We start from the raw sequence: 72089 nt of genomic DNA on the forward strand, positions 1-72089 counted from the left end.
ACAAAATGTGTGGGCATGTACTTCTCTCTGTGTGTGTGTGTGTGTGTGTGTGTGTGTGTGTGTGTGTGTAATCATGCTTATTGATTATTCATATAATAGTTGAACCATTTCATTTCTGTGTGTGAGTGTCTGTGAGCCTATTCTCCATGTTAGACAATGGCACACACAAGTTTGGCTTAATTACAACAAAGCTTTGCAGAGATATAGCCTCAGACTCATTTTGTGAAGATGCCTGACATCTGAAGCAGCGCTGTACAAAAACGGTTTCGTGTATTGACACGAAATCCATAACTTTTTGTCAGCACAGTCTGAAGATGATCTGATTCAATTTTGGTGAAAATCAGACAAACGGTTGAGGATGAGTTTAAAAAAAAAGGTTTTCAACATGAATCAAAATGGCGGACAGGAAGTTTTGCTTAATATGACATAATTGGTATGTATGTTGTCGGCATGTCCCAAGGAACATTTTGAGACATGTTTCATGATAATAGGCTAATGCAATCAAAAGTTATTAGCATTATTGGAAATGTAATAATTAGCGGTTATTGATTGGTTTATTACTCTTGACCAATAGGTGGCGCTGTGACCAAAATGATGTGGCGTGGTCAATGTGATGTGACAATGTCACATATTAAGTTTTGTGTAAATATCTCCAACCTTTGCAGAGATACAGCCTCAGATGCAGTTTGGCATCTTTCCAGCAAATTCGTTGGTACGCTAATTGAAAACGGTTACGTGTATCGACACAAATTCCATAACTTTTTGCCAGCATGGTCTGAAGATGATCCAAATCAAATTTGGTGAAAATCTGAGCAACGGTCTAGGAGGAGTTCGAAAAAGTAGGTTTTCAACATGAATCAAAATGGCGGACAGGAAATTTTGCCAAAATTGACAAATGGGGTATCGGTGTTCTCGGCATGACCCACGGAATCTATCAACATCAGTTTTGTTACAATAGGCTAATGTATGCAAAAGTTATTAGCATTTTTCGAAAAATCGTTATAACTATTGACCACAAGGTGGCGCTGCCCCCAATTTTTTTGTGTACATTCAGGGCATGGAGCCGGACATTTTTGTAATTATTTGCGAAACGATACGGAACTTCATTCTTAAGATACAGCAATTTACAACTAAATTCAAAATGGCCGACGCCCAAAATGGCCGAATTGGGAAAATTCGGTATCATTCGGCTCGGAATGATGCACTGAATCTAAAGACACCACTTTTGTGATTTTTGGCAAAACCGTTCAGAAGTTATGAGCAAAAACATGCATTTTTCATATCTCCTGACCACTAGGGGGCACAGCGCCGAAACACTGCAGGTAGTCCCAGGGAATGGTTGTTATAAGACCCACCAAGATTGGTCTCAATAGGCCAAACCGTTGCGGAGATATAGCCTCACGTTCACGTTTGCGTGCTTTTTGAAGAATTCGTTCATGAGCTATTCGGAAACGGTTTGAGAAATCAACTTGAATTCCATAACTTTTTGCCAGCATGGTCTGAAGATTATCTGATTCAATTTTCGTGACAATCGGTGCAACGGCCTAGGACGAGTTCGAAAAAGTAGGTTTTACGAACAATTGACGATAGCGAAAAAACTAAACCTTGCGATTTTTGAATTTCGGTGTCCATTCGACTCGGCATGAGCCAAGGAATCACAAGAAAAAAGAATTTTCATTTTGTGGCTTACGGTTCAAGAGTTATTAGCATCAAGTTTTTGAAAGTTTAGACAATTGGTGGCGCTAGAGAGTTTGAGTTAGAGACTTCAAATTTGCTACGGTTAATGTTCAGACAGTCCTCTATTAGTGTGCCAAATTATACAACTTTCCCGCAATCGGTTCTATGGGCTACCATAGACTTGGGGTGGAAGAAGAAGAGGAAGAATAAATAGCTGCAAGCAGCAATTTCGGGGCCAAGCACTCCAACGGCAAATGTAGGAGCTAAGCATGGCATGGAGAATCACACGAAGTGCAAAAATGAGCAATTAAACCAATTTTAGGATGATTGTAATTGAAATGGCTGAAAAATCATAAAGACAACCACTAGTTATAAGATTAAATGGCCTATCACTTTTGACCAACAGGTGATGCTGTAATCAAATCAATTTGGTGTACTCTGTGTGACTTTTCAATGACACACACAAAGTTTGGTGTTAATATGCCAAAGCATTCCAGAGATACAGCCTCAAGTGTCATTTTGTCAGTGTGCCTCAACTTCGTCGCTTTGTTATGCGAAAACGGTTATGTCTATCAACACAAAATCCATAACTTTGTGTTAACATAGTCTGACGATCATCTGATTCGAATTTGGTGAAAATCAGACCTACGGTTGATGAGGAGTTCGAAAAAGTAGGTTTTCAACATAAATCAAAATGGCGGACCGGAAGTTAAGCTTACTCTGGCAGATTTAGTATCTATGTTATCGGCATAAGCCAGGGAATATTTTGAGCCCAGTTTCATTCAAATAGGCTAATGCAATAAAAAGTTATTAGCATTTTTTAAAGTGTAATTATTCATGGTTAATTAATGGTTTATTACTCTTGACCAATAGGTGGCGCTGTTACCAAATTGATGTGGCATTGTCAGTGTGATGTGTTGATGACACATATAAAGTTTGGTGCAAATATGTCAAAGCTTTGTGGAGATACAGCCTCAAATGCATTTTGGCACCTTTCAAGCAAATTCGTTGATGCGCTAAATGAGAACCGTTTCGTATATCGATACGAAATCCATAACTTTTTGCCAGCATGGTCTGAAGATGATCCACGTCAAATTTGGTGAAAATCGGACTAACGGTCTAGGAGGAGTTCGAAAAAGTAGGTTTTCAACATTAATCAAAATGGCGGACAGGAAGTATGGCCAATTTTCGCAGAATTGGTATCAATGCTCTCGGCATCACCCACAGAATATATGTAGACCATTTTCATTTCAATAGTCTAATGTATTCAAAAGTTATTAGCATTTTTGTGATATTTCATTATAACTCTTGACCACAAGGTGGCGCTGCCTCCAAGTTTTTTGAGTACCTTCAGGGCATGGGGCCGAAGATTTTTGTTTTATTTTCGTAATGATACGATAATGCGTTAAAAAAATACAGCATTTTGAAACATAATTCAAAATGGCCGACGCCTAAAATGGCCGACACGGGAAAATTTTATATAATTCGACTCAACATGACTCACTGAATCTAAAGAGACCAGTTGTGTGATTTTTGGCCAAACCATTCAGAAGTTATAAGCCAAAATATGCATTTTTCATATCTCCTGAACACTAGGTGGCGCTGTTTCGAAACACTGCAGGTAGTCTCAGGTCATGCTTATTATAACACACACCAAGTTTGGTCTCAATATGCCAAACCGTTGCCGAGATATAGCCTCACGTGTATTTTTGCGTGCTTTTCATCATATTTTTTTAAGCGTTATTCGAGAACGGTTGGACGAATCAACTTGAATTCCATAACTTTTTGCCAGCATGGTCTGAAGATGATCTGAGCCAATTTTCGTGAAAATTGGACTAACTGCCTAGGACGAGTTCGAAAAAGTAGGTATTTCGAAAAATTGAAAATAGCGAAAAAACTGAACCTTGCAATTTTTGAATTTTGGGGTTCATTCGACTTGGCATGAGCCAAGGATTCAGAGGAAAAAAGAATTTAAATTTTCTGGCTTACGGTTAAAAAGTTATTAACAAAATAAAAGTGAAATTTTGGACAGTTGGTGGCGCTAGAGGGAATGTCTTAGACACACCAGAATTGGTGTACTTAATGTTGGCACTGTCCTCTATCAGAATGTCAATCCAAAACAACTTTCCCGCAATCGGTTCTATGGGCTGCCATAGACCCCCAGTCGGAAGAATAATAATAATAATAAGAACGCCAACAAAAACAATAGGGTCCTACGCACCTTCGGTGCTTGGCCCCTAATAACGCCAACGAAAACAATAGGTGCCTACGCACCTTCGGTGCTTGGCCCCTAATAACGCCAACAAACACAATAGGTGCCTTCGCACCTTCGGTGCTTGGCCCCTAATAACGCCAACGAACACAATAGGTGCCTTCGCACCTTCGGTGCTTGGCCCCTAATTATTATTTTAAAAAAAAGACAAAGAAAGTGACAAGTGTGTTAAACTGGGAAGGAGTAACTAAATCAAAAGTAGAAGAATATAGAGTAACTAAAAAAATTTCTGAATTGCAGTCTTCTAAAACACACTGATCATTTCCTTCGTTTTTTTTTTTTTTTTTTTGATCCGACAGGAGACACTGTGTCTATAGTGCAGGATATTTGTGTGTGTTTTTTTCTGGTGCCATGAAAGGGGAGTATTTGGTTTGTATATGAGGCGTCTATCTGACCATAGAGTCGAGTGGATCTGCCTCGATGAGAGATGCTCAGTTTTGTCGTAAGGCTCCAGCCGCCTTCACCTCATGTCATTGAAACCATCGACTGCAAGCTGATTGAGTCCCTATGGCAACAACTCATACTGGTGTGTATCTGCATATGTGTGAGTGAAACTTAAACCATGTTCATTTTGTATAATAATATTCCTCTAGTAAGGAAAACCCCCCAAAACATCACAGATATTACAAGTAAAACCTCTCAGCTGTAAAATGTATCATACTCTGGCTAACTTTTTTTTGTATGACTGAATTGGTGATGTTGAGTTTAAGGCATATGGCAAAGGAAATTGGAGGGAATGATATGCTCTTAAGTTTCAGATGGCTTTAAGGGCCTCGATACATTTGTGGTCTTGAGTCAATAATCAGTGGCATCAAGATTACTGGTATGCAACAACTGAAAATAAGCTCATAGATTGTATTTCCCAAACACAAGCAATAGCAATAACATAATCCCGTATCGATAACGGGAATCTGATAGTGTTTCATGAAAGGAAACGATTACATTTGCATTGAAGATAATCATGGAGTGGAATGAATACAAAATCTGAATGGCAATTGAAAGTCATGTGACACGGATCAGTGTCATGGCTTGTGTCAGATATGAAGGTAATTAAAAAAGGACACAAGTAATGGATCCCACAATCTAAATGGGTCAAATAATGATACATTAGGTTTCTATACCGCAAAGAAAAAATAAATAAATGAGGACAAAATGGAAAAAAACTGATCAAACATCTGTCTATAATTGTCAATGCATGATGCTTATATTAAAAATTCACATGAAAAATTTAATTCATAAATGCAGTGTCATGAACACACCTCTCCTATAATAATGTAAATTTCTGAATTTAAAACAATTGTGTTTTTGTTGTTTTTTTGGGGGGGGTTGGGGTTGTTGGCGGGTCCATTTCTCAAATGTCAGAAATTTCAAGGTACTGTAATACAACCGTCTTGATAATATAAAGTGAATTGAATTCAAATAAAACTATATATAAAACTATATATATATATATATATATATATATATATATATATATATATATATATATATATATATATATATTAGGGGTGTAACGATACGCGTATTCGTATTGAACCGTTCGGTACGACGCTTTCGGTTCGGTACGCGGTACGCATTATGCATACCGAACGGTTCGTTGGACTAATTAATTATATTTGGAAAAAAAAAAAAGAGAAATATAATGATATGCGTTCAACAAGGTAGCCCAATAACCCAAACGACGTAACAGGCAACGCCCCTGACACTCCCGAAGAAGAAAAAAACACCAACTTATATGTTTATGTTATGTTATGACTCAGTCAGGCGCTCGCTCACTCAGCCTACGCGCTGAAGGCTCGTTGCAAAATGGCCAATGCGTTTAACAGACTAGAAAAAGAAGATGACTCTCAAACATATTGTTTGAGATGCATGATTCCATCTATGAGCTGCTCGATCAGAGTTACATGAGAGCCCCTCCTTAGAACATTATTTGTAAATCCATGTTATGGTAAGTGTGCACGTGAAGTCTTTGCACACTTTCTGAAATCCACACTGTGGTAAGTTTGCACACTACACTAGTGCTCTGCATTCTTTCTAAAATCCTATATAGTGAGGGCTTCGCGCGGTTGCTTCATTGCTTCAAAAAAAAAAAAAAAAAAAAAAAAAAAAAAACACCAGCGTGAATACTTGAAACATGTCAACTCATTTACGCCGACATCACCTTATTGTGTCAGTATCTGGGAAAAGACGAAAAAAAGGAGAAACATGCACGCAACAAACTATGCCTGCAGCATTTAGACACCAGTATTATAGCTTACAGGGAATCCAAAGTGCACCCAAACACCAGACCTGTTGGTTATTTTAGGATCTTATATTTCTGGTCTGTTAAATGCATTAGACATTTTGCAATGAGCCTTCAGCGCGTGCTGAGTGAGCGAGCGCCTTGGTCCGTTCACATATCGCTCCTAAAAACGCGTGGAAAACGCTAAGCACGTCTTTCTCCTCCTTTCCAAAGCGCTCGGGCAGAAGCGCTCATGAGGCGTCTGTCTTTGCTAAGCAACAATGACGTGCTCTCTCCATGAGACGCGGAAATTTCAGCAAAGGGTAAATGGATTTGCAGCTCTAAAAATCGCTTCCAGTAGCTCTGCTACTAAATTTATTTCAAAATTGCAATCCATATACAACTATAATCAGCTGTTCCTTCATCTTGGCTGAGTTTTCAACGTTGTTATGGGAAAGGATGAAGCTGATTGGTTAGTTCTTGTCACATGACCCGCGGTGCGCTTGCGGCATTCTGAAAAGTTGAGATGTTTTTGCATTTTGCTGTATCTAAAACGTACCGAACCGAACCGAACCGAACCGTGACATCAGTGTATCGTATCGAACCGAACCGTGAATTTTGTGAACCGTTACACCCCTAATATATATATATATATATACACATACATACACACACACACACACACACACACACACACACACACACACAGTGTTCCCCCTCATACAGCAGCAATCACCTCTGACCTCAGCTACCACATCCTGTCCAGCTCAGTCTCTAATTGTGCTCCCCTGGGCCTGTAGGTTGGGCAGAAGGCCACATGTGAGGAGCTCCCCCACTATGAAGATGGCACGAGTTGACAGTTTATCCCTCCCAATCACTCAGACAGTGCTAAACTAATTAGCCTAGCCTTAAGAGTTGGGACTGTCCCCTGTGACGAGCTCGCCCCATGTCAACCAGGCCCTGCCCTCAGGTCCTGTGAGAGAGTGAAGGCCACTGATGTTATGCTAACACCGACTACAGTGTAAAAGGCTGATGATTATGAGCTGTGTTGATGTTTTAACGTCACAGTCTAGGTGGATTGACATTTTTGGGCTGGTAACCTGAATTTTGTGTATCCCTGTGTTGACCAATATACTCACCCGATTGCCAAGCAGAGGCTACGGTACCAATCATTAATGTCCACCTGATCATCTGACATTAGAAGTAGTTTGGCCCTGGCGAAGGTCAACTAGAAGAGAGAAAATATTCAGTTGGAGGAAAAGATTGGGAGTTTGTGTGTGATAGAAACTGCTGAAGGACACTGAAAAGCAGTGAATTTGGTGGGATCATTTTTCAACTGATTAAGCATTTGTTTCTTAGGTATAAGGGTCAATGAAATATGCTCATGTCGTATATTCATTTATTCAGAAATGCATTAAACCTTTTCTATGATGACCATGCTTTTAATTTTTGAGAAACTGACGTTTTTGGTGGGCACAATTGCCAAGTAATTAAAGTCACAATATTATGATGAAGAAAAAAAACGTAAAATAATTACAAACGCTTTTAAAAGTTGGCACTATGCATAAAAAAACCACTGTACACTCATATATATTTTAAAATATAAAATTACTTTTTACTAAAACTTCTCAAAAACGGTCTTTCAAAGGCATGTGAAACCAACATTGGTTGTTGTGCACATAATTCCATTGGATCACTAGAGGGCGTCCATGAACTAGTTTTTTTTTAGCATTGCCTCCAGTGTTTACATGGACCACGGTCTCAAAATCTCAAACATTTGTGATCTTACAATTCACAGTACTCACTTCACAGTTCTTCACGCATATAGCCTAAAGACGTAAAGGATGAACAGCCACAATTAGGCATTCTAAAGGCTTAACTGGCCTTGAGATTAATTTTTTTTGCACACACCATTGTATGCGAGACAACTTAATCTATCCACAAAGCATTACAGAACACTGGCGCACAGATGTGCCAGTTGATGCTCTCAGCTGCTAATTTGGCAATGATCTGCACTTTGAGGACAAGTTTTGTGAGCTCTGCACATCTCAGATGGCTCATCCTTGAGTCAACAGCAATTACCATCACTCATCCGCACTGAGCAGACTTTACTGCTAGATTACACATGTCAAACAAGACAACGGGAACCATCCAACCCCAAACAAAGGCAGAGGCATTATCCTCAGAATAATTACAACAGGGACCCATTAGCGGATTATAATTGGGGCCTTGAAAATATTAAATGACCTTTCACATTTACCTGAGGCCGCCCGAGTGGAGGAAATGGCAGCAGTTACCGACAGCATATCAATAATCAGGCCTAATCTTTATTACGGCTGGGGACAGAATCGCAATGATGAGCAGAGCCAGGTCTTTAATGGACACCTGGTAAAAAGTAATGACGTTCCGTGGTGGGGTGGAGGGGGGTTGGCTTGTTTCTCATTAGGTATTAAATAGATTAAGATTTCAAATGAACCATCATCAAAAGTATTATCTAATTACCGAGTTCAGTGAGCGAGGCAAAGCGGAGCGCGATATTAGGGGTCCGCCGCACGGGGAGACGGGTGGCCTGATCTATGCACAAATATATTCCACTTCTATTGCGATGCGGTAATTAGGGATTTGTCAGGAAATTTGACCCTCTTAGGTAGAAATTACTTTGTATAATGCATACGGTGGAGCACGGAGGCTCTTTGACGCACATAATTTCACTTGATTATTTATACATCAAAGGGAATGGATGCAGAATAATATTCAAGGAGGCGGAGGAAGAAAGACGGGGAGCCGCAAGAGGAAAGGTGGAGAGACGAAAAGAGAGGGGGATGCAAAGATGGGAAATGCGAGAGAAAGAGAAAAGGAGGGAAGAAATTATCCGTATACAAACATTCTCTCATCTAGACAAATGGATAGAGGAGAGGGAGCCAGAATTTTCATAACGCATTTTCCTCTACTACTACTACTTTCAAACTTTGCATATAGATTGCCATGGCATTTCCAGCTGTCAAATTTAATTTTGCTCTAATTCTTCACGGCCTGGCTGGGGTGGGGCCAGAGAGCGCTGACAGCCTCTTTCCCCTTCGGTCCAGGTGGGAGGCGGGTGGATCAATAATGTGTCCTTATGAGAAATTACACCTAATGCTATTGAGTATGCATTTGAGGCCTCTGTGGGATAACAGGCTAATGAAATGCCATTTCTAGCCATTAGATAATATGTTGCCTCGGCCGCGGCCCAAGCGGAGGAGAGGAGTGTGGAGCGCCGACAGGGTTTCGGGAAGATGCTTTTTCACAGTTCTTTAGAGCTGATGGCCTTTTTAGGTCTATTCCACATGCCAAAAAAGCATACCTGCAACATGATAGTGTGGTAGTTCTGGGACCTTAAATGTCATGAAATATTGTAAAACATCAAAGGGCCAAATTGCCCAACAATCTTTGAGCATTAAACACATTTCTCAGATTCATGGTATTTTATAACCAAAATAAGAGAACAAAATATCTGTATACTGATCAGACTAGGCACTTCCAAAATCCAAATTGCATCAAATAAACGCCTTTGTGGTGTACGATACAGTCGTCTGAATGTTTTATGAGAGTGCAGAGATAATTTAGACAATTTGTCACACAGCAGCAGCAGCACAGAGACCTGGAAAGAGATCAAGCCATGTGGAGACATTAAAACTTGAAGCCTTATGAGGACCTCGAGTAATTAGTGCAAGAATGAGAATGATAGCTTGATCATTTTTGCTAACTTGAAGATCAAGGCATTCTGAGAACACTAAGTGTGGGGAAGGACATACGGTTCATATATATTTGATGGATTTCAACAGTGCCTATGAGGAATTTTAATGGATAAACGTGTTATACTCCACAGAATTGGGCTTGAGAGAATACACTGATCCACCAATAAAAATGGAATGCATTGATTACATAAATCTAAAAATCAATTATAATTATTCCAATAATATCTAATGTATTGTGCATTCAATCATTTTCAGTTCACCCAAATCCCCATCTGGCGGGGATGCATGTAATGAAGCAGGAGATGCATTTTTTAAACCTCCTGCTTCATTAGGAGAACGTTCCGTTATTAGGATAAATTTTCCAAAATGCAGAGATAATCATAAGTATGCCAGTAGTAAGTTGATTTCCAAGAAAAGTGTGAACACTGTCATAAGATTAACTTCACACAGATTACTTTTAGTACAGTTAGTGGTTCAGGAGTACCACACTTCATACCAAAATATCTGAACTGAATTATTAACCAGATTCAGATTTTAATAAAATAAATCCATCTGACTTATAAACATGGCAAACTGCATCCGATTGTTTAAACTTACACTAATAAGGCCTCCCTGGCTTTTGGTGTGGCCGAAGACTTTGTCCACTGTGCACTCTTTTAATGGGTAGATTCGCTGGCAGGCAAACTTATCCCCATTGGTAGGATGTATGGGACTGCACGGTTTGGCCTGGAGCAGGATGTCAGAGAACAGGTAAAACATCTTAGGTTTTGCCTCCGTGCCTTTAGGGGGCACTGTCTTCAGCCAGCCTTCCCGAATATACCACCTCCCTACGACAAGAAGAGATAACAGGGAAATAGTTGAAGGACTTACCTATTGTATACCTTAAAAGTCAATTTCAAGCAGAGAATAAAAAGCAGAAGGTTTACATGACACGGAAAAGGGACAACCAATCTCCCTTCTCAGTGATTGGCAGTTGCATGATGGAAACTAAATTAGATGCTGACATTTGGATAGATAAGATGAAATTTCATTCCTGCAACTGATTCCTTAATTGCCCCAGTGAACCTTGTGATTGCAGCTCTGGCGATAGCAAGAGTGCGGAGCTCAAAATGGATGCTCTGAGCGACAGGCGAGCACTCAATGATTAGCAGAGAGGTCAAGTTGGGGTCGAACGGCTTTTTAAAAATGCCACAGGTTTAATATGAGGCAACAATGAAGACATTCTGTGATACTCCCAGGTGACATGTGCAGATTGGATTTAATGGTTTCTTTGGCTTCTTTTAAATTGGTAACATGGATTTACATGGTCAAGTTCCATCTGGATCATGCAGGAAAGTCATTCCTGATGATTTCAGTTGCACATCCACAATACTAATAAGTGTACAAACTCAATAACAAGCACCCAGTGCCAAAAAAAACATCAGGTAAAATGGGAAAGAAACCCAGCTTCTGTTTAATGTGAAACTGTATGCCTCTTCCTTAGATATCCATCCCTGGTTTGGACTGACATATCCAAGGAAGGCGTCATCAGCTCAGTTCAAAGAGCAGGAACTTGAGATCTCCCTCTTCATGTTGAATGCTTTCAACTTTCCCTGTCAAAGAACACCTCCGCCCAGCTACAAAGGACCTAGTGGTTTGCAGGGTGCTAAACGTTGCACTACAAAGTGGCCGGGGTCCTCCTGATGTGACCATGCCAAAGACCCAGAGACACATTAAAGCACTTCTTGATTTGAAAGTAATGGACGGCAAGTCAGATCATTGTTAATTTTGAGAAGGCTTTGTTGGACAGGTTACCCTTTCATGCCAGTTAAAAGGGGATTCAGGTGTTCATCTACAGTATTCAAAGCCCAGGAGCCCTCTTTAAAGTTGTGGTCTGATTCAGGTTACTCAACTGTACGAACAATTGTGACTTTAAGGCCGAAACACTATGTGGGTACATGAATGGAGGCAATCGTACCAATGTGAGCTCGACAATCACACAATGCTGGATTCATTGCCGCAAGTAGGAGTAAATGACGGTCTTCTATGGTTGTGGTGCATTCATGTCATGTTGGAATTACTGTAATTACGGGATGTAAAGTCTGTACATTCTCAGTCTACAAGTTGTAATTTCAAGCTCTATGTGGATGTGTGAGTCCTTTATCCAAGTCAGAATCCTGTAATTATGGTAATTGGTCACTCTTCCATTTTGGACCAACAACTTATGGCAGATAAGACAATACAAGATACCTGAACAATAACACTTCTGGATTAATGGCAGCGAAAATTGTCATAAGATTTGCACTTAACTGACTGAGGGTGGGTGTTTGGGGGGGGGGGGGGGGGTTGTAGTGCCATTCAAAGGACATGGAATGGTCTCATCTTTCGCTCTTTGCCTTTCTATTACGCTCTGCAGGTCGAAGAGTTTCAGCTTGGCCCTTGGAAAGCTGTGGTGGCGGCAATGTACTGCCGTGGACTCCAAGGAAACAGACAGTCTGTCTGCCGTATCAATGTCCCATTGATTCAAGTTTTGCGTCTGAGAATTACACTGCCCTTATCTCCAAGCCGGCCACTTGATATTGTTCAGGGGCTCAGAAGCCTCTCATCTGTCAAGCATCATTTTCGTTAGGGCACATTTGAGGAAACGGAGGGGTTGGGTGAGATAAGCTGGGATGGCCTGGTTTGGTTCGGCCTTCTGAAGTCAGAAAAAGTGCAAGTGGAAGAAAAGAATCCTTATTGGACAAGAGAAAGGACCTCTGTAGAATTCTAGAGTCCTGGAAAAACAGGATGAGAGGGTTTTTTTTTTTACACTCTTCCTACATCCGGCAATGTGTGAAATGACCCCAGTGCTCGTTGGGTATTCACCGCCAGCCTTCCAACCACCTTTGTGCAAATACACACTCTCTCTCTCGCTCCCTTTTTTCCCAGCTTCCTTTTTATCTGCCGGCCCACAAGATGAGGAGAGGCACTAATTGGTCCTGGGGGAGATTGGCAGGCCAAGTCGTTCACGACAAGGCCCTCTCTGTCTTTTTCTCTCTCTCTCTCCCTTCCTTCTCCATCTCCTTCTCTTTAGTTTCACACATGGGCATTGTCCCTAGGGATAAATAAGAAGGAAGAAAGGACCTCCACTCCACAAGTACCAAAAGAGAACAAAGATGGAAAGAACTGACTTAAGACACACTTTCCCTTCCATTACCAATTAGCGGTGAGAACTTGTCAATAAATTCAGTTAATTCTCTCAATGGAGACCACGACTGTGCCTGGCAAAAACAAACCCACCTCTATTGATTATGGGCAAACAGCTGGGTCTCTTTTAAACAAGACTACTTTTCAAGAGTCTTCCACCTAACCTCCTTTATCCGCTTAACTCTCTGGCTCTCCACGGAGCTCTGGTAGATAAAAAGAATGGAAGATCACAGTCTCTAACCTGGAGTCAGGATTCTGGTCTTTCGGCCCTTCAGCTGTTTCTGTACTCTGCGCAGCTGAAGGTGGTTCTCATGGCTGCGAGCGTTGTCCTGGATCCGCTGGGCCACCTCTGAGACGGCTTTCACTGCCTCTGCACCGAGAGGACACATGGCATAAACAGCAGGAGGGACTGAATGGACACATAACCAAACTGTGCAGGCACAACAAACTAAAATGTCACCATATGCCAAGCACACAATGAAAGACTGAATCATGTCACACTGTGTACATTTAAAGACAGTTTTTTAAGTTTTTATGTCATGTAGGTAAACATTTCACATGACTAAATCGCAGATAAGCGCATCAATGAAACCAGATTTCAAAACCTTTTTTGACATCAAAAAGTGACAAGCTTCAGTCTTGTGTGTTTGTTCACAGATACATTACTGACTCTACATTCAGTAATGAACATGTTCAAATGCATAATTGTTTGTGTGTACTAATGGCATTGATGTAATGCAAATCTATGATCTATTGTAAATAACATCAATATATGCACTTCTTTGTAGTGTTAAATTATTACCATAACTGTGTAATTTGATGGTTTCACAAAAAAGAACACATAGTTCAATATGAACACGAGTGTCCCCTATTCATGCAATTTTGAATTTATTACGAGTCTCAAACGAGTAATACAACAACATGACACACTAATAAGTGCACACCCATAGGCAGTCATGCATTATGCAGACTGCATTATTGCATATGATAATAACAGTTTGTTTTTGGCCTCCACACAATGTTTGATTTCACCATCAACCCCCTGGAGAAAGATGAGGGTGCATTAACGCATCCAAAAACCACTGATTAGGTGAAGACCTTGCCATAGGATGTTGTGCTAGCCATCAAACGCACAAGGCCTACACATCTGAAACTTTTGTGTTTGCGTCTGTCTGATAAACATTTCTGCGGTTCATTGGTTTATTGGAAGCAAGCTGTTGCAATAAAAAGCGTCAAAAAGCATAAAAGCGTCAAAACATTATCTAAATGTAAATTGAACGTGTTTTCAAAGTTTCAATCATATTTGTTTAGTTTTCAACCAAAATTTTTTGAGAAAACATTTCACCAATTCCCGTGCCAGGAATTCATTAACTAATGTAGACATCAACTCATTAAGAAAAAAAAAACAAACAAACAAGAAGATGGATCCTAATTTTAAACCCAGCTTTGATCTTATTGACTAACAATTCAGACAATGAACACAGCGCTCGGGGCGTTTGCTTCATAGTGAAATAATCTTTAGAACAATTACAAGCAAAAGCAAACAAAGTGACTGTTTAGAGATGACTGGGCCTCTCTCTGTACGTCTCTCAGTCCTTCCCTATGGCGTTACATTTTAGTCAAAAGTTATGAGCGTGTAAGACATGCTCACGAGCACATTATGTTATGTCACACGCGCAAAAATGAACCTTCAGCTGGCATGATAAAAGTACTCGCGCACAAATTCAACAACCGAGAGGTGTACATGTAGCTGCGAGCGAGCGCCTGGCATACTCGCATAGGTTAACTCTGCTTGTGCAGTGGAATCCTGCTTGCGCGCAGCGGCTTCTGCTCGCGGAGTGCTGTTTTGCTCACGCGGTGGATTTCTGCTCGCTCAGCTGATTTCTGCTCGCTCGAGTCTACATGACTTTTGACAATTTGGGGGCGGAAACCAAGGAGGGCACTGACCCTCTTATGATTGGTCACTTTCACACAGGGACATCCTTGTACCTTGATTGACAGCTCTCATTAAAGGAAGCACGGAGTTGGGTTAAGTTACCACCGAAGAAGAGTGGGAATGAATTAGAATGAGTTTTCTAATGTACATTAAATGTCTCTGCACGTATAAAATGCTGCGCAGATCATAGTTAAATCAGTTACCATCGATGAATATACACTCTAGAAACGGTTGGGTCATTTTGTTGGGTTATTTTATTTCTTTTTAAACACTTTTGGGTAGTTTCAAATTTACCACGTGTTGGGTTAAACCTGCTGGGTTGCGTCGCTGGGTTGTCTCAGGTCAGCGCTGGGGTTATTTAACGCGCCTTGAAGATCGCTCCCCAACTGTCATTTTGGAAGAAAAACGGGGCAAAGCCACGGCTTTCAACGGTTTTAAGGTAAGTTTATTTAATGTTTTCTTTAATAATTAATTTAAATTGGCAGAATTATAACTTTTTTTGCGGCAACATTACTGTTAAACTTCTATAGGCCAACATTATTTACGTTAAATGATGAACAGTTTACCTCAAACGGGCAACCTACGTAACGTTACTCACATAATCGTGCTAAGTTATCTAAGACGACAGATTAATACAGTTTTATTAAGTTTCAGACAGTGACGGATGGCTGAAATATGCGAATACCTGTGAAAATAGAGGAAAAATTAGTTTGTGACACTGAAAAGCTAATTTAACATTTAAGTGAGTCAAATGAGTTCAAATAAGTGAATACGACTATCTGCTCTAATGTAAACGCCTGCAGTTGTCCATATCGACATGGGTTCAAATAAACCGGTTCAGTAATTCCCGGAAAAGAATCGACATCTCAGGGCATTTCAAAGTGCGCGCACGCACAGCGGACGTAGGCCGAGTTAGTGAGTTAGTAATGATTTAATGCTTGTGTGGTTTATAAAGACTTTTTACATACAAGTTATAATTCAAAATGTTGTTTTTTTCCTTTCAGAAAAGCACATGGATACACTTGTGAGAGAAAAACTCTTTGAGTGCAGTCTTATTGAGGCGTCTAACGGTAAGTTCATGTTTATTATACATTTTACATAATTGTTTGTCTGTTATAATCAACTAACGTTAACCCTCACTTAACTTAAACGCACATACATTTTTATTTTGTGCATAAAGCTGCACTTTATGTAACTTTATGTTCAGATTACATAATTTATGAGCGTAAACTTCATATACCCATTTTCCAGATCGTGTTTTTGACTTGTCCTTATCACTTTGGTACACCTATAAGTGTATATGGACTGTTTTAAAGCTGGGGAGTAACCCAGTACCTACGTGACTTGTCATAGAAATGTCTGTGTGCGCGCATTCAGTGTGATCTCCCTCACTGTGCCAGTGACTGTGTGTTTGATAAAGCCAGGATATTAACATAAAACTGTGATTTATAATGACTGGAACATCCCATTGATTAGACAGTTTGAAAGCACACCTTTCAGCCAACCACTAGAGCATATTCTGCTTCTGTAGACCAACTCATAGGTGAATTTAACTCATAAACATGATGGACTCAATTTCATGATGAACTTCACACAGTTAATTGAACTGAATCACTGTTATTAACAAATTAAAACACTTTGTATTTTCTTTTACTTTATTTTATAGGTTGGAACAAACATGGAATTCTTTAACTATGCAGAGTACACAAAACCCCATCCAATTGTCGTGGCGATTTAAAAATGCCAGCAGATCTCTCAGGCATTGATCATAATTAAAGGACAGGTAAGGATATTCTGGACCATTTTCAAAAGGAATTGCAAATTGTATATTTAATTGCATTTTTCCACATGTGGACGCATACATTGTGACAGTCCAAACGCAATTGAAACGCATTTGAATTTCAGATGCCTTACACAGAAAGCTGTCAATTTGTGTCAAGGGTGGGACTATACTATGGGGCATGTTTGTATTGGGAGATATTTAGTAGTTTTTACCCCAAATCTCTCACTGTTTCCACTCTGATGCACGTCAGCAAAACAACATTGCAGTTCTACTCTGATTTACCTATTTGCATCTTACCCTATATTTTATTCATCAGGTGAAAAGCATTTTGCACAATTGTCTTTGAGTGACGTCACCTTCCAATACAAACACTCTTCATAGTATGGTCCCACCTCTGACAAAAATTGACAGCTTTTAATGTGAGGCATTGGAAATGCAGATGCTATAGTAGTTTTGGCAGGTAACATGGGCGACACAGTGAAAAAACAGACATGGTAATTCATAAAACCTCATGTACTTGTTCTTATGATGCATCTATGCTAACATTAGTCTGTTTCTCTCTCATTCAGAGGTCACTGTTACCACCAGATCCAGTCTGTATCCAGATCAGATGGTGGATCAGCACCTAGAAAGGACCTCTACTGCCCTAAAAGACAGCGGAGACCAGGACAACTAGAGCCCCAGATACAGATCCCCTGTAAAGACCTTGTCTCAAAGGACCACCAGGACAAGACCACAGGAAACAGATGATTCTTCTGCACAATCTGACTTTGCTGCAGTCTGGAATTGAACTACTGGTTTCGTCTGGTCAGAGGAGAACTGACCCCCAACTGAGCCTGGTTTCTCCCAAGGTTTTTTTCTCCATTCTGTCACCGATGGAGTTTCGGTTCCTTGGTTTTCCTTAGTTGGAGACAATTAATATCAAGCGATATCATTGACTTGATTGCACAGAGGGACGATACATCACTGAATCAATGATGAACTGACTTTAACTAAAAACTGAGTGTTTAGTGTTGTCCCTTTGCATTATTACACACTATTTTCCTATTTAATATTGTAAAGCTGCTATGATGCAGTATTTGTTTAATATGACAGGCTTATTACTCATAATACATGGAAAATACAGCTGCAAACGGACTTTGCTTTTCCATTTGAAATTTGGCAGTCCCTGTGCATTCATGAAAACGGAAACAGTAATTTTTGTTCAGTGTTTTTGAAACAGTGTTTTTGTTCAAGATTTGCAATTGTGTTTGGATTATGTCACAATGTGTCACATGTGGAAAACGCAATTGAAAATATAATTTGCAATTCCTTTTGAAAATTATCCTTCCGTTGACAGGCTCTATAGCAGAGTACACTGCTACTGCTCTCAGGTGTAGATCTTTGCTTCAAATCTTAAGTGTTTGACAATAGTACACCCAAAAATGAAAATTGTCATTAATTATTCACCCTGGTCTGAAAGCTCTCAAAATTCATCGAAAATATCTTAACTTGTGTTCTGAAGATGAATGAAGGTCTTACGGGTTTGTAACGACATGATATAAATTTATAATATACATTTTAGGACATCTTTAAATGATTTTACATTTAAATGTAAAAAATGTTAATTGTCAATGTCATTTCACTGTGTATTTAAATAGCTAAACATGTAAAAATGTAATAGTTAAACAGCTAGACACCGGTCATTCCGAAATAATTTTCTTATTTATTGCAACTGTTTTTTTTTTTTTTTTTTGGATTTGCTGGAAACAAAAAAAAAAAGGGAAAATTGCATGTTGTTTGTCAGTGGTACAAATTTGTGAATGTCAGATTCCATTAAAATTATTTTTAACAGTCTAAATAACCTGTATTCTTCATTATTTATTAATCCATGATTGCTTTGTTAAGCAAAAGTGAAATTATGAGAATAACCCAGCAAGAATAACCCAGAACCAAAAAAATGCAAACACACAAAGGGTAAAAATTCCAATCTTGGGTTTTCTCAATAACCCAGCATGCTGTTCTGTCTAATATTTACCCAGCGCTGGGTTGCCAATTGGGTTATTTTTAACTCCACTTTTTTTAGAGTGTATTAGCGAACGATGAAGCCTGCGTTTTGTTAAGAAAGTTAACATTAACGTTACATATTTCCTAAATGAATCATAACATAATTGTTTTCACATGTACTTTTACACGTGAAAACAATTGTTATGATTCAGTTAGCCTAACGTCAGTTGTCTAAGATGCAGTTTTTTAAAGATTAAAAGTTTTAAAATGAGTGTCTGTCGATCAGCATCACAAGTGTTGGCTAAGGCGTTAGCTTCAGAACGAATAGGCTAGCTAGTTACGTTACTTGTTGCTCAAAAATATGTAACGTCAATGTTAACTTACTTAACAAAACGCAAATACATACATCGATGGTAATTGATTTAACTATGATCTGCGCAGCATTTTATACGTGCAGAGACATTTAATGTATATTAGAAAACTCATTCCAATTCATTCCCACTCTTCTTCGGTGGTAACTTAACCCAACTCCGTGCTTCCTGTAATGAGAGCTGTCAATCAAGGTACAAGGATGTGTGAAAGTGACCAATCATAAGAGGGTCAGTGCCCTCCTTGGTTTCCGCCCCCAAATTGTCAAAAGTCATGTAGACTCGAGCGAGCAGAAATCAGCTGAGCGAGCAGAAATCCACCGTGCGAGCAAAACAGCACTCCGCAAGCAGAAGCCCGCTGCGCGCGAGCAGGATTCCACTGCACAAGCAGAGTTAACCTATGCGAGTATGCCAGGCGCTCGCTCGCAGCTACATGTACACCTCTCGGTTGTTGAATTTGTGCGCGAGTACTTTTATCATGCCAGCTGAAGGTTCATTTTTGCGCGTGTGAAATAACAATGTGCTCGTGAGCATGTCTTACACGCTCATAACTTTTGACTAAAATGTAACGCCATACTTCCCTTTTAAGAAAACCCTCTCTATAATTGTGTTTCAACAGAGCTATGGCTGATGCATTATTAATCCCATCTCATTCCACATTCTACGAACACTTTCTCTCGGTCTTCTTATTTTAGACATTCAGTATGTTTAAACAGAACTCGGTCCGAGGAGTTCTCGAGTGTTAACTTTTTTAAATTAACCTTTGACAGTCTTTTGCGGACGAGTTCAGAAGATACTTGGCTGTAGGCAAATACAGAAGTTGGAAATTCCAAAACGCATGCAACTGACGAATGCAGCAACTCTGATAATAAAAACAGTGGCGCTTCGCTACATACGAAGAATGAAAAAAATAATAATAATAAAATAAACACATATAAAGAAAACTGGAAAACAACAACAAAGTCTGTTGTGAGTTCCACTGCTAGTTTGCTTAATAAGATCAATATAATTTGTCTGGGGTTGTTTTTAAATAATTCCCTTTACAATATGCCCAGGCTGGTTGAGGAAACCTTTTCTATTTCTCTCTCTTCAAAAAAAAAAAAAAAAAAAAAAAAAGCTAGTGAACTTAAAAAGCAGCTCTAATGAGAAGAGGAAGAGGAGGGCCAAATCTGGATATGTACCTTCATCTTAGAATCAGGGGCTGTTTTAATTTGTAAGCAAAAGCAGCAAGCAACCAATGAGATTTTAATTGATACACATAAATAATTCCTTGTGTACACTGGCTCTTAAGTGGGATTTGCTGTTTATTTGACGATAGAAATGAGTCATTATCGGGGCTTCTGTTGATGCCGGAGATTTTATTTATTTATATTTCACATGGTTGATATCCTCAGATCTGGTCCCTATTAATTATGTCAAAATCCACATCGGGAATTTAGACTCACGTTAAGCTTTGCCATACTTTCATCCTCGGCAAGCAAAGTCACCCGATAACCCAAAAACAATGCGTGAGCGCTACAACAGGGGCCCAGAGTTGTTCTTTGTCATCCTAACAAAGACAAGGGAGGCTGTCTTTTTTAGGCTGCCAGCTTTAAAACTTTTTTCCTTTTAAGACACAGGTTTGTTTTGGCACCGTATGAAACGATTTCAGCTTTTGCACCTTCTTTAACAGGCCATGGTATCCTCCGCAATGCTTATCTCTGCAAAGCACCTCATCATCACAAACACGTTGAGTGATCTCTTTTTAGATTGCTCTGTAAGTGACAAACTAGAGTGGAAAGCAAATTTGACAAGCATAACAAGTGTGACTGGGTGAATGCGATTCTGCAGCTTGATATAGATCCTGACAATAAAGATAAAATAAAATAAAAATCTAGACAGGCTAAACCCATCAACATTTTTGTCACAGAGCGCAAAAAGGATAAGAGAGTGTTTGGCGAACTGCGAGACGGCGGTGCCTCTTACTTGAAAGCTGCTGAAACTCTGGGTTGTCTGGACCGGTGTTCTCTGTCAAGTCCCTCAAGAAATGCTTGTACCTAAAAAAGCAACAAACAAACAAAACACGGCACAGGCTTAATGCAACGTTTCTATAAATACACCCTTAAAGCGCAAGAGAAGGTAAGGTACGGAGGTCGGACAAGTGCTGTCATCGTAAGACGACGTTACTCGCGTTAAGACACGTTTAAGAAAAAAAGCTTTTCTTTTTGAGAAGGAATAAAGAGCCATTCAGCCTACAAAATTACACTAATGTGCCGGATTTCTGCTTCCTCCAACAATGCGGCGGAACTGATTTTGTGCTATTTTATAAGGATGAGGAACGGATTTGAAGAAGGAAAAGTGAGAATATTTATTTCTGTCAGGGTCACACAAACAAGTGCACGGGGTCAAACTTTACATTCTCCTCTGTTCAGAAAAAAATTTAATATTGATTATTGTGCTATTCTCCTGATGACACAAAAAGGTTATAAATGGCTGGGCAAATTAAGGGCCCAATTAAGGAAATGACCTCTATTGCAAGGTGAGGGCCAAATTGAGAGAGGAGAAAATTTGGTGGTAATTCATTTCATGTTTCAGGGGTGGAGATAAAGACTGGAGATTACAGTTCACTTAAGCAGAACTCCAGCGACTAGAGACATCAAAGGCCTCTTTCAAATGAGAAGGCTCTCAGAAAAAAGTTCGACTCTGTGGTATCGTCACAATTGGGAATATGATTCTCTACACTTTTCTCTACTTTGGTTGCAGTGGAACTTGAAAAGTTTTGGAGGGAGTGCATTAGCATTACACAGGTGTATGCAGGCAATTGCTGTAGCAATCGAAGACACATTCCAGCAAAAATCATGAAACTAAATATCATACGCATTCATTAAGCATAATAAGAGCGATTTATTTAATGCTAGGAGCATGAACAGTTGTATTCAAATTAAAAATACAGCCAAAAAAACGAAATAGATATTACAATATTTGGATCCAGTATTACTTCAACCAAAAACTATTCACAATAAGATAGATTTTGACTTCAAAAATACATTTCAGTGCTCGCAAAATATTCTCGGCATTTCTGGCACCAAATTTCACGTCACGTCCACCATTTTAGATGTTGTCAGAAAAACTGGGGCATCTTTAGTCTGTCTTAAACGTCCTCTCAACTCCACCCTGGCATCTTTCTTTGGTGCCGATCCCCGCAGGCTGAAAAGTTAAGCTCGAATATTCCCGTTCCCTGAGAACTGTGCTAAGTGGCAGAGCTGGGGCCTTTTTTAATTGGAGGAGTGTGAAGTGAAGATCGTTACAGCCGTAGTCTCTTTTTCCCTGCGGCCATGTCGAAATTATGTAAACAGTGGTGGCAGCCGTCAAGACGCCAATGTCACCCATCACCCGTGACAACCACAGAGGGGGGTAGAGGAGCACAACTTCTGACACGAGATTTTAAGAGGGTTGCGACTACAAGGCCAAAGAGAGAGAGAGGAGAAACGTCTGATACAGGGCTTTCTGACTTCCCCTTTTCGGCCCTCCCTACCTCCCTCCCTTTCAGGACTTCAGAGGTGATTTGATAAACAGTTTCAGGCAAAACAGTCAGTTTGAGTACAGGATGTGTATTTATTCACAGCAGGGCTTGTGGGATATCCTGAAAAGCTTCTCATATTAAAAGCTGAAGTCGAAAAATCCCAGCATGTGCATGCTCATTTATACAATTATTATTTATGATAATTTTGCCGCATGCAAGTATTAAATAGCCTCATCTGATTACATTTTAGATCCCTTTTTTTATGAAATATATGTAAGATTTAAAGATCTAGTATTTAACAAGACCAAATGCAAGGAACTTGTTAGATGCAAAGAAATTTTATGTAGAGTTTGTATGTAGTTTGTTAAAATCTAAATAAAATAATAAAAATCATTATTATCATATATATATATATATATATATATATATATATATATATATATATATATATATATAACAATGGCAATTAACTGAAAGACTGGAGTTGAAAAATCTAGGCATCATCTAGAAAATAATTAAACAAATAAAACTAAATCTATTAAATTAAATTACAAAATTAAACGATTACCTGCAAATCTTCAGTAAAACAAACAAACAAACAAACTTTTTCTGCTTGTTCTGTTTTTAGATATATTAAATAAAAAAACAGCCTAAACGAAAACTAAGTAAACAGGCTTACTGAACACGAGAACTAGAGCAGTAGTGTATTCCTCATTAGAAATGAAAGAAAAGAGGAAACCAAACAAGCCCCAATTAAGCCTCCTTCTATTAAAAGGCACTTAAAAAGAGAAATAATCTCACTTCTTTTTCTTCTTGTCTCATCTTGTAGTAACAAATACATTACCGGCATTATCAGCCACGGATGCCCTTATTAGGGACAGGGAAAGAAATCTAATTAAAGCTGCAGAGTAACAAAAAAGGGAATGGCCTAATGAGCATTATTAAAGCACATTCCAAATAATGTAAACGGAAATTGCTCGTTTAGCTGCCCTGTCCCACTCATTAGCAAGCAAAGCAAAGAAAAGATAACAAGACAATCACGTAATCTGAAGCGTATTTATAACAGTTCAGATATTCTAATGAAGAGGAACGCTGGCCTAGTTACTGGCGCTTGCTGTGCTAATTCCTTTGTAATATGCAGATGAAACAAGCTTCACGTTTTCATTCTCTTCCTCCAGAACGCCACTCCCCACACCACCGCAGCAGATACGACGGGTCACCTGGTAGTTACACACGTCAGCGCACGAGAGGATGAAGAGGAAATATTTGTCTAATTATTTGTCTTTAACCATGTGCATTAAAGATTCAAATTCCTAATTAAGAGACAACTGTCACTGTCAGGCTCCTGCATGGGTTATTGAACACGGCATTGGCATCACCATATTCTGCAATTAAATTATAACAAAACGCATATTGTGTTCAGAGTACATTGGGATTGTATGAAGAATGTAGCTTTTTTTGAGGTCGGATGGGAGTCACGATACTTTGGCTTTGAATGCATGAAGTTCATGCATAAATTAAAGTTTTTTTTTTATAATATCAATCCAATCTTGAACCCCACACACTGTAAAATTATTTTTGTTGTAAATAAAACAAAGATTATTGGTATGTTTACCAAGAAAATATGACTTCCGTTTTTCTACTTCGAATTTGTGTATTTAATTCAATTTGTTAACTGCCATTTATATACATAATAATCTGATGTTATTGCATATATTACATTACATATCTAAAAAGATCCAGATGTTATCATAAAAAAAAAACATCAGGAAAATAAAACAAATTAAAAAACAACAAGAACTTTGCTTTTAAACTTTGTTTTTAGTTAGCACACAAAAGGAAATACCATTTCAGGATTTTTTACTTAGAAATTTCACGTTTAATTTGATGTGTTACTTGCTGCTTGAAAATGAATCGAAACATGAAATATAATAATAATAAAATGTAAATAAATAAAATAAAATTACATTTAGTTTTTTGAAATTTCACATTTAGAAATAAATAACAACAACAAAACTTTAAAACCTCTGTTTTTTGTTAGCAAGGTTAACCATCTTGCTAACTGTCATCTTGCTAACACGAAAACATCTGCAGCCTACAGAAAGAATTTACCATTTCAGTTTTTCTACTACAATTATTTTTCCCAGTGTACAGTACATGAAAAAACAGAAAATATCTTCTTACAGGTTGGGAACAACATGAGGATTGATTTTCATTTCTGCAAGAACTCTCTCTTTTAAAGAACCTATCAATTATAATACTGATAGTTACAGTATCCCACAATCAAGTCTTCTTGATTGGATAGTAAGAATTTTCAGTGTATTAAAACTGCTAATTGGGGCGGGGGAGTAAAAAGTTCCCTCTGAAATGATATGTGCTGAGAAAACTTGCTATGCACACAAACAATGATCTTAATAAACAAAATAACAAGCTAAGATGAATATAATGCCACAGCAGCAGTTTGAGAAGAGTTTTACAAGTTTTTCCCCGCACTTTGACTGTTTCCGAGTGCCTGAACCTAATTAACAAAAGCCAAGACATAAAGTAGATTGTCTGATAGCTTCCAAGAATTTCAATAAGTCTTCTCTGCTTGGGAGCCAAGCATTGTAGTAGGCAATCACTACCTGAGGTCAACATATCAAGGATGACAGGATGAGGGTAATGTTATATTTAAGGGATCAATACTAGTTCTGAGAGTAAATATATTAAATAAAAAGTGCTTTTACAAGACTGAAGAAACCTGTAGTGCTCGTTCTAGTGAGCTTTGGCATTACCCATTTGAACAGATCAAAAGAAGAGAGGAGGTGAGTTCACCCGAGGTCTTGTCTTAAGACTAAACCATAGATATATGAAGGATGCGACCTCTCAACTTCCATGTAAAAGCGAGCGACGTCTCAATAGCACAGGAAGACAGTGCTACAAAGCTGCTTTTAAATGAGTTCAATCAACACCTTCGCAAACAAACACAAATGGTGTGAAAACCTCCTGAACTCCTCGTTATGTTGTGTTTGAAGCACCGATTGAATTGAACCCATCTGCTGTGTAAGCACAGGCCCATATAACAGCCCTGACACTATCGGATACATAATGGCTCAGCTCCATTAACACGAGTCCTCCTCCGCTTTTTGAGGCTCTCTGCATGTAAAAGAGACGCGTCCATGACCTTCTGACCTGCTCCGAGCGACGAGTTCCACCACAAAGTGAAAGATTAACCTCTTATATGGAACTTCTCTACGTCGATTTTGAGGACGTTCAAATCCATTATAGAAATGTAGAAGTGTGTTAAACAAAACATGCCGTTTTATTACTATAAGGTTTAAACTGCCTAGAACTGATGCTAGACACAATCTATGCCATGGTCAGATACAGGGACAGGGACATTTCACAGAAACATATAAAAAAAATGCAAACTGGGCTTTTAGTTTTGGACTGTAATCAGTTAAAGTGTAATTTACAATACTACTTTACAGTGCGATGCATACACTAATATATTAGGTGCAAAATTAGTCTCTGCATTTATAATAATTCTGGATTAAGGAAGCAATTTTAGAATTAAAAGGAACTTAAATTCAAAGAACTTTGAAGAGAGTCTTTTTTACTAGAAAATGAAAGTTTGTCAAATTAAGTTTTGATAGACGGAACGATGGACAGACAGACAGAATAAGAGAAGCAGATCAAATGAAAGATAGAACTATAGACTGAAAGAACGATAGATGGACAGACAGAATGATAGAGAGAATGTTGGAAGACTAATACAATGACATAAATAGACAGGCAGAATAATATATAGAACGACAGGCAGAACAAAAGGCAGACACAATGAAAGACAGAATGATGGAATGCTAGAAAGAACGATGGATAAAACTATAGCTAGAATAATAAAATGATGGATAGACCGATAGAATGATGGTTAGACTGATAGAATTATCAAAAGATAGACAGAAAAAATAATAGAGTGTTGGATAGACAGAATGATAGACAGAAAATAATGGATAGACAGAATGAAAGACAAAGATGGATTGACAGACAGAACAGCACATAGAAAGAAAGACACAGAGAGTGAGAGACAGAATGACAGAACACTAGACAGAATGATGGACAGAACTAACTATAAATAGAAAGAATGAGATCATAGAATATTGGATAGAACAAGACAGAAAGACAGACAAAACGATGGACAAATAGAACGATACAGAGAATAAAAGACAGAAATATGATTTAGGCCCCGTTTACACAACTGTGTTTTCATTTAAAAAACGCATAACTTTTGCTACGGTTACGCCTATCATTTACACTACTCCGGTGTTTTCGACCCTCAAAAACGGAGACTTTTGAAAACGCAGCAGACCCCGCTTTAGTCTGAAAACTCCAGCGTTGCATTTCAGTGTAAACGGACCAAAACTGAGACTTTTGAAAATGATGCCGTGGCTACCCACATTTGCTCTGCGTATCCTTGATGACCGTTTAAACAATAAAATAATGCCCACTGTTGTACCGATAGATGTATAGGTACAGTAGATACCCCATTCGATCACTCCAGCATGTAAACGCGTCCGCAATCTAAATAATAGGGAATCTAGCTATTTATATCTATGGCTGTACTTGCATGCATGGTCACGTGACATGCGTTTTAGGTTGTGTAGTGTAAGCACAGATCGTTTCTGAAAAGCAGTGAAAACACCAGTGTAGACGAGGATCATTTTCATTCTAAAACGCCGTTTTATAACGAACACACACTAGTGTAAAATGGGCCTAAAAATAAAATTACAGAATGCTAGATAGAACTGGAAGAACTTCTGTAGATATAGTGACAGAATGATGAACAGACTGATAAAATGATGGCTAGACAGATATAATACTGGACAGACTGATAAAATGATCATGAGACCGAAAGACCAATCAACATCTCTTTACATACTGTAACTTCCAATTTACTTTTACCACTTAAAATAACTGGTTTTAGTTTTTTTTTATGTTTTATTTTACATTTAATGTGAACACAATTTTACAGAATTTTTATAATGCCCATAACAGAAATAAATATTTGCTTGTGGACTTCATTTTTCTGACACTCGACAAATTGTCCATCTGTAGTCAGGCAAACCTCAGGGAGGAGAAGAAGGGTTGAGAGGAGAGCGACTCAACATGAATCTCTTCTCTGCAGCTGCAGTAAATGGCATTTAATAATAGGAATGATTTTATCCTCCCTCCCGACAGTCCCGCTCCATGTCTTAAGTAGCCACCATGATCCACACACAGCCAGCCTCGCCATCCATCATCCTTCATCCCAATAAGTGACAACAATTTCCTCCCGAGTCCCTGTTAGAGGCGGTACTCCTGATTATCTGCACTCTCCGAGAATGGAGCTCTTCTGCCGTGCCACTTAAGATCATCATACAATTATGCACCCCCCCCATGTGTCCTCGCTTTTCGAGAGCAGTAAAGGCAGAATCGATGGGGGGACAATAGGAAACACGGTGATCAGGGCCTGAGAGGATGAGATCAGATCAAGGGCATCTTTGAACATGCTGATTGAGATGTCAGCGCTCAGCAGTTCCGAGGGAAATTAGAGAATATCTCTGTGATAACTGGGTGGAGAACATTCAGGGTGCGACACAAAGATCAGAGATGGTGTTTAGCACAAGTCCTGCGGTTTGCTGGATGACAAAACAGAGAGAAAATACCTTGCATCCATTTGAAAGGCAGGCATGTTGTGAATCTGGTGTTAGGTGATCTTATAACAAGTGGTCAGTGTTGAAAACAGGTGTAAATGGAATACAAAAGTGTAAAAAATACTGAACACTACTATAATATAAAATAACGGTTTCCTATTTGAATTTATTTATTTATTCCTTTGAGGACAGAGCTAAATTTTCAGTATGGGTGCACGAAAAATAATATCGGCCGATAATTAATTAATGTGCATCTCATCAGTAAAGCCAGTTATCTAATCAGTCTAATCAAAACACGTTTGTGGATTTTTTCAGTTTGTCAGTTAACAAAGCCTCTGTGTAGTAACAGCTGCTTTGTGGCAGATCATGCACCTGATAGAATTTACCACTGAGATCCGCATTAATTATCGGCCGATATTTATCATGCACCCCTAATTTTCAGCAGCCATTATTCCAAAAAACATTCTAATATTGTAACTTGGTGCACAAAAAGCCATTTCTTATTTTTTTTGATGTAAAAAAAAAAAACAGTCGTGCTGCTTCATATTGTTTGGAAACAGTGATATTTTTCAGCATTCTTTGATAAATAGAAAGTAAAAAAAAAAAAACTATATCTGAAATAAAAAAGTATTTTTGTCATTTTGCTTATGATGAAGCTTAGCCACTGAATGAAAACCATGACAGGTGGGCGCTATCTGAGGAATGTTTTTATAAAGAATAAATATAAAGCCATAATTATCGGCATAGCTAGAATGACATTGCATTTGTTTTTTTTTTCATGTTGGAAACTACATTTAATAACTAGGAGTGACACAAAAGCCTAATTAAGATGGACTCTAGCTGCTTGATAAAGGAATGCTATCTATTTTTCACTGGTTCTTAAGCATGTTCTAGTTCATTTCGCACCCTGTTACACTAATTAACAGCTGAGACCACGACCGCATGAAATTACAGCCAAGAAAATCGGCGGCTTAACAAAAGGGATTTTGACAGTTCTTGGACAGTCTGAAGGCAGGTGTGAGCACGACATCAAACAATAATTACGTCTGTCATTGAGAGGCTTGGTACGCGGCGTGCACTTACTCCTCCAAAGCACAGAAATACAGATGAAGAATTCAAGCATGAAAACCATAACCCGGTGGTGACAGTTTTTCTGTTATCATGCCATCAAATTATTCCCAAAATCCGTCTTTAAAGTAAATCCACACATCAGTGCGATCAACAAAATGTGACGTTGTAGAGTGATTTGACAGCTGAGCAGAAGACTGTGAAGTAGACTGGCCTGTGTCAGAAAATACTGATGCATAACCAAAACGCTTTACATTCCCATCAAGAACTGACTGCATTTCAATGCTGCCATCGTGTTGATGCTGTCGATCCCGTAATCTCTTCACCAAAGCAGATGGTTTAAACTTTAAATACACAAAAACATCCACTGACCAATCCATCTCATTTACTTGAAAATTCAATGGCTGAGGTACTCTGACATTTAATGAGATTTGAAGAAAACTTTGCACGTCAATTGCAATAAGTGGTTGAGGAGTCCATTAAACAGCACAAAATCAAAATATCTTTAGGTGAAGTGTGTCATTTATGCACCACTACCATCATCAAATGGATAGAGTATAAATATATAATAAAAATAAGTAATTAAGTTTTCACAAACACTCATGTCTACGTCTACAAAACAAAAACCTGCTATGAAATTATTTTCCTTTTCAGCTTGGGATGCACCAATATAATAATTATTTCCCATTACAACAAGCTGATTAAAATTTTTAATGTAATAACCGATTTAAATGATAATATTATAGAAATTATTTAAATAATTATATAAACAAATAATAAAACACTTAAAACTAAGAATCATAACTTTAAATGCAACAAGCTAATTTAGGCATCACAACATTAATGAAGCATAAAAAGAAACATTTATATTTTTATATTTGCTAAAGAGTACATTTAACTGTTAAATTATTAGCACATTTTACACAAATATTAACTTTAAATACATTTTAAGCTTTAAATGAACATCAAGTGACCATCTAAATATGAAAAAAGAAATGAGCATGCACAATTAAATATTCTAATTCAGCTGATAACCAAAAAAAAAAACATGAATAACCAAAAAAAAAAAAAAAAAAAGAAAAAAACTATAAAAACTCTTAATATCGGTAAAATACCAAAAAACGATAAATGGTCAATTTTAACATTTTATGTGTATGTGTGCATGTATATATTTTTTTTCTTCGAAAATTGATATTTTTACACAATATTATTAAATAAGCACTAGATGATAACAAAAGTCATGTAAATATAAATGTAGTGTAAATAAGCATGGACATTGCATAATATCCAATATTGGCCAAAACAAAAAACAAAAAAACAAAAAGAGAGAAAAACTATTATAATAATATCTGCTGATAACCAATAACCGTTGACTTAAAAGTTCAAATACTGTTACACATGTACTTGAGGACTTACTGCTGGATACGCTGAAGTGGAAGCGTTAGCAAGTCCTCAAGTTTCTGCTGACTGAACTCAGGCCTCGACTCCTGGAGCTTTTTAAACCGTCTGAAGGCTTTGCTTTTCTTCACCTGAACCTGAGAAGGAAATGAACCATGAATCAAAAATCTGCTTCTGTGAAAAAAAACTTGATACAATAAGAGCACATTTGAAAGAGCTAGCAATAACACTGAACACTGTTTACCTCTAACCAACAGTATCACCTCCGTAGATGATGCATGTGTGGAAGCACAATGAGACGAGACATCTCTGTTGTCTCTTATCACAACTTCTGAATAGAGCAACCCTGGTTTCATTATTAAATATACATTCACACAAACCAAGTCAGGCTAATTTTTTTATTTTATGTCAAATTTGTTTTGAATTGTGCATCCATCTGAGAAAAGCATAGGTCGGTGCTACTTTTCTGTACTAAGTAAATAATAAATAAACCATAAATAAAAATAAATTAATCATATAAGCACAAGAAACAATCCATCATCTTCAAACGGCACACACCGTGTACAACACCTGCTCAGCAAACATTTATGGCTGTAGCAGCTGGGGTCTCCATCTGAGAAACACACCAACATTAAATCACAGCATCTCAGACGGACTGTGAGAGGAATCCAAACAAACAAAATAAAAAATAAAAACTCTGAATGAATCCTGTCAAATCCAAAACTTTCCTATAAATAATAGGCAAGTCATCAAAACTATATTAAACATATTAAAATTATATTATTAAAAACAACATCATTTTTAAACAAATACATTTTGTCTGAATTTTTTTTTTACAATTTAAATATTTAACAAATATATTAATTTTGAGAGTAAATTAATTTTGAGAGTTTCATTATTAGTATTTTTAAAGATTACAACTGTTGTTTTCATTTGATCTTTCTATTTATCAAAGATTCCTATTAAATAGAAGAAACTGCAATAATTAATCTTACAATAGAATCAATTTAAATTCATTTATAAATTAATTTATATTTGATCAGATAGATGTAGCCTTGTTAAACATTTACACCAGTAAAAGTTAAATAAATAAATAATACAGATTTTTATCTGAAAATGTAAAAAATATTATGTACTGTATAAAAACAGCATAAAAAATTGGGTGGGGAATGGGAGGGCCTCATTGGCACAGTGATTAACCAGAAAAATTGAAATTGGCATTTTATGCCCAAAAGGTTGCAGACTCCTTGTATAGATATATTGTGCATTCCTAAAATTATTCAAAACCATCTAGCTATCTTTTAAAAGTGTCACATTATTATATATTTATTAAAGTTATTATTGCACCAAACTTACTTATACTGTGTGTTCTGTCAAGGTTGAAGAAATGTAAAATATAAATATACATATATAATATACATATAAATATGTAAAGAGAGTCTCATGTTGGGAAAACGTTGAGATCTTGGTCTAGATTGCTATTCTCTTAATAAGCTTCATGGGATGCTGGATTTTGAAGGACAAACGAGCCATGTTTTGAATCATGTGACATAGCAAACACACACCAGCCCATGTTCCAGCAATTACATCTATGTCTCGGCCAAGCGGAGGAATCAATGCTAACTTAAACAGCTCAATCTGCAATCAATGAGAATCAGTCAATTGGCCGCAGACACATTCCTCCTCTTAATTAAGACATTAATATCTGTGAGGCTCCAGGCTTCCCCTCAGATAAATAAAACCAGCATTAGCATGCAACTTGGAAGAGCTTTGCTGTGAGGCTAACTCTCAAACATATATTCAGTATTAGACACAATTACATGCATAGGACGAAACACGTTACAATGCCCCCTCAGTTCACCATAAGCACATGGAAACAGAAGTTAGCATTAGCCAGGCATGCCGATGATTCTTTCATGATGAATCAGTCATCCGTACACTTGGGTACAGGTGCCTTGCCGTGGGAGGAGCTAATTAGCAAAAAGAGAGACTCCCCATCTCACTTTTTTCTGGCCGACTGATGGAGGCTGCCCACTTAAGTCAGGCGTAATGAGATGGTAGTGTTGGACCTAATGGTACCGCTGGGTTTTGCCTGGAGAGGTCTGTTTGCACAGAGTGTCATCCATAAGCCTTAATCAGGTAGGTGACCATGTTTTTTCACCGTTCCAAACGTCAATCATTCTGAATGGCGATCTTTGAGTTACTGACCTGACATTGTGTCTTCTTTTTTTTTTTTTTTTCACAAGGCAAAAAAAAGGTGTCATAGAGGAGGAGTTGTACAACGATTTAATAGGTTTGGATTAAACATTCACTTATTAGAAGTAGAGCATGACATTCTGTCAATACTGCACATTACCATAGAATCTGTATTATATACATATTCATGATTTCATATCGATAGCTGCAGCCATCGGCTTTTGTGTAAGTAGGTGACCTCTATCCAGGTAAAAGAAGGCATTTACTCACAATAAAACCAATATCAGCAATGATTTTTTTTAAATCATAAAAAATGCAAAGTGACACAATCAGTGAAATGTAATAATATTCACTTTAATTTATACAACCATATTCACGCACACATTACTCAAGACCATACAAATATGTCACATAGTAATAGTCACAATTGTAAGCACGTTTGTCAATGCCAAACGCATAGCATGTGAACAGAAGTGAAAAAGGGTCAAATTTAACAAGTGAAACATTAACTTCAACTTACCAAGAGGACTTTTTTAGCCGTCTGAATGTTGTCAACGTAAGTGTTATACAGCTGCAGATGAGCGCAGAACTCCTCAAACCCGACACCAAACCTCCCCAGCTCTAGATGAGTGAGTAGGGTCCTGTTAAAAACAAGTAATAAGTCAAACTATTATTCGCTTTATGCAATGTCATTTAATCAGACTTCAATAAATTTTTCATACCTCAAATGTACAGTAAATTAAATAAATATTTAAATATTTATATACAATATAAATTATATAGAAAATTTATATTTTTTAAATTCAAATGTTGTATATTAATTATTAATAAAACCATTAATTATACTTAATTCAAATAAACTCAATAACAATAAAAATAGATAAATATAAAATTTTTAAATACATAATAACATTTTTTTATTTAAAAATACTTTAAATTTTATATAAATACACACAAACACACACATTTATAAATAAATTAAATAATGCATTTGTTAGCCACTACTAGTAATACATAATATTTTATTGAAAAGTGTGTGTGTGTTTATAATTATTTATATATTTATATATATATATATATATATATATATATATATATATATATATATATATATATATATATATATATATATATATATATATATATATATATATATATATAAAAACTGGAAAAACTTTTAAACTAAAATATTGTATATTACGAAAAATGAATTCATTCAATAAACACATTGATGAATGTTAAAAAATATATATTTTTAACATTAATTAGTCTAAATTTATTTTTCCTGTCATGCAAATCCACAATTAAATATTAAGTCATACTTCCAAAGACCATCATCATACTGTGTCAAATCATCAACAATTAAGTGCGGTTAACTTCAAAAGATAAATATCAGGGCACACATTAACGTTACCCTACCCTGCAGTCTTGCCACCGCACTCCAAACACAATGATAACTCTGATACGGTTTTGGAAGTCAAGGCACTTCTTGTCAAAAATAATGAGGAGGATTAGTTCAGAGGCAGACGTATTTGCAAAAGGAAGCGTTTTTAGTCAGATTTGTGTGGTGTCATACGAGGGCTTCTCCCTGTGGGTGACACACTTATTTGAGACAAGGGTGCTGAGGCTAGCGCCCAAGGGCAAGCGTGCGGTGCTTTGTAGCGGGAACGCACTCATTGCGAAACCAGGAACAAAACAAGGTGTTCAAGAGGAATGGGAAAGCTGGTGCTCTGGCTGTCAGAAACATTAGGGTGACATGGGTATAATTCAAGGGTGAGGGTGCTGACACTTGTGAAGGAGCTTATTATCCAAACTAGGCAAGGTAGCTATTGCGCATACATACCACTTAGACCGAACAGAAATACAGATACGGATACACACACACACACACACACACCCTAATAATGTTCCCTGAGACTTCATGGTTTTTAGAAGGAGCGTTTTGTGATTGAAGTTGATTTAAATAGATTTTAATGAAGTTGCAAGCCAAGGTAGCCTCTGTTCGTAATCAGGAGATGCTAGATCAGCCGAGAGAGTTCTTCTAACGAGGGCAAAGGGCGGGAAAAATAGTGTTTCCTTTTTCCTCCTCACAGCCAGAGGCTATTATGATAAATATGAAATTATGACTTACATTTTTTATGCTCTTTTTTTTTTAGGGCAATTAAATTCTCTGGCTATCAGAAAGATGACAAAGACAACATTAGCATTCCTCCTGCTTCACGTTAATCTACATTAATTCTTAGCGGTTGCGACATCTGGGCTCGGCACAGACTCAACCAAACAATGAAGGGACTATGTGGCTTCATTTGCTGGAAGTGAGAATTAAGGAATACTAATTATTGTCAATGAATAGTTAGCAGCAACACAAACACTCGCAAAAACACAAATATGTACAGGACCCAAAAGCATCGTTTGGGTTGTAAGGAGACTCCCTCCTCCCTTCAATAGCGACAAGGACCCTCTTCCTTCATATCGGATACCATTTGATCTATTTCCACACCACATTTACCCTCATTAAGAAAACCCCTAGGCACACTTGTTTCTCTCTCAAATACATTTTTGATTTTGTGCTACTTAAGTCACTGCCCTTTCAAGTTTGGGATCACTGTTGCATTCTGTGTTTTCTAAGAAAATTGGGTTCTTCCCACTGTTGCCTTACTCCACTCATCAGATAAACAGCCAGAATTCTGATTAATGGCAGCGGCATGACAGTATATTCAGGCTTTGTTTGTTTGCTTGTTCAGCAGCGTTTAATTAATATGGTATTTAAGTCTTTACCGACCCAGGAGTATCATGTGATGTACAAAGAATGAACTTCAAACCAACTGCATGCTATTCTTTTAAACTTAAATTAGTAGCTGACATATTTTTATATTTCTAAGAATATAGTCACATTACTGTCACCTTTGAGGCTGCCATCATTTTGAAGTTTTTACTCAAAACTGGGAATGATTGGTTTGCATTGTCCTCGGGTCATCTAATCACTCCAAATATCTCAGAAATCACAAGACAGTATAAAATTTTTTAAAATAAAATTATTTGAACCAATAAACCAGAAATTCTAAATTAAATTCTGTATAAAATTTAAAAACTATATACAAATAAAATAAAAAATAATACAATTAATTTTCTCATTTAAAATTGTATTCTGCCAAATGCATAAAATGTACAAATAAAATACATTTAAATGTAAATTTTATCATTCTCATGTTGTTCCAAACATGTATGACTTGCTTTCTTCTGTGGAACACAAAATGAGAAGTTTTGAAAAATGTTCAGGCTGCTCTTTTCCATACAACACAAGAGGATGGTGCCCAGGGGCAGTCAAGCTCCACAAAGAACAGAAATCACCATTAAAGTAGTGGTTCTAATGCCATAGAAGATGCAAGTTGTGAAAAAAAAAAGTCCAAAAAGTTAAAATATTGAAAAAATACCAAAAAATATTGCTATGAAAATGGTAGCTGTGGTCACCGTCAGTTTTAGGGGTAATGCATTTACAAGTAACACGAGTTATGTAATCAGATTACTTTTTTCTAGTAATTAGTAAAGTAACATTACTTTTTCAAATAAATATTGCAAGTTACTTTGTTTTCCCATTTATTCACTGGCACCTCTCCTGTTCCAGTGTTGACAGAAATTGGGAGTGAGGTTGAGGAACTTCCTTCAGGCACTTAATTTCACTTTTGCTGTGAAAAGGTTATATAATATAACTTGATATTGTTCAACTCAGGTGGCAAAAAGTAACCCAAAAGTAACAATGCATTACTTTCCATTAAAAATAACTAAGTAACACAATTAGTTCCTTTTTTATGGTTTAAAGCCATATTGTAATGAATTACGGGGTTACTTTCCCCAACATTGGTCACAATTAAATCTTTTTGTATGGAGAAGAGCAGCTTAGACAGCTAACTAAATACCTTCTTTTTCATTTCACAGAATAAAGAAAGTCAAATAGGTTTTGAAAAACATGAAGAGAAGTATTTTACATTTTATAATTTCTTTTGTCCTAATCATTAAAGGTTCAAATCAACAATGGTTTATAAATTCAAATGCATTAATACTTATTTTTCTTTTATATTTCCGACTATAAAGTGCATATTGTGTGTGATAAAAACAATCTACAGCGCAGCTCCTGTCCTTGTTCTCAGTTTTTCTGTGTTTTGACCAGTCCAAGATAAAAAGTGATGATTTCAGCTAAGGATTCAAATAACCTTCAGCAGCCAGCACAGATATCAACATGCATCTGAAGAAGCTTCTTGATAACGATGTGGTTTTGGAGTGCGCAAGCACTTTATTCCTTTTAATTAGTCAGCCACTGCTGACTGTTCACAGATCTAAATTGAGAGACTGCCATTATGCTTCACCCAGCACTTCAATAACCGATTCTAATGATGATATATGGTAACCGAGCACCGATTTATCCAATACATCGGGCTCTGAAATTCAGCCCTCCATCTTCATTCAGCCTCTGTTTGTAGAGAGGCCCGTCAATCAGGCAATGATGGGAGCCTCGGGGACCCACAGTGATTCATTATTCAGACAATTTTATGATTCTCAATCAACAGGGCCTAGATAAAGCCCTCAAAGGCAGTCCCCCTTCCATTCATTTGGTAATTCGAAATATATACACAATGAAACCACATGGCAGTAACTTACTTAAATGAGAACTTCTGCCAATTTAGTATTAATGAAACCTCCTCACTAGGTTTTTCCTGTTTGCAAATGTCTCTTCGAGCTTGTCAGGTAAATTTTGTAAGATTGATCAGGTTGTTACATATATCAAACACCGCTCACCTGCACTTAGGGGCAATCATATCTCTATTGCAAGCTTGAAGGACTTAATAAAATGCTGGAAACACTTTAAGCCTTTTATTAAGACCTTCAAGCTTGCAACAGAGAGATGATTGATCCTCAGTTCAGGTGAGCGGTGTTTGATATATGTAACAACCTGATCAATCCTTGCAGGCTATTGGAAATTAGAAGAGGGCTTCTGCTTTTGCTTTCAGATGTAGTACATCAAAACACAGCACACTTCACCATAGATAGCCTCAGATAAAATTAACAAGAACAGCCTTTTTGACACCGATGAGTTAATATGTTGTTAGTCTGACCAGCCTGCATGGGCAGATCAATGCCAACTGTTCTTCAGGCCAGTTTTCCTGATGAATTATTTTTGTTTCCCGCGGCTCTGGATCTTCATTTGCTCAAGCTGCCATAAAAGCCCCTCAAGCAGACTGTCTAATCATTTGTATACAGAAGAGTCACAGCTGGGTTTCACCACTTACCATGACCACTCTACCATTGGTATTTAAAAAATAAATAAATAAATAAATAGACTATTTACAGTTTTTTTTTTGACATTTGTTGACAGAAACCCCCTTAGCTGTTCTAAATTCACTGTAAACCACGGCTTCGCAGGGCTTATTGCTTTTATAAAATGCTTATTCCAGACACATAGTTTTCACAGAATAAAACCGAGAGAATAAAGTTCAATGATATAAATTAAAAGTATTCTTCCAACAAACGATGTAGTTCCTCAGAAACAGTTGTGGCTCCAAGAAAGTGGTTGCCAAAGGTATATGTTTGTAGTGTAATTCACCACGGCTTCGAACGCGGCTCAGAATCAAGGACCGGAACTATACATTTTATAAAGAGCTTTTATATATATATATATATATATATATATATATATATATATATATATATATATATATATTTGATACTGGACCACAAAACCAGGCTTAAGTCGCTGGGGCATATTTGTAGCAATAGGCAAAAAAACATGGTATGAGTCAGAATTATTAATTTTTCTTTTATGCCAAAAATCATTAGGATATTAAGTAAAGATCATGTTCCATTAAGAATTTTTTTACATTTCCTACAGTAAATATATCAAAACTTAATTTTTGATTAGTAATATGAATTGCTACAAATTCATTTGGACAAATTCAAAGGCGATTTTATCAGTTTTTTTTTTTTTCTCAAATAGTTGCATCTCAGCCTAATATTGTCCGATCCTAATAAACCATACATCAGAGGAAAGCTTATTTATTCAGCTTTCAGATTTCGAAAAATTGACACTTAAGACTGGTTTTGTGGTCCAGGGTAAGAAATAAAATGCATATGTGACCCTGATCCACAAAAGGTCTTAACTGTATTAAGTGTCAATTTTTCTAAATGGTTTTGTGGTCCAGGGTCACATATAGCTTATCTCTATACAAGGTTTAGTCCTTTATATATGCATTTATAGTTTTTCCCCTTAACATTTTCTTAAATGCAATGCAAGTCACTTTGGATAAAAACATCTGACAAATACATAAATGTAAACTCATTTTTATTTCAGTTTAAGTTTTTATAGTACTTTAACTTGTCTATTTCAGTTTTTTACAAAAGCAACATTTCTAGTTTAATTATTTTCACTTAATATTTATATTTTATTTAAGCTTGATTTCAGTTACCAAAAACAATTTTACAAGTTTAACAAAAACAACACTGGTTCATGTTCAAATGCATTTCTTGGTGTATTAATATTATTTTTTGTCTTAAGAGAATGTAAACAAGTCGGACACAAAAAAAAAAAAAAGCACATTACAGCTACCGAAATTTTGGTATTATATAATCATATTCCCCCCCAGCCCTCCTCATCTCAAAGTTCTTACTGGATAAAATCTGACTTTAAACCTTGTATTAAATAGCCTGATGCCTATAACTGGAGAATCTGCTACAGTAGTTCAGGAGCAGAGCTGGATTATCCATAAGGGCACTTGGGCCGGTGCCCAGGGGCCCCAACCATTCACAACAACTAGGGGGGCACCACATGACACAAGCTTTAAAAATATTGTTCGTAAATTGTTTTATTATTAACTTGAAAGTCTTAAAAGACCATACATAACTCGTTTATGAACACTAACTTAACAACAACAATAATAATAACAAATTATAAATAAATAAAGATTACATGACCAGTATCAGTCTCCCCCTTCCGTCCCCAATTTGTCAGAGTTGAGCTGGTCCACAACAAGTACGCGCAAATGTGTAATTTTTTTAACGGTTACAGAAAATGAATCAAAATAGACAGACGTCAATTGAGTGGTTTTGCAAAAATAAAGTTAAAGAAAGACAAGGACGCTAGACGTTTAGCTACAATTCAAAATGTTCCAGGGATCGAAAGTTTTTTTTTAACTAGTGAAGAATGAGCTCAGGACGACAATGACACAGAAACTATTGACTGCACTATCGCTTGCTCTCCCCGTTTACCATTGAAGTTAAAGTTAAAACATTACCGTCTCCAGCCTCGAGAGGGCGCTCTATGCTGCTCAGTGCTCCTGTAGTCTACACTGAAAACATAGCGCCCTCTCGCGGCTGTAGACGGTAATGTTTTCTCTTTGTTCTTGGTTCTAAATAAATGCGAATTATAATCCAGTGTAATTTATATATGTTTTTTTCCTTGTCAGGACGTATTTTTGGACTAATGCGACTTAAACTTAGGTGTGACTTACAGTCCGAAAAATACGGTAGTTGGACAAGTTAATAAATTACATTTGATTTGAGAAATCACCTTAATTATGCTTGGGGGGGGGGGGGGGGACATTTGAGGTATAGTGCCCAGGGGCACCACACTTTTTTAATACGGCCCTGTTCAGGAGGAAAGACTGAGTATCAGTAATGAACGCATGATAATGAACCCTTTCATTAAAAATGCATGTTTAAAACATCAGCGATTGCAAAAAGCTTATTTTTATCAACACAAAAGGCTTGGAAGACACAAACAACAAGCCGCCATCACCCATGATGGTAAGTATAGAGGGATAACATAAAATACTCTGAAGAAAGTGCAGCTGCAAGCCTAAATCCAGCATCCGCATCGATTCGCAATCCAATTAAAGAGAATAACATAAGATAAGGCACACCAGGCAATCTCCAAGTTCTCAAACTTGATTCTCCTGTTAGACCCCAATTAATACTCCCCTACCCTCTCGTCCTTTTTAAACGGTATCAAAGCCAGCCACCCTCAGCCGTCTCTCTCCCCTGAGCATGAATATACACTTAATTATTTAAAGGATACTTACTGGTTTATTAAATGAATGGATTTAATTGAACTGAAGATGCTTTCTCTAATGTCCTGCCTGAGGGTTCCTTTGGCCTTCAAGATCTCCACAAAGTACTGGAGAAAAGAAAGAGACATGAAAATTCAATTTTCAGACTACCATCGTACATGACTCTTCATCTTACCGAGAGTGTCACCTCTCGTCACACACCCTTGAGACAAAGCGAGAACAAATCTGTGAAGGGCTAAGCATTTTGCAGCAATGACATCTCAATTACCTCCAGCGGGTTAAAATGAGCCGCATGTCTAACACAGCTCCACCAGAGGCGGGAGGTGACGTGGTTTCTCAAAATAAGTTTTAACGTTGTTTAATTAGCTGCGGCATTCAAAAGCAATGAGACTGACGTGTGAGTTCTCCATCTTAGCTTTTCAAGTTCAAATGCCAATTTTGATATTCAACACAATATGAACAGAAATGATATGAAATCTCAGCAATCTTAAAAGTAAAACTAATTAGCTGCAAAATAAATTCCTTGAATAGGTTATAAACCATCAGTTTCAAAATAATAGCCCTGTGATGGTGTTAAGGGCCACTCAGTAAACGGAAAACCTTGTGAAACAGTTCAAAATATAAAGCAAAGATAATTTGAATTTCAGATTAGGATTTTCTGATGATTAACATGTTTTTCTGTTTCTATGACTGAATCCAGCCCTGACAAGTGTTTCTCTATCAGCATATTGTTCGATGCAAGATGGACCAGTGCAGCCCATGGGTGTTTGTGTTTTGGCCGGTTGAGAGACTAACCGTGACGATTAGATCCAGCTGGTGGCAGTAGCTTTTTTCACTCTGGACTAGCTCACGGGCTGTGCGGCTCCTCTTCCTCTCCCAGCGGTCCCGCTGCTCTTGAATGCTGTGAATGCCCATGGGGGTGAACGGACTCGGAGCAAAACTCATGACCGACCAGTTGAGGGTGCTGATTCCAGATCAGTATTACTACCTACAAACAGTAAATCACTGTTAAAAAAAACATCAAAATCACTAGTTGACCAATACAAAAATTGATGACATATAAAATGCATAAAACATATTCAGTTTATAGTTTATTTTTCATCCATCAGCAATGAAATCTACACACACACATACATAGTAACATTTTGCATATTTTCACTTATAATATCTACATAATTTATATAGAATAAAATTAGTATTTTAATATTTCATAATTTTATAAATAAAATGATTTAAGAATAATTAAAATAATATTTTTTATAAATTGTTGATACAATTTATAGAAATCTATACAGTTCTTAAATAGAATTAATATAGAACAAATTGAAAATATTGAAAATATTAAATTACTTTCTAAAATTATTTCATCCTCATCTTTCACTGAGTTTGTTCATATTCAGATTTGTTTTTTATATAAAATAATTTTTAATGTAAATTTTTTTTTAATGTAAAATTCATTATATTCTTATGCATTATTTATAAGTAATTACAATATATTAAAAAGAATGATTTCTAAATAAATTATGATTTATTCATTTATTTCAGCCTTATTTATTTCACTGAGTTTGCTTACACTGGTATTTTTTATAATTCATAATATGATAAAATGTTATAATTTTTTATAATATTAATTTTTTACTTTTATTCATTGCATTTGATACAAATAATTATATGTAGTACTTATTAAAATAAAAAAATGAAAATATTTAATATGTTAAATGATTTTACAGCAGCCTCACATCTTCTGACGACTTTATTAATTTTTTTTATTATTATTATTATTTTTTTTTTACAGAAGTACGTATTTAGCCAATTTCATCATTTCTATTATTAGGGTGTTGAAAATCCATATTTTGACATTTGTAAATTACAATCAATATGGTACAATTACTAAGCAAATGCCATTGGCTCCACAGACCAAGTATGAGGGACGACCAACAATCCAATCCCCTATGAATTCGTAATGACAAACAAACAACATATGCAGAGGATAAGCCACCAATTAAAAGGAGCCAAACCTACACACACATCCCAACAACACTGAACAGCACACACTCTTGATCTATGACTTAGTACATGCTTTCTCTCTCTTAGCTAAGTAAAGTCTCTCCATCATGACTCCCTCCCCCAGCCGGTGGTGCTGTCCCTTGACTCTGGGGTGTCCTCTCTGCACTGTCTCATTAGTGTCAGCTCTAATGGAGCATCAGGGCCAGAAAGAGGAACGAGACCAACACTTTAACAGCAATTAACCCTTGTTCCCTCCCGAGGGAGACTGGCGTCAGCCCTTCTATAACACACTGTAAACAGGCAGCCCGATCAACCCGAAAAGACAGAGCTGCGCATACAGGTATCCAGGAGGATCCCAATCCCATCCCATCTGCCTTTGTGGTGTGGCCCATCCCCTTGTTTGTACAAAGCCTCCATAAAACCAGAGCGAATGTGAAATGAATCCTCTTAAGTTGCGCGTGCCCCATGCAGCCTCTGCTAAGTGCTGCGTCTGAAGCCACGGTCCACTTTTACCAGCAACTTACTGTAAATTGCATCACTCTCGACACTCAAATAAGCAGTCAATTTTGAGAAATATTGCAGCATTTTAGCCCCAGTGAAGCCAATTAAAAGCCAGCTGAGGAGGATTGGGGTCAGGAGAACCTAGTTAAAAAGACTAAATATGGAGCAACTGGCAGGGTTTGTTTGCATAACTCAGCGCTTATATTAAACAAGACCACTTTCTTTTGTTCAGGATATGATTTTATGCATACATATAGAAAATTACACAGACAAACCCTGGTTTTCTTTACAAATACTATTGTATCTAAATGTAAAGGTGCTGGGTACCACTTTAAAATAAAACAGTGGAACATCACCAGCATTGGCAAATCCACAGGTCTGTTTCCCAGAAGAGCCACATGGATGAGGGGTGGAGCTGGAGTACCAAATATTCCCAGTCACTTTTATTGCCCTGATGGTTTCTAGGATCTGCAGTGCCATTATAATTTATATATAATAGTTTTTGTTAATATTTTGAATTAGATTTTACATTTTCTGTTTTTATTATTAAAGCAAAAGCATAAACATTTAGGCTAGATTCCCTATAGAAATTTCCATGACTTTCGCAAGACTTCTTAAGACTTTTATCATTTCCATGATCTTTCGCAGGCCCAAGAAAACACAATTTACTACTAGATTTCTAGGTTTTTCATCACTGGGGGATTGTATAGCATATATACAGAAGCCTAAGTAATACTAAAATTATTCATATTGGGCTCAGTTTGAACCTAGCAACAAAGGCATTGTTGAGAAGAAAAAACTAATTCTAATATAATTATTTTCTTATATTTATATAAGAAAAAAAAAAGAAATGTGCCTAATAACCTAGCTGCATTTGCTTTGTATTTTTGCCGCAGGGGTGTAACTTCTATAGTCTACATTTATTTCTTGCTTAATATATGAGGTATCTGAGACTAGAAGTAGACTTACAAGTAATCTAGCTTTAGTCAATGAAATATTATCTCATGGAGTAAGAAATGGTGTTTATAATCAGCTCTTACAATTCATAAAAGTATTAAGTATCAATCTTTAGTATACACATAAAATTCTTCGCTTTAAGGGTCTCTTTAATGTCAACAGACAGTGAGCGACTATTGTGCTGCTTTTATGTTTGTTAAAACTTTCATATCAAAGATCAAAAACACAGAATTGTGGATTCTATTTTTGTATAACGTTAACGATTTCAAAACAGATTATACACAAACCTACGAGGTTACCCTTTTGAACGCAAAGACAGACATCATTAGCTCACGGTTAAACGCAGGGGACTGCATATTATGTATGACATATTTGAATAGAGTTAACGTTACTCAAAAAAAAAAACTTTTTCTGATGACTGAACACAAGAACGTTGTAGAAGTAACGTTACACTTATGTTGTCATGTGTTTTTCAGATTAAAACTAGACTGAAGTAGTCTAGAGCCTATAAAACTTCGTGATACGGTTACCATTTTCAAAAATCGTTTAAAAAACGATATAGAAGAAGGTATAAATATATAAACATTTCATACCTGACGTCGTTCGTTCTTTTCAAATTGAATGCAGGCGCTCTTTCTTGCACTCTCAGAAGTTCCGGGTTTTTCTGCGCTCTGATTGGTGCTTACAGACATCGAAACTGAGCCGCCCCCCGTGACGTCATCACGATGCAGAGTCAAGCGCTAGGGGTCATTTCACAGAGAAGGCTGCTCTCTGTACCCGATGTGTCATTCATAACCACCATATAAGTGTAAACAATTAAATGTATTTATACGTGGAAAGGCTGACATCAACAATAAAATTAATAATTATAGTCTATAAATAATTAATCTTATTTCTAAAAAGAAATCGATAATATTTTATATGTATAATATTTTTTATATAATACTCATAGTGAAATTTACTTACCCTACTTTAAATCATCCTTTCAAAATGAAAAAAAGATAGAGATAGATTGACCCTAAGAAATGTATAGTATTATTGACTGACCGCATGCATGTTTTATACTTAAGACTAAAACTGGACATACTATTTTTGATTTATTTTAGTATTGTTTATGATCATCAAGAACAAGCTGGAGCACACATGAGAAAAATGCTTTAATTGTGAAACAACACAGTTTCTGTCAAATCAGACAGTCCCTCTAATAGAAGGAAATCCATTAGGACCCCCAAGTTCTAAAGTGCAAGCAACAACTCCTCAAACTATGTGCTTCTCCTTCTCCTTCCCATAAAACAAAAAGCTTGCAGTCCGACATCAGCGAGAACACTGACATCTAGTGTTGCCTGTGTGGCAATCTGAAAGTGTCCAGCCTCTGACCGACATGACAGATCCAGCATCTGCATGTACTGTAAAGCATGACCAACAGGCATGATTTTATAGTCCTCTTGCATTCTGTCCAGTTCTGCCTAAAGTGTACATACATTTTTACATAATCCATCTGTATAGTATGTTCATAGTACACCTATCTATACATCATGCTGACAGTATTTATAATCTGTATATTTTGCCCATAATACTTATCTGTATAGTTATTGTACATATTGTAGACCTTGTATATTCTGTACTTACTGCTTATTGCTCTTCTGGTTATGCTAACTGCATTTTGTTGCTTTGTACCTTACATGTGCAGTTACAATAAAGTTGAATCTAATATAATTAAGAACTTTTTAATAATTAGACATGTTTAGAGTGCATGATCTTCTCTTAAAAGGATACTTCACCCAAAAATCATTTACTTAAGCCCATGTTGTTCCAAAACTATATGACTGACTTTCTTCAGTGTTTTTGTGCTATGAACGTCAATGGTATGGAAGCCTTTTGCTGCCATGAGATAAAAAAAATATAATTAATAGTAACAATAAAAAGGTAAATGCGACTTTTTATCTCACAATTCAGGCTTTTCTTCCTCACAATTCTGAGCTTTTATTTACATTTATATTTACATTTAGTCATTTAGCAGATGCTGTTATCCAGAGTGACTTACAAATGAGGACAATAGAAGCAATCAAACCAACAAAAGAGCAACAATATGTGAGTGCTGTGACAAGTCCAGGTAAGTTTCATTGTTTTTTTTTTAACCTCACAATTCTGACCCTTCTTCTCTCAATTCTGAAAATAAGTCTGAATCTACTCTAAGAAGTCTAGAAGTTTCAATTGTGAGATAAAAATTCTAAATTACATTTTAAATTCTATATTCTATAACAGAAACAAATCCACAGAATAGCAAGCTGTAAACTCAGAATTCAAAGAAAAATATTTAATTCTGTAAAAACAGCCAGAATTCTGATATATACATTTTTTTTTCAGAAAAGCCAGAACTGCATTTGCAGTAACCTTATTATTAAGAACTATTATTATTATTAATATTATTATTATTTTAAATTCCATGCTGGAAGCAGGCTTTATACAAGGAGGTCCAAAACAACAATAGGTTATTTTCACATAGTTTTGGAAACGAAACACCTATAAATCATGTACTGTATACAAACTATTAAATACACTTTAATTGGATAGTTCAGCCAAAAGTTTTAATTCTGTCACCCTCATGTCATTCCAAACCCATAGGACTTACTTGTGTTTTTGCCAATACAATGAAACTCAATGGGGTCCAAAACAACATGCAGCCTGGAAATATGGAAATGTCCTCTTTTGCATTCCACAGAATTCCAAAGTCATTTAAATTTGGAACAAAATAAGGCTGGCAGAATTTTCTTTTTTGGCTGAAGTATCCTATTAAAGCCATGCAGGACACCGTGCACATAGAATCCATTATCACTCAACATGTTCATAAATACGACAACACTTACACTGTGCAATGTTGCCGTTTACATAAGGACTTTTTCTCGAGCGCCAGATGAGACCTTGTCCTTGAGGTATATGTTTTCTTGGTGAGCTGAAAGCTTTTTGTGAACATACCTGAGACATCAATGTCAGAAGCAATAACATCTTCAGTTAGAACTAGAATAGATAAACTAAAACATTAATTCTGGCATACATTTAGATAGTGTTGGAAGAACAACAGGCTGTATATTATACATATAAGCTATTAAATCTTACAATTACACTCAAAAGGTGAAAAACAGGAGCACTGCAAATCGCCAAACTGATAAAATACAGCATTAATGAGAGATTCATTAAAATGTAAAATGTCTGACAATATTGGCGGCTCTGCTCTTTATTGTTTTCAATTGTATTGTGTTTCCAGAACATTTGGTATTATAATAATTGGCCCCCAAAACAGACCTGTGCAAATTAGGCCCATTTTGCCTCCAGGCTACTGAGGCATGAACAGTCAGAGACACCGCAGACAAGGGGTCCTTTTCACCTGAGGAGAGGGGAAGGGGGGAAAAAGCGGTAGGAGCGTCAATAATCTACACAAGTAAAGCAAGTCTCCCAAGGTTTTTCAGCCCTGTGGTGCATTATACATACTCACTGTAGCCAGAGGACTCTTAATTGACCCTTGCTCCTCGCAAAACTTCATGAGATGAAAGAATGCAATGTTTTGTAATTCAGTCCCCCTCACTCCAACTCAATAGTATTGGATTTCTGTTCATGAATTATTCAGAAGCAAAAAAAATAGAGAGGTAACCCTAAGCTTAGAGATGTCATAAGAAACTATGCTGCAGCTGCAGAACATATCGAATCACTTAGACAAAAACAAACACGGGCCCCATCACAACAAATAGTGTTCGGGCCCTGTGATGCTGAAGCCTTCTGAGGAATTTACAGGTCAATATCCTTATTTAACAGCTGTGATAAGAGCAAGGAAATGGACTTTTCATTTTTAACAAATGAGGCCTGCTGTGAGACCGGACGTTAAGTGGCTTCATGAACAGACTGTTTGCTGCTGAAGTACATGATTGTTCTCGTTAGTCTTAATTACAGGGATTTGTAATACACTGAGGGCATTAGATGCTAGAAATTGTTTCAAACGTCTCCCAGGCAGTTTCTCTAGTGATTATAGACCCCATGAAATCTTTTTTGGGGGGTTTTGATCCAAATCTGTTTACTTGGAGGTCAGTTATATGCAATTCTAGTTATTGTTTTTGTCTTTTGATGAAAATGTCCTTTAAAGGATTCATAAAATACAAGAATAAATAAAACAACAACAAGAATTAACAGCAAAATGTAAACAAATATTAAAAGAAGTTAAACATTAATTTAACATAAATCAGACATTTTATAAAAACAATAATTTTTCAGTGTTTCAGTTCAGCTTTTTTATTGAAATAAAGCTGAAATAAAATAAAATATTACACAATAATTACTTAAACTTAAAAAATGAAGTGAAAATGGAAAATGTTGCCTTTGCAATGAAAACTACAATAAATATAGAAGACTTGAAAATAAGAACTTATTTTACATCATAATAGCATATAAATAATTAAATTACAATATTTTTAAATGTTTAATACCTTGCATGTTATTTTTCTTGTCATATTTTATCAATATTTAAAATGTAATTACCACCTTGATGTGCACTTTTCATCTCGTCTTGTTGTTAATGATGAAATAAAAAAATAACTTAATGGTCATTTTCATCAGTAATTTTTATGAAAATAACATTTCTAAAGGTAGTCAAAACTCACTTTCAGTATGTAGTTGAAAATTTGTCTCTCAAAGCCAAAAAAAAAAGACTGAGATAGATATCTTAAAAATACTGTCTCATCTTGTGCAGCAAATTACTGTCCAATCAAATGCCCTTTAGTATGAGACTGCCCAACTCCCTAATATCTAACTGATTCTTTAACAAATCCCACCCAGATCAGAAAACACACAAACACGGGCCCTTGAGAAGCCTTTTTAATCTCTACACTTTAAAAGCCTTATCTGAACCAACTTTATAATTTCCCTGCTTTATTTGAGCTTAAATTCAAACCTTTAAAGTGTGCGTGCACTTATTAGCTTATAAGGTAAATGACAGATTAAGAGCTAAATCATGGACAATGCCAAAATCACATCAGCAGAGAAACTAAGGGAGTGAACAAGGCAAACAAATTGAAAGAGTGCTGAGGATTTTCAAAAGCAATTTATTGTAATTGCCTATTGGTTGCCTTGATTAAAGTTTTCAATCGGCCCCCGCAACCCGACTCTCAATACTTATCGTATGTTTGAAAACGGTGAGCTCATTAAAGTAAAATGACTGTTTGGCCCTGGGGAAAAAAATAATGACATGGAAACAAACAGACACAAAAAAGTGGATTGACTCTCCAGTTGAGAAGGACCATTGAAAAAATGAGTGCAAAACCCAGCGGTTTTCATGGGTAATGATAAACTGTCATGCCTGCAATTACCGCAAGCACATGGTGGCAGGGTTTTATGTGTGTCAATGAGGTTTGCTCCTAACTGACAATGGGGGACAGTAACTCTCTTGAAAGCTGTCATTCAACCATCAAACAATGTGACGAAAGGCTCACCTATTGAATTTTTGCGTGCGAAAATTCTCCAGGTAGCGCGAGGGAACATCTCGGTGTTGTGTTTGTCATTTGTGAGCATCCATCACCAATACATTTGTTCTCTGGTGTCCACTTTTGGGAATGGAAATTAGAGCGTAAAGGTTTGCTCTGTGCACGGAGGGCCGGCTGTCAAGCTTTCACTGGAGACGCATCTAAAGTTAAACTCGTATGAAACTAAATGTCCACGCTGCGTTTTACCTGCGGGACAGAGTGAATGTTTAGAGTTATGCTTGGGTTGTCACTGCATGTGTTTAACCAGTACCCAGACCTCTGGGATCCCATTTAAGTCAAAGCTGTGCTAGCAGTGCAGCAGTGCAAGTCATAGTGAACAAACAAGAGGCAGCAAATTCTTTTTCATTGCAACCGTATTTTTAGCTGCCTTTTATCTCGTTATAATTGGTTTATTCTCTTGAGATGTTTTGTCTTTTATTTCAAAGTGATTAACTGCAAAGAGGGTCTGGTGAGCTCATGTTGCCTGTTTCATTTGAACATATTATTAGCACTCTGCTGTTCCTAATATGTCTGTTTTCATTATTAGGATTCATCCACGTTCAAATGTGACTTGACAATACAAATGCACTCTTGGAAATGTCAAAAAATTACATATAAGCTACTTCCCAAGATAAACTTTTGAAATGCAGTCACAAATGCAGCCTTTATTCATGGTGATTTTTGCCTGTAGCAGCTCAGCTGTTTACCAGAATCCAGCAACTCTTTTGTTGATGGCAGTATGGCTCAGCAGGCGAACCGTGATGAACTGATGTGTGAGGTCAGCTCAGTTACCATCATCACCCTTGTTTGCCATATTATCCACCTGCTTTACTTCCTAGCTGCACATCCAGAAACAAGGTGCCTCGTTCATCTAATGATTCACCTTCCAGAATCCCCCCACAGCTAAATCTCCCAACGGGTGCCATGCTTTTAAACTCAGCAGAAAGCCTATTTACCCACAAATTAAAGCACTGCATCAGTGTGGCACCAGATCCGGTGCATTCAGAAAAACAGGGCAATTACTTGGAAAGAGCACACCTTGGGAATAGCGCTCATAGCAGGAGAGTGGGTGCGAGGCTCGGAGTGAGCAGTCTCAAACTCCAGGCTCGCACTGAATATGCAGGAAAAAACTTTCAGCATGAAGTAAAAACAGAGGCATATCCAAAAAAGTGCGAAGTCGGAAAGCTGCAAAGAGTTTTGGGAAGGGGGCAAACCTTGCTCGTTCATTACATCATGGGCGTGGAGAGTTTCTTCTCGGCGCTACGCTTCTGAGGATGATCTGGTTCCAGTGGGGATTCCTTTGTTGTCTTTGTTTTGGGTGTGGATTGACAGGCTCTTGGGAAAGGACGGAAAAGGGAATACTGCTGGAGAGGATAGGGAAATATCAGCTTCATGAGTTTCATGGTTCTTCACACCCACCCTCATCGTCCCATTCGTGTTAAATGCAAATATACTTGCAAGAAATTCACAAAACTTGCTACCTTCTTGTGGTCCCTCTGGGACAGCCGGCCTTGGGGAGTTTCAAGCTCCAAATGGAGGCGCTGGTAGGGATACCAGTCACTATGGGAATGGCAAGATGTGTGCGCTGGTTTATAGAAAGTTTATGATCACTCACAGTGGAAGTTGTCAGCAGGGTTCTCTGTATGCTACTTACCACAAATCAGAGTCATTCGTATATCATGGTTTGCGCTTTTTGGTCACTGGGGATATTTTACCTCTCGTTACTAACGCTGATGTGTACGTGAAACTCGCTGGCAATAACTTTCGGTAAACATCTCGTGCTTTCACATCATTAAAAAGCTATACTGAGGCAATCCAACTAATTCAAAGGGTTTGAGAAAAAAGTTTATTTCTTACAGCAGACAAATATTTACCAGAAAGATCTCAAATAACTTTTTGAATGCTAGTGCGAGGGTTTAAAGTGTTGCTCACTTGGGAAATACATTTTCCAACTGCTTCATGCATAGAAATTATCGTTTGCAACCTATTCTTATTCCGAAAAGTGTAGTATTTCACTCATCAATGAAATAAAATAACAATAAACCAACAGAACCAATATAATCACAATAAAACCAAGAAGAGGCTTGAGTACGAAGTTGAAGTACTAAAATAACTCAAACTAAATAGACTACTAAATAAACTAAAGACCAAAACTAAAATTAAATACTAAACATACATATTAAAATATCAAACTGTTGTGAAAAAAACACACAACAAAATAGCTAAAATGTAAACTACAATTAAAAAAATAAAATAAAAATACGATAATAGTAAATACTGAAATAAGTTCTATTTAGCCACGTTGACTTATAATGACAATACTTAAAAATATCAAATACACTAATCTTTCATTTTTCCATTCTGTCCGAATTCAAAAGGTGCATTATTTGTTATGTCCTTCCTTTAATGTACCTTCAACAGCATAAACCATTTTGATTATAACAGCTTTTAGTTTCTTTTAAAGAAATGAAAAAAAAATGCTGATCATTTGCAGTATTTTTTTCCAATAATCTTTCATTAACTAAACTTAATGAAAAGGTAAAAATGAAAAGCAGATGCCTTTGAGCTTGCATCAGTGGCCTTTCTGTCTTATTATTACAACATGTGCCATTACCTCAAATTATATTTAACCTGCTGCCCTCTGTTCAGATAGCTTTTGACTGTAATAAATTGCCTTCTGAGTTTTCACCTCATAAATGGCTACTAAATCGAGATGTGGAGTGGTCTGATGATGTTTTAATTGTAACTTGCTAAATGTTTTTGCGGTGACCTACAGACTTTTCGTGGCAGCTTCTATTCAATATGTATGTGTGCTCTGACACCTTGGGGTTTAAAAAGGTTAATTAACCTCTGGTGGTAGACCTTTCCTTTGCACTTAACTTGGTCTATGTCCTGATAGTACCATTAACCCATGCCCTAGCCTCTTAACCCCCTCTATCATTACCCACATAAAATCCATTAAAACTTCCTTATTGATCTTGCCTGTTCAAACAAGACGTGTTTTTAGCAGCTGGTTTGTGATTGCAACTAGCTCACATAAGCCCCTTTCACACTGCCATTCCGGCAAATACACAGGTAAAGTGTTCCTGCAATTGTTCCCTGGTCGCTAGATTTTGCACTTTCACACAGCCAGTGATGACCCGGTATATGTGCGTGCTTTCACACACAACCCTTGAAGATCCCGTAACGACACGTGACATCAGCACGTGACGTGTAATGTACGAGTCGAAAACGCTAGGCACGTTATACTTTCACTGAAGCCAGCAAACGATCTCTGCGTCAGCGCGGAAAGTGAGGAACTAACTGATCTCTGCTTCATTACAGTTTGCACATATGTTTTCGTCGCGAACGTTGATTTTCCTTCAAAACAGCCGGTAAAAGAGTCGCGCGATAACGCGCATCATCACTTCGACATGGCATTAGATCTGGCTTTTGTTCACACAGCGCTCGTCCCGGGTCGAATCCCGCAATGTTACTTGGTCCCCGACCCGGGTTCAATGCGGTAATCAATCCCGGGACGTGGTTGCTTTCACACAGAAGGCGACCCAGCAATGTTCCAGAAATATTGTGGGTCCGACGTGCAGTGTGAAAGGGGCTATATAGGCCGTAAGTGAAGACACAAACAAAGCTTTTAGAGTTTCTATGTGTGAAACTTTACCACACTTAATTCGAGACCATAATTGGCTGTGATTAACCTGATATATGCACTGTGTGCTATCCTAATGCATGCACCAATTCTCAAAATGTAACATCCAAACCGGGAGAAGCACTTGTACATGATGATTTGTGGTGAGAGTTTAAAGAGGAAGGCATAAATGTGTTTGTCTCTCTATAAGCTGTGAGTGAGTCAGACGATAATTGATTAAAACATTCTCTGGTGGTGAGGTGTTACTAGTTAATGGAAACAAAGCCCAGACTAAGTTTGATGGAGAGACATCAGGCTAAAATGACAACATTGTCTCTATGAGCAGACGTCAAACTGAAGCCCCCTTTGCTCTGCCTGCTCTGTCTGAAATTATGAAGCACAATTAGCGGGGGATTCAGGACTCACTGTTTGTTCTGTTACTGTGGCAGCAGCATTGATTAAAACTTCAGCAGTCTCCAAATTAATGATGGAAAAGCTCCTATAAAGGGGACAGTATGCTTTCTTTAATGCTTCAATGTCCGTGTCAAATTATTGCATCAGCTAACATAGCAATAAAGCTACGTGTGCAAACAATTTAACATTAAAAGCAGCTTTGTAAATTGCTACTTGTTGAAAACATTAGCCTGTTACTGGTAAAGCTATACTATAGGGAAAACATCAAAACTGCTATCATGCTACTTTAAAATGTAGTTAAGTCAATAGAGCATCTGCACAGCACCATAAACAGCACAGGAGATTTTGTGCAATTCAAAGCAGTTCAAAATCTGAGCAAAGATAAAGACAGGTAGGTATGGCCAGTTCAATGCAAAGAGCACTACAGCCCACCTCCACAAACGCACTTGTAATCACCATTGATGTGGGCTTAACACAGCACTCCGTGGGTAGCACAACCGAGAGAAACATTAACTCCCATTAGCCACAGCCTCATGCCAGGAGTAAGGCAGCTGATCAAAGGTGGAACGCTTGGGAATCAGAAAATGTGGGCTTTGTTCAGATATCTTAAAAGTAGCAGGGATTTAATTATGCCATGGATTAGCAATAGGGCAGGAAAGAATAGGCTTGCTGCTAGCCAAAGTTCTGAGATGCTCTTGAAGACAGAGATATAGACTATAAACTCATGATATTAGAGGTAAGGATTTATACAAAACACATATTTGTCTATAATGACGCAATTGGAAAGGTGTATTAAAAGGCTATTGGTGCATTCACATAGCTAAGTTTATTTGCCTGATTTAGCAATTAGCGCTTCTTTAACATTTTGGCCTTCACTTACTGCTACCATAGTCAACAGAAAACAAAAGTACACACCACACACAAAATGCATATTTGTCTATAATGGTGGAACTGGAAAGGTGTTTTAAAAAGCTATGGGAAGAAATAACTACGGCAAGGATAGGCAACGTCGGTCTTGGAGTGCCGCTGTTCTGCAGAGTTTAGCTGTAACTCTAATTAAACACACCTGAACAAGCTAATCAAGGTCTTCAGGATTACGAAGGCTACAGACAAGTGACGTTTCTTTACTGTGTTGGAACTAAACTCTGCAGGACATCAGCACTATGTTGCCTATACCCTTGAAGTATAGTTATGCCGCCCTATAGTTCAATCAGGACCACTTCCGTCAAGTATATTTTCTGACAATTATATTGCATACAGTTAGTGTTGGCGGTATGGTTATGTTCTGGGCAACACTCCACACAACTGTCCATGCAGCCATGCTTGGACAGAGCGGGGAGAGCAGCAAGACAAACCCCCCTGGGGTACAGAACAGAACCATTATAAGCATACATAATTACAATTCACAAATACATGAGTTGTGAACAAAATGTGTTAAAGACTGCTTCCAATGAAGAGAATGTAAAGAAAGAACAAAGTATGATCAGATTACAGGTTCAGTTGGTGGAGTTGGGGTTGGAGGAGGGAGTTAATTGCAAGCAGTGATGCGAGGGAAGAGAGACTGAAGAATGGGAATTTAAAAAGGCCGCATGTGATCGGTGTCAAGACTGGATTGGTACACGTCAGGAACAGCTGACTGTCGGCTGATGCAAGCGTGACTAACGTGGCCTGACAGAACTAACACAATGCTCAATTTATGTTTATTTGCATGTTGTCTGCTTTGTTTTAGCAACTGATTTAGCAATACTTCTTTATCATTTCATCTGTTTCGACCTTAACAGCCTACTTTCTGTGGGTGCTAATTGATAAAAGTTTTTCTTATGAGGCGCAAAAAAGTGACAATAACTTGATAATTTCAGTTACTGGTTAGGTGCCATTTCCACTTAATGCATTTGAGAACTGCGGTGCTTTTCCATTATTTTTCAACATAAAATTGTGGTAGCCGGTCATGTCTGATCATTGCATTCATGTCTAAAACATGTCTTTGGACCTCACATTTTTAAATGTAAAAACTTACTTTTTGTTGCCGAAATATCGATAGTATGCAAATGAGGCACAAATGGTCAGTAAATCCGTGCCCTGTGTTTAAACACACTTTATTTTTTATTTGTATTGTTCCAGTATTTCATTTTAGGATCAGCCCCGGGCATCCCATCTTCAGATTTAAACCTCAGTGTGTGGCAATGACAATATCCTTTTCCTGCTCATTTAGCCCGTTAAATTCAAGGCACTCGTCGGCTGTAACAAAGTGACAGGTGGGACGCACGGCAATACAGCAAGTTCACAAAGGTTGACTCTCATTAGGTTTCCAAAGCCCCACCGACAGGCCCTCGCAGCTGCCTCCTGATGCATGTTCATCTCCACCTGCATCTGTTAACTGCAACGAGACAGCGAGCCAGAGCAGACGAGGAGGACTCAGGAGGTGGGGGGCTTAAAGGAAGTGGGGAAAACCATTTTTGAATCCTGCAGTCCACAGCGGGTGAACTTCCTGCCCTCAGACATCTTCCCGGCCTAACTCCTGTCATGCATACCCTGACACGCTGCACACTCCAGACTACTCGCTTTATGATCCCTAATCCCAATTAATGTCCAAGAGATGTAATGGAGAGAGAATCAAAAGAAAATCTGTCCCAGAGATGGGGCATGATGGGAAAGGGGGAGTGTGGTAGAGGAGGGGTGGAGGGTGGTTGGCTGAACCAATTATTTTGAAGCGTATTAAGTCATCAGATTTGCTTTTATCTTGATTGCATTGTGGAAGTCGTGCATAATTAATGGAGGGAGCTTATTAGGAAAAGATGATTAGGCAAATTACACAGGTGTCGGGTGCATTTTTCATGATGAATTTTGCTGGGACAATCCTGTATTTCCATCTGTTCTGCTCCTATCAGAATGTCACTGCAGGGGAAATTAATGCGACGGCATCAATACCAAATAAATGAGGAGCTGAAGGAACACAACAGAAGTAAATAAGTCTTTAGAGGTTGACGTCCTTTTTCACTAAGTAACTCAATTGTTAGCAATAGAAAGACTTCATCAATAAAATGGCTTTCTAATGGCTATTTCAGCCTCCTGTTTTATGACTGCATGGTGCATGACCCATCATGTGATACAAGTTCTTCTATCGATAGGCTGAGGTCATTTATGCTTTAAGGTTAACATATTTTGACACTTATAATGAAGACTTTCTTCCACTTAGCTCACTAAAAGGAAAGAACATATGGGAAGAGCTCAATATTATGACCCTTTTACTTCCTCTGGACATTAATTTGGGTTTATGGGTCATTCAGCAATCCTTCCTTTATAATAGTACTAACGTAATTCAACACAGAAGCCGTGGACATGCATGACGGTAAAAGTGAAATGGTGCTAAACCTATTTCACTTTAATTAAACTGGATTTTCAAAAAGGGAACAAAAAATGTAGGGCGGAAATAGATTTTATCCACCAAAACTCCACCAACTGAAAGAAAGTATTTTCTAAGGTATCAAGTTAATACATTTTGATAAAGTACCAAACCGTTTTAATGTGTAGTGACTTAATTTTTACTTGCTTTTTCACTTCTTTTGTTACAGTCATGTATATTTATGTATACCATTTGATGCATATTGTATGTATTTGGACAACAAAAATAACATTTATTTGATCGAAATTACAGAATTGTCAAGAAGTGGTGAATGATATATATATATAAGTGCAGGTAATGTTTACATGGTTTCTAACCAGTGGGATGCTACTACATTTTATTCGAAATTCATTGGATATTGACTAAATCTTCTATAGATTTTGGCTTTTATAAGATTTCCCCAAGAAAGAGGCAAGCATGAACCTGCCATCCTTCATGGAATTTGACCCAGAAATGCTCTTATAGGAAGTAACAAAACCAAATTGTGCTTGTATACCAACAAGCTTCCATTCTGTGATCAACTGAAAGTGTAAAATTAAATTTAAACAAACTCTGGCCATTTTCCCATTAAACATTTTCAACCATAAGGTTCATTATTTCAAAGGTAAACTAGCTTAAAATATATTTACATGCCAACTATTTATTGGTGTCTTTTAAAACCTTGTTTTTCAGGCAACCCCTCACAAAGATCTAAGAATACTGCCGTTACTATATCTCCACCACAATCTTACCACGGATTCTTTCATTACATGAATCTTCTTCTATGTGTAGTGGGGTTCCCCAAGGAGTACTTCAAGGACCCCTCCTGATCATGCAGTGTGGTTCCTATTCTCACCTCGTGCACCTGTGCCACTAGTGAGTCCTCATCAGAAATTCTTCCTCCTCCTGTTCACCTTCTTCTGCAGGCCAGTCATTAAAGCCCTGTGTTCTCTTTCCTCTCACACTTCTCTGTTAGTCTGCTATTCCTTTGTTTTGTCGCAAACATTCTTGTTTGGTCTGCTTAGGCATTAATTTGAGCTTCACAAACAAACATTCTCACCCAATGTGGCTAATATGTAGGTGTGAGGCTTCAACCATCTGCCTCAGGGTGTGTTTGAAGGAAGGTGATAGAGTTTGTCTACACTATTTAGAGCAGAAGGTGCCTCTTTGTAGCTTCTTAAGCATTATATGGGTGGGATTAGTTTTCAAAATTACATTTGAGTTACAGTTATTAATATAGGACTTCCAATTCGGATGGTATTGGGTGACTTAACCAGTGTTGGGGCCAACATATTACAAGTAACATGAGTTATGTAAGCAGATTGCTAAGTAAAGTAGGCATTATGATTTACAATAAAACATCCGAGTAACTTTTTCAAATAAGTAACCCAAGTTATTTTGTTTTCCCATTTATTCACCGAAACTCTCCTGTCCCTTTGTTGAAGGAAATAGGGAGTGAGGTGTAGAGGCAATTCCCTTAGGCTAAGGCTTTTTCAGTGGAAAAGGGCCCTTAAAGTTGCCAAAAATGTAACTTTTTTGTTTTTGTTTTTTTGTTATTTAAGATAAATAAACAAGCCCACCTCAGTTGACAAAAGTAACTCAAATGTAACAATGCATTCATTACTTTCAATAAAAAACAACTAAGTCACAGTTATTTTTTTAATGAAGAACCACAAAATGCATTAGTTTTAAAAGTAAATTTACCAACACTGGATCTAACGACACATAGACCATCAGTAGGGGCACATTCTAAGGGTAATAATTTAATATGTAATATGTAATACTATAAATCATCTATAAAATGTAATCTGTCTGATATCAAAGAATATATTAAATATTGTATCTGAAAGAGATGGGACTTTCCTTGCAAATGTAATTCTCTTTATTCATTGGATTTGCCAGCATTACATGAACCACCAACTGTAACTTTACACTAAAAAGGTCCAAATAAATAACAAACCAGTGCAGAATATAGCTTTAATTATTCAAACGAAAGTTCTAATAAATTAGGAGAAGGGTTGTGAAAATATACTGCAATCACATACATTTCTTCTCAAATAGGATTAGATTTCTCAGAGGACCGCTGAATTAGGCGAAAACAGGCCATTTTCTCCATAATTTTGTTTTGTGAGAAACCATGTTCAATTTGGATGGGATTAAAACCACAAATGAAAAAAAATAAAAATAAAATAATGTACTCCCTCTGGGAAACCCAGTCTAGTCCGGAAAGGCCTTAAACACCCTAGACATGCTGTCCGTTGGAAAAGGGCATGAGAAAATGAGTGCTAAGGGTTTGATGGATGAATGGACAGACATGAGACTGTAGAGGAGAAATTGGATCTGGCTCCTGTCTCTTGGCGCAAACTGAAGGTGGCGCAGAGCTCTGCAAACAACCGGATGCCGTTTCAACTGCTTTTTTTTTTTTTTTTTGCAAAGCATGAAATTAAAGCTATTTATAACCTGAGTGATAATTACATTATATTTATTCCATCATGATTAGATTCCTGCTTTTTATGGTACAATGTCACAGTTTTAATTAAAACGTCTCTCAGGCAGCTCGGCAGGCCAACTGCGCTGTTTGTTCATTTGCTCTAGTTTTTATGGGGGTCCTCCTCGACTTTGCATGCTGACAGTGTCAGCTACGCTTAAAACTTCAGATTAACTTGACCTAGAACACACAGACTTAAATCATAATGTTAATTTGGATGATTTGTCATCAATGTGTACATACTTATTTGAAATTAATGGCATGAGGCTGAGTACTGAGTAGACCTTGACCATCTGTCAAGCTTTCATTTGCTAATTTAATAGCTAATTGTACTGAAAATCACATTTAATTTGAAAGAACTGGCATGGGCCCTCTTAGATTTTTTTAATCAATTTTATTTAGAATGCAATTTCCAAAATATTAAATAAATAAAAAGTAAAATAACAAAAAATAATTGCAAAAGTATTTAACTATTTTAGATATTGTGTACAGGTTTTTAATAGGGGATTTAAACCTGAGTCCCATTGCACACTAAACGAAGAAAACAGCGCTACAAGTCTTAAAAAGTAAGAAATTTCTCTTTGGTCATGTTTTATTTTGCATAAGACACAAAGTGACCCATAACTGCCACTGGTGTTTGACGGCCTGTTTTAAATCTTGAAGGATTTATGTTAAAATTATGGAACTTAAACTCCTGAGGTAGTTTAGAAAATTTTTGAGTTAATGTTAGCAGATACTTGAGAAAAAACTAAAAAACTAAGAATATGGGAACACCCTGTAGGTATTGTGCACTGAGACCTAACTTAGGGCGAAGAAAGAAGTAGGCAATACTCTGTAAATTTTTAATGGATGATATATACTCAATAATAAATAGCTGATAAATAAAATATGATTTCATGTCTTGATTAAGGTGAGTGTATTCCCTTCCCCTGATGCCAACATGTCTTTGATTCTCATATCTGTGGTTGTGCAGTCCTCCTTCCTTTCTGTATTCAACATTTCCACTTTGTGTTGCACGCTTGAAAAGAGAGCGGTTCTTGGCTGGAGGGTTGCTGTACAGAAATGAACCGTAGAAACGTTTCGCCGAAGGCATTGGCTCGGGGTATTGTTCGAAGCTGAGGCCACCCCGGATATTCATTCATGTTTTATGGTGAAGAGGCTATCACTTTAAACGTGTCCCACTTGAGTGAGTTTTGGCGATACGACACCAGGTGATGGAGCGGAGCAGTAATTAATACCTTGTGTATATTCCACACATCTGAAGATCAATTAAATCATGCAAAACATTTCTAATTATAAGGCACAGCCAATGGATGTTTCATTACTTACTGCTAACCGCTAATGTCATGGTAAGCAACAGGATTTAGATGATTATTATTACACTGACTGCTCTGAAATATTATGTATCAGGTCATGTCATCTCTGGTTCCCTTTCTGTGACATTTCATAGATCTGTCAGTTAGGCAGCACCAATTCACAATATCCATTATCATTGGACATTTCCAAATTATATAAAAGCACACGTCCTGCATCCTCTGCTGGAATGCCACTCTCCTTTGTGAACGTGTATGACAGTTAGCAGAAGCTAGAGATTACACTTTGTAAAGTTTTATATTTCTTACACAAACGCATCGCTTCACTTCGGAAGGCCTTTATTAACCCCCGTTCCAAGGGGAGTACTTTTATGATGGATGGATGCACTTTTTTGGGCTTCAAAATCTCGATCTCCATTGACTGCCATTATTAAGCTTGAAAGAGCCAAGACATTTTTTTTTATGTAACTCTGACTGTTTATTTGTCTGAATGAAAAAATGCACACCTAGGATGGCTTGAGGGTGGGTTAATCATGGGGTCATTTCCATGTGTAGTGATCATGGGTAGACTATAAGTTTTTGATTTAATATCCCCTCAAACTATCCTCTGACATTTAGCTTTGTAGCCTGACACAGTTCCCAGTTCAATGAGTTGATAGATATTCAAGTCAGATAACTGTTCTTTAAACCCTGGGAGACAGAACTAAAGGGTACAGTGGAGTAAACAGAATATATGGCCTTTAAGGTGATGTTTGGGTGTGGTGGGGTGCGTTCTTAAGTCGAGGGACTCTAAATGTTGCACACCTTTCTCTCTGCAAAGATCTGAACAGTTTTGACAGTCCCTCACCAAACACCCTTCCTGGTGGCAAAGCAAAATGACCACTAAAGGTTTCGGCAAGAAGTAAACCTGACCTTTTCTTGGCACAGAATGTAAAGGAGAGGTTCGCTGGGAGCACAGGCCTGAATCACAGCTGGTTTCCTCCACCTAGAGTGAACTTAACATAAAGCCCAGATGACAGTTCCTGTTGAAAGACTGGTAAATTACTCTGAACAACAGCCTGACCTTCTCAGTAGTTCCTGTACAGAATGTTTATGGCTATCATTTATAGATCTAAGCATAGGCGCAGTGCTTTATTTTTTTGTTTGTTATTTAACTTTCAGCTTTACTGTATAGGCACTAGAATCAACAGTCAAGTCAGATACATTGTGTCCTGCAATCAGGGTTACTGGGTAAGTATATATATGCTACCAGATTTGCAAACTATTAATTGCATTAAGCCACCAAATCGACTGATAATATCATATTTAAAAAACAACATCAAATTATATATTAATAAAAAGATATGTATTCCTTCAATAAACAAATAAACTAATTAATCAATTAATTCATAATTAAAAAATAAATTAATTAAAATTTATGTTTGCTCATAAAGAGGTGGGAAAAAAATAAATACAGAGAAATACAGGTGTGGGAAATAGCCCAGCAGTTTTTCCATGATCTCAGTGGCCAGATGGCAACTCAACCTTATGGTTATTACAATTAGGTTTAGAGGAATTTAAAAATATCCCTATTTTAAAGGTCTTCTCTTCACAAGTATGCTTTCATTAAGATGGTGAAAATAACACATCATCAATAAACAAAGACCTTTTCACATGGGCTTACTCAAGAGACTGCATTAAAACACTCTAGTTAATGAACACCTTTTCAGAAGTTGCATGTTGGAATGTCTCATTATGCCGCACTTAAACTGACTGACCTTTCATTTTTGGAGGACACATACCTCTTAGTGAGCCAGTCCCAGCTGATTCACTGAAGTAGCTGCAATCTCTATATAAATTTGAGTGCAATGATTTATCTCAAGGGTCTTCAACAGGATGTCTGACCATTTTTGATTGGGGGAGACTGGGGGCAGTTGGAAAAAAAATTACGTTTACCTTCATAACTCACAGACTACTTGAAATACACTAGTCAACTTTTGATACAAGAAACAAATGTAGGTGCACTAATTAATAATGCAATTGATATACTTTCACTAATAAGGACAAAACTATAATATAAAATAAAATGCAAGAAATCAGAGTGTTACAATTGCCCGCTTGATGTGGGCAATTGTAAGTGTTTGGGGTCAATTAAAACACTGAAAAATAACTCATATTAACCCACTGTATCTCAAATAAAAGACTATGCACATAGTGAATGCACATATCCTCACAGAAACTGATGTATGATGTTACAGTTCTGTGAGCTCGTCCAGATTGGTGGCTACATCTTCAAAAACACTCCAATCAGTGCAGTGGAAGCAGGCTTGTAAATCTCCCTCTGTCCATCTTTTAACAGTCCTTAATACAGGTTTAGCTGATTTCAGTTTCTGCCTGTAGGTTGGTATGACATGGAACTAGACAGTGATCAGAGAACCCCAAAACTGCCAGAGGGACAGAGCATCCTTTATTGTGGTGTAACAATGATCCAATATATTACTGTCTTTGGTGGGATTTACATTTCTACAGTTTATGTATTATAATGAGAGTTCTTCATACATTCCTACATACATTTATGTATGTGTGTATAAGTATGAATGTACAAAGACTTAAGAAAAAACCTTTAAAAACCTGTAAATACTGTATGTCTGAGATTTGTCTTTTTTTTAAATCGGGATCCTATAAAAATAACTTTGACATTTTATATAAATATAAAAGGCATTCAATAATGATAAGTGAACGGAACCTAAACATATGATCCCTGAAAAAAATTTTAATTAAAAAAATCTAAAAAAAATAAAATAATTCTCAGACATATTTTGAGGTTTTAGTATTCGAAGTGTTGCATTAAAGGGGGGGTGAAATGCTCGTTTTCACTCAGTATCCTGTTAATCTTGAGTACCTATAGAGTAGTACTGCATCCTTCATAACTCCAAAAAGTCTTTATTTTTATTATATTTATAAGAGAAAGATAGTCTGTACTGATTTTTCCCGGAAAAACACGACCGGCTGGAGGCGTGACGTGTGGGTGGAGCTAAAGAATCACGAGCGCCAGTAGGCTTTTGCGTTGAGAGCGTCTGGAAGCTGTGACACAGATCCAGAGGCTGAAATTTAACAAGAGCAGCATCAGCAAAGGCGTCTCTATGTGGTATGTACTGAAACTGTATATATTTGCTTAGTGGTTTTGGAAAATGACTAAGTTCCACTTTATGTCGTCTTTTTTTTTTTTCTTTTTTTTTAAGCTGTACATGTGGAAAGTGCAGTTTGATGGCAACATCGCATGTTGTTTACTTGATGTGCTTACGCGCCGATAGCTAAGTTAACAACACAGAGATATTTGAAGCAGTTTTACTCACCGCATGCGGTTCCAACACACGATCGTGACCCTTTTTTGTTGGGACTGCATTATCCTTAAGAAATAAACGATGTGCAATCCGAAATGCAGGGAACAAACAAAAACACTTGCACAACTCCGTTGATGGTCTGTAAAAATAAATTCCATCCACTGGTCCTTAATGCTGTTTCTCTTTTGGTAATCTGTGCAGGGTTGTCTTGCCCTGGCAACCAAAAACACACTTCTTTTGTGACTTTTCGCGACGCTCTCGCTCTGATCAGGCTGTGCTCAGCCTCTCAGTGTTCTGCTATACAGGAGCACGCGCTCTTCCGGGAGAAGTGCCCTTAGGACCCATATAAGGAAATTCCGCTCCATCTAACGTCACACAGAGCCATACTCGAAAAAAACTTTCCGAAACTTGTGACAAACCGGAAGAGGTTTTTTGGAACAAAAATACTCCTTCAAACGTACAACTTAATTTTTGAAACTTTGTCCATGTTTAGCATGGGAATCCAACTCTTTAACAGTGTAAAAAACTCAGTATGCATGAAATAGCATTCCACCCCCCCCTTAAACAAAAACAATGTATTAAGATTATTTGTTAAATGTTAAGCATTCCAGTTTCACAGTATAATAGAAGCCATTATCTACTGCAAAAAGAGACAAAAATAAAAAGTCTGGGTTTCCTTGTAGTTGGCCTGTGGTGCCGTTTAATATGTTTCCAGCAGGTAAGTGTTTGAAGGTACATTTATGGGGGGGAGGGCTTTACATACAATCACAAGTCCCTAATAGCTCAATCTGAGGGCAAGCAGCAATTCTAATTTTAAAGGCAGTCGCAGCACTTTCATTAATGAGCACGCGGCCACCTCTCTCCACGGCAGCCGTCTCCATTGTGAAGTCGGCCACTCTGCTTTCATTAAGCTCCCACACTCTGACGGAGACAATAGAGCAATTCCAAACTGTGCTCAAGGTAATCTTTGTGGAAGGGTAGAAAACAATGGGTCGCCGAGGGGGAGTTCACATGGTAATAAGTGGACAAACCCAGAAGCGATGAACTATGTTGTAATCCCACAGAGTTCAATCAAAGGGAGCAAGCAGGGACTTTTTTCAGAAATCATGAGCCAAAGAAAATGGTTGACTTTGAGTGCGGCACCTGTAGAAATCCTGGAAATGCCACTTTGCTATCGTAGTTTTGATGGTTGGTGGAAGTTTGTTATAGATTTGTAAAACCATATGCTTGAACGCAATACTAAGTATTCAATGAGTTTCGATTGCTTCTGTAACAGTAGTGGACCTATTTAGTAAATTGATCTATTTAGTCATATAAAAGTATAAAGTTTCGTTTTCTCCACAGGACATGGGAAATTCAAATCCAGTAATAGATTCGGTGTTTACGGAAATCATGCACTGCTTGTGATATCTGAATATGTGACCATTCTCTCTGTCATAAAACATTCCCATAAGAGGAAAGATCAATTCTTCATCATCACAATAGCAATTCATAGGGACCCCGAGCTATTGATTTGTGGGAGTGTCTGCAGACCATTGGAGACCATTGGAGACATGGACTTAATGAGAAATCATAGAGCACTGCAACATTTGTTTTGTTTTTGACACAAGGGAAAGTATGACCCATCGGATCGATGAGGGACAAAGAAGATTGATTGAGGAATCCAATTTTTGTCATAACTTACACAGCACTTTTCCAGTTTGCCGTAACTGATACAAGCTAAATATTGCAATCTTTATGTACTTAATATCCGATGGGCTTAACTTGTCCTCCTCTATTTCTTTTCCTGCACAAATGATTTTAGGAAAATAAACGAGCCCCTCTACTTCAATACTTTTAACTTTAATATGTTGGCTGACACTTGCCTAAGGTGGTAAATGCCACTGACAACAAATCTGTCACATCGTTGGAAGAGAGTCAGAACTAGTTTTTCTTGTGAGCAAAACTAATATTCGAAGCAATTTCTGAAGTCCTACAACTTCAGGTTTGAGGCAAATACATTTCAAAGGGACACATTTAATAATTTAATAGAGGAAGTGCAATTAAATTCTCTAGTTTCTTTCAGAAGTAAAACATTTGGTATCATTTAATCAACCCCACGTCTTTGCAAACCTGCATGATTTTCATTAAATGAGACTCAAAACTTACAACCAAAGCTACATTCAAATGGCAGCACAAACCTTAAATGCTATTATGTTTGGTCACATGAAGTGCAAAAACCAATGAGGTTTATTGTCAGTTGACATTTGATGTGTATATGTGTATGTTAGCATATTTATCTAACTTTGTGATCTTTTTTAAAAAGTCCGGAGTCCTTTGATTTTCTTAAGAACAGATTTCCTTTAAATATCTTCTTTTGCGTTTGGCAAAAAACAAAACAAAACAAATAAAAACAGATATGTAGACTTTTAAATCAGAAATACAGATTCTGTTTCAAATAACAGCTATAAAGACTTTTAAAAATCAATGCTATAGTTTAGAAGTGCATCACAAGATACAAGCAGAGAGCCTAGAGTAAATTATTCGGAAAGCATTTGGACTGACGTTTTGGGTGAAAAAACCCTTTAAATCAATGTCATTAAAAATGGCAACTTTGAGTAGTCCAAAGACAACAGTGCTAATTAAGGGGACTCTTATGAAGGTTATGAAACCAGGAGGAGGCAGGGAGCATGGTAAGATAGTATTGATAAAATGGGAAATACGATCTCCCACCAGTCTGTCCTAGCATTTAGAGAGACAGAAAGCAAAAGAGAGACAGAGACAGGTACTGATCAAGAGTATCCTTGCAGCTTTCTATCCCTCTGCTCTGTTCTAATCAGCATAGAAGCGACAGGCATCCTGTGTTACAGCGGCCTGGCTGCCATAGTGGCTATTGATGAGACTTCAGGGTGGGGGGGGGGGGGGGGCCCAGCCCAACACTTTCTCATCTAGCGCTGGAGTCAGGACGTCTGTCCACCACCCATCCAAGTTGAGACACCCTGAATTTGATCTGAAACTGGAGGTGTGTGTGTGTGTGTGGGGGGGGGGGTCTCCTGCTTTCAGTGAGGGATTGGAAAGTGGCACCACTTTTTAAGCCAGACTGATCAATGGCACTTATGTATTGGGTCGAGCAGCACAGAGCAGATGTATGGTTCCACTTGTCTGCTCACAATTAAAGGGAGAAATAGATTGCCAAAGCATCACATGGTAAGACGAACCCGTACGGTTGCCTGGTCCCACCGGAGCCATTTGTTTTTGAAGTTTGAGTGTGGAAAAGCTGTCTTTCCCTCTGAGGTAAATGTGAAGACATGCTCGCAATATTAACATTATTAAATCATTTTTGGATTCAAAATTACGATTAACTACTACTTTTTTTTTTTTTTTACTAGTCACAGTGCAATTTGACATGACAAAAAAATGTGAATACAAAAAAAAACATCTATGCAATATTATTTTCCTATGTGTTTTTTGTAATTTCTGATATAGGAATCGTTGTCTCTAATAACTCTAAATGTTTCTATTTGTCCAATGTCCTACAGAGTTGAACTCCAACTGAAATCAATCACACCTGAATGAGCTAGTCAGGGTTTTGAACTACTTGGAAATTATAGGCCGGTGTGTTTGATTAGGGCTAGAGCTAAACTCTGCATGACTCTGGCCTCTCAGGTGGCTTTCACACAGGCAGTTTAGTGCGGAACGGGTCACGGTTTGCATAAAAAAAAAAATGCTAATGTGAACGCTGTCATCGGACCCTGGTGCACACTGGGTTACCGAACCCGAGACTACCTGGAGAAGGTGGTCTGAGTTTGGTTGCTCCCAAGCTGTCACGCAGTTCGTGTGAATGTGCAAGCAACACGGACTCGGGTGCGCACTTGTTCAAGAAGTAAAGTATCCCGCGCATGCGTAACACTGTCGATATCATTGTTTCCTCAACACACGAGAGAGCTGAGGTTGATTCCAAACACTCCTAAAATTAAATTAATTAAAATAAAATAATTAAAATATTTAAAATAATTTATTATACTCTGCATAATAGCACCAAAATAACAAAAAAATTACAACTACGCTCAGTCGCGTTGTGTTCTCCATGCGTTTTCCGTGTGCGTTTGCGATGACGTAAGGTGACTGCAAACGCACCTGGGTTCGATACAACTATTGAGTGTGAAAGCACTGCAACTGGACTGCAACAAACAAGCCCAGTGTAAAAGCCCTCTCAGGGGCAGAGCAGAATAGTCCTGAAAACACCTTAAAAAATGTGAGATAGGAAAGGGTAAAGTGTTGAGCATTATACACAAGATGTTACCAAAAACTGAGGTGAATGAATGAAGGTGAAACATTATTCTGTTTGCTCTTAAGGCATTTTAGCATTTAGATGGTCATTAGTCTGAGATAAGTTCAAATTGGACTGTACAATTTGTATACTAACTCACATACTAATAATGACGATAACACAAAAATAATATGGAATATTGCAATACTTACAAAGTATATGCTTAAGAAAATGTCAATTTCGTGGAAAAATATATAATAATAATTTAAAATACCAAGAGTTAAACTGAGATTTAAAATTTATATATGTATATAACAAATATACAATTATAATGCTATATGTTTTCATGTAATGTATACAAATATATTTTAATACAAATATTTAGCTTTTCACTGTTACTGCACAATAGTCACAGCTAATTTAAAAATACAAAATATAAAAAATAATTATGCATAATTAAGTCCATCTTTTTTTGTACCCCCTATTAGAATACCATAAATATATGAACCTGGAGAGATATCAGATCACTACAAATGTACTTTTCACAAAATAATTTTGCTAAATTATTACAAACTGGAACATGTATTGATGGATTGGACTGACAGGCAGGCTACTATTAAATGGCCAAAATGCCTTTCATGATCAGTTTAACCCCTTGGGGAACACTGTTTTGACTTGCTGGTACTGTTATCATCTCATTTACTCAAAGTTGATGGTTAATATTGCACAGAAGGACAATCTCCTTTCTGTTACTAGACCTGTATAGCCTGATTACTGCTCTAGTAATGAGCCACAATTACCAGTGTTTGTTTTGACGCAATGGTATGCAGGTCACTCTGAGGCCCCGTCCACACGGATACGCGTTTCTGTGAATACGCACAAATTTTTTATCGGATAGGCGTTTCGTCCACACGGATCCGGCGTTTTCATAAGGTGAAACCGCTATTTTTTGAAACCAGGTCCCAGAGTGGATAAATTCGAAAACGCCTAATCCGTACATTTTCTGAAACGATTACGTCATCAGCCCACGTCTCCCCCCTAGTCAGACACCTCTATGTCACGTAACAGCAACAAAAACATGAACAAACACTGAACGATTGTCTTTTTATTAACTAACATTAACACTGATTAATAAATGTATTGTTCCATGTTCGTTTGTGTACCACGCGCAAGGTTTATGAGCATAGTCCAAGTCTTCTTCTCTGTTTTTAGTGTATCTCTGTGGCAGAATTACAGCGCCACATACTGGTCTGGCATGTATACTACATCATTATGCGGTTTCGTGTGGACGCGGATATTTCTTGAGACGAGGAAAAAAAAGATCGGACTGGGGTAAGCTCCGTCTCCGTGTGGACGGGGCCTGAGTTGACAGCTAACCCATTTACACTCCCTCAGGTCACGTATCGGTTAATTAGAGGTCACGCGAGAGAGGGGTTAACAGACCTCACTTGGCATGAAGTGGCACACCGCAGCACCTCACTTTTGATGTCTTGGCACTTGGCCCTCCCCTCTATCCACCCGAATGTCAAACAATTGGGACGACACAAGGGCTTGACAATATGTCTGCGGGTTATCATTATTAGTTTTTTTTTTGGCTCCAACTGATCGATCGGCTCCCAACTGCAGTGATGCTTCTCGGGGGAACTGTCATCGCTAGTTAGGGATTGACCAGTGGGGATCATTAAGAGAGAGCCCAGACTTGGAGGAGTCTTTGTTGGGAGGTGGAAGGGATGAGGGAGGGGAGCTTTCTGAAGAAGCCAAGCCTTTCTCTTTAAGCCTCCTGGACTTGCTTGACCTTTCACTTAGGGAGCAGCTGGAGCCGAGAGATATTTAATTGAATGGAGTCTTCAGATGTATTTTGGAGAGAGCGATGCAAGTGAGAGAGCACTGGAGATAGTGCCAGCTCAAGATGAGCAAGTCCAACCAAGGGAGAGTGAGAGAAAGATAGAGCGAGAGAAAGATAGAGCGAGAAAGAAAAAGACAGAACTGCAGAAGGAGGCACAGAGAGAGTTTGTTTGACCTTCAAAGCCTAATTGATAGGCTTTTCATAGACCTTGTTTGAGAAGTGCATGGTTCCTTGTTGTTTGGCAGCCCCTTACAACTCCTGGAGAAGTACAAAGTCAGCGGCAGGTAGGGAGCCCATAGTGGCCCTGTACAAAATAGTGAGCAGGCAGCACTAACGAGGGCTACAGTCATTCTCGAGTTCTCACAGGTGGCATTAACGGAGCAGAGGCAAGCTTAATTCCACAGCCGGCGCTCATTAACGTGGCCAAATGTGGCCAGATTAAGGAGACCGTTTATGGACAAGCAGATGTGGGGATGTGGCTCCGAATGATTTGGAATGGTATTGAACTGGACCTCAAAGACATAGCAATCAACTTAACTTAGTCTGGTAATCTACTCAGGAGTCTCTAATGTACTCTAACATATTCTGCTCACCCGGTTTCCGGCATCGGCCTGTATTATGAGGAGGATAACGGATGTGAATGACAATTTAATTTTTGCGAAATCCTTTCAAGCAGCTTGGTAAAAGACTGGGGCTTAAGGTCTGCCTGAAGCCCCTGGAAGTGACGGGAAGCATAAGGTGGAGGTGGAAGCCTAATTTTTTAATTCTTTCAGAGCAATTTAATTAGGATTAGTTTACCCTCTGTGGGCCAGGGAAGTGAAATTGAGCAAGAGAGAAACAGAGACTAAGGAGGTTCCTATAGGCTCTTGTGAAGGCTGTAGCCTTGGACACACAAAAAGGATTTCATAGGGATCATGTACGGAGATCAACAGATAAGCAGCTAATTTTGTGTACTTAAGGGAGCAGACGATTGAGCGCAGCCCCCTCCGGAATTCCACCAGCGGAGGGGATGAAAGGCAGAAGCCGAGCCGAGATCTTAGGATGTTTCGGCCATTAATGCTGATCTCGAAAATTAAAGATTTATACAGTACCACTTGATAGAGCTCACAAACGACACATACTGGATTGAGAGGAGGAAGAGAGGAGCTCTCATTAAAAACTATCTTGAAAAGCATTTCAGTGAAATGAAAGACATACAGTAATAAGTCATCTAGTTTGGGCTAATCAGTTAGGTTCAAGATGGTATTCTTCATCTCTTGAACAGGCTTACACCTGTTTGACAATTAAACTTCTGAGGTACAAGATAAATTGCCACATTTCACACTTAGTCAACATGTTTGATTCACATTTATGCATTTAGTAGATGCATTCATCCAAAGTGCGTAACAGTGCATTCAGGCTATACCTTTTTACCTGTGCCTGTGTTCCCTGGAAATTGA

General features: G+C 37.6%; 1 protein-coding gene across 1 annotated transcript; it reads right to left on the reverse strand.

Annotated features, from left to right (window-relative positions):
* Positions 1 to 7289: 7289 nt before the first annotated feature.
* Positions 7290 to 45169, reverse strand: LOC113078234 (rho guanine nucleotide exchange factor 39-like). Its single transcript, XM_026250559.1, has 9 exons — positions 45097 to 45169; positions 41834 to 42026; positions 41051 to 41145; positions 33502 to 33622; positions 30804 to 30922; positions 21111 to 21181; positions 13314 to 13442; positions 10505 to 10734; positions 7290 to 7398 (listed from the first exon to the last, which is right to left on the reverse strand). The coding sequence occupies exons 2-9, from the start codon at positions 41981 to 41983 to the stop codon at positions 7306 to 7308; spliced, it is 1008 nt and encodes a 335-aa protein (XP_026106344.1). The 5' UTR covers positions 41984 to 42026; positions 45097 to 45169; the 3' UTR covers positions 7290 to 7305.
* Between the last annotated feature and the right edge of the window lie 26920 nt (positions 45170 to 72089).

This window comes from Carassius auratus, unplaced genomic scaffold, assembly GCF_003368295.1.
Source record: "Carassius auratus strain Wakin unplaced genomic scaffold, ASM336829v1 scaf_tig00024766, whole genome shotgun sequence".
Classification (NCBI taxonomy): Eukaryota; Metazoa; Chordata; class Actinopteri; order Cypriniformes; family Cyprinidae; genus Carassius; species Carassius auratus.

Coding starts and splice junctions, on each gene's coding strand:
- LOC113078234 (XM_026250559.1), bottom strand. CDS start 41,983: ATGAGTTTTGCTCCGAGTCCGTTCACCCCCATGGGCATTCACAGCATT. Junction 41,146..41,833: donor AGCTGGATCTAATCGTCACG/GTTAGTCTCTCA, acceptor TCTTTTCTCCAG/TACTTTGTGGAGATCTTGAA. Junction 10,735..13,313: donor GACCAGAATCCTGACTCCAG/GTTAGAGACTGT, acceptor TTCTTGTCGTAG/GGAGGTGGTATATTCGGGAA.